At 36.1% G+C, this 72089-nt stretch overlaps 2 long non-coding RNA genes across 8 annotated transcripts; one reads left to right on the top strand and one right to left on the bottom strand.

The window, feature by feature from the left end:
- Positions 1 to 929: 929 nt before the first annotated feature.
- On the top strand, positions 930 to 3458 carry LOC147510755 (uncharacterized). The gene is made up of 3 exons (XR_015217489.1): positions 930 to 964; positions 1957 to 2080; positions 3371 to 3458. It is a non-coding gene; the product is annotated as an uncharacterized LOC147510755 (long non-coding RNA).
- Positions 3459 to 39053: 35595 nt separating this feature from the next.
- On the bottom strand, positions 39054 to 43274 carry LOC147510754 (uncharacterized). 7 transcript variants are annotated; one of them, XR_015216874.1, is made up of 9 exons: positions 43099 to 43274; positions 42856 to 42911; positions 42686 to 42748; positions 40932 to 41099; positions 40688 to 40806; positions 40325 to 40575; positions 39768 to 39878; positions 39639 to 39691; positions 39054 to 39155 (listed from the first exon to the last, which is right to left on the bottom strand). It is a non-coding gene; the product is annotated as an uncharacterized LOC147510754 (long non-coding RNA). The 7 variants fall into 7 exon arrangements; XR_015216873.1 differs by having other exon boundaries at positions 42686 to 42739; XR_015216875.1 differs by lacking the exon at positions 40932 to 41099.
- Positions 43275 to 72089: the final 28815 nt, after the last annotated feature.

Genomic DNA, 72089 nt, shown 5'->3' with positions numbered 1-72089 from the left:
TAATTATTCATGGCAATTGAAACCCATTCTCATGGTGAATTAACTACCTTCTAGAGTGGAATATCTTACTACAACTTATTCTATACTAACACATTAAGTCTTCACCAAAGCTTTAATCAAACTCCTCTAATGGAGATTTAGCTATGATTCATTAGACTATTATGGACATAATAATAGGGAGAAGACATAGTTAAAGAACACTTGTATTGGAAATAGCTTGGATTGAATTAATGGTGGCTAGGCTAATAAAATAATAACTAGGTATATAAACTAATTTATTATTTAATGAGAGACACTACACCAAAAGGGTGATTTTGTAACGCACCCATTTTTCACTTAGTAACAGTTTTTTACCGTAACACAGTTCCTAATAGTTAGAAAGCGTAAGTATGGCTTGCTTTTCGTTACTTTATTTTTAGATAATTAGGAGGATTATTTAGTCACGGTAGACTAACAGATGGATTTCGTTAGAAATAAAATAAAAATAATTTATTAAAAATAAAAAAAAAATAAAAAAAGTCCAAACCACATTAAAGGTTGGAGACCCGCACTCATCTTTCTCACTTTCAGAAGTGGATAGCTAAAACCGGCTATTTCCTCATCTATAATGAAGGTTAGTAGTTCTTCTTCTTCTTCTTCTTCTTCTTCTTCTTCTTCTTCTTCTTCTCATTTCGGGGCTTCCTCTTCAATTCTTTTCTTTACCTTTTGTGTTTATCTACTTAGGGTTTGGTTGGATTTCAGATTTCGGTTTGAGAATGAGTTAGAGTTTCTCAATGGTACGCTCTCAACATTTCGGATTTGGTCAGCTAATTTTGGTAAGGGATTTGTGAACATTGGGTTTCTAATTAGCTCTTAATATTTTAAATTGTTTGATAAAAATTAGAACTCTGCTCAAAAGTTTTAATTTTTTCTATTATTCAACCTACGCAGATCTTGTTTTGGTATCTTGGTTGGACGAAAAAAGGTATGAAACGGTGGAATTTTGTAATTTCGTTATTGGCTTTACTTTTAATTTTCCTTAAGGAGATATTTCTTGTTGAATTGTATATAGGTCTTTGATCTTTTAATTAGTGTAGATGTGATTGGTGATGCCCTCTGAAAATATTTTTGTGTTTGTTGTCACCCCTTGTATCTGGAAGGGTATGGCTTAACCTCAACCTGAATTTTGGTTGCTTAAATTATGTGTCTATTGGGTTTTTTTTTTTCTTAATTCATCGTGTAGGATGGAGAAGATGGTTGAAGGGATCAATGGCAGGTTTGTAGTCTTTGCGTAGATGTTATTTGTGAAGGCCCTTGGTGTTGAATAAGTAGGCTTTCTTCTGTAACCTATGTACGTTACTGGTGCCTCCTTTAAAGGTTACAAGCCATTATCCTTTACCTTTAGTTAGATATTTTGAATCTGTTGCAAAACTTATGCATGAACTATTTTTTTTTTCATTCTTTTGTATGAGATTTTGTTTGCTTAAATATTATGTACTAGCTTTTGTTTGCGAAATTGAAGTCTGCTTGTACTTGGACATTGCAACTGAACTAGACGATACTTTGTTTATAACCGAAAAGGACTTTAGGTTGTATTATGGAACTGTACTTGGACATTGCAACTAAACTAAACGATAGATTGCTAAGGTTGGAACCCAAAAGGACTTTAGGTTGCATTATGGAACTAATCAGTACACCCTTTGGTTGATTTACTAACTCATAATTTTCACTTTCTAAGCTTTACACATGTGTTATCTTTAAACATGCATTAGGTCTCAAGTCAATAATCTTAAATGTTGTTGGTAATCTACTGAAGTTTTTTTAAAAGAAGGCAGCACTTGGTCACTTTTATTCCTAAACTAGCTTCTTCGTCTATGTTGTGCGAGTACATGTTCTTTATTTTATGTTCTTTTGAGGTTGATAGTTGATATTCATCAGTTAGGAATGCGGAAGTTCTTATTGGTTTATCTCTTGCAGGTGATCAAGATAAGGGATCAGCCATGCAGCTTAGACACTCCTATTTTGTTTGAAAATTATGCACCAAATCATTCCCTTGGAGGACAAAGTTCTGGTGTAGGTCTTAAGCTTGTCATTTGTTAAGGTACGAAGTTTTGGTATATTTTTCTCTTTGTTTAGTATTATAACTCTGGTTCACAAAGAAGGGTACGGTTTTTCTTTTTATATTTATGTTTTTTTCTATTAATTCCAATTGATTTCTTCGGTCTTTTTTTTTTGAAAATGGGCAGATTTTCTGCTTCTAGTTATGCTTGTTTTTTATTTTTTAATTATATTTCTATCTTCAGATTATGAAATTCGGTATTGAATTTGTGTGATCCCCATTCCTGAATTGTGTTTGGTCTCTAGTCTTTTAACTCAATATAAATTCCATCAACTGTTTGAGTATATGCCACTTTAAGTTTGCATGTTTGGAATGGCGCTTATATTTCTTTCAATTACTTCATTTGATGTTATGCTTGACTATGGTGAATGATGGATTGTGTTGCTAAGAACTGTGTTTTTCGGAGGGGAGGGATGTCCTGTTTCATTCTTGTTATCTTTTGTTTTTCGACTTGCATTACATTGCTAATAATGTCGTAGTGTTTGGAATCAGTTCACGTTTAATCCTTCCAATACCAAAACAGGTCGAACCTGATCCTATTTCAATCATGTTATTGTAATTTTATGAAGTCAATTTTAAATTTAATACTTGTTTCAACTGCTTACGAGCACTTAGTCTTTGCATTGAAAACATCAGTGACAAAGTTAATCCTCTAACTGCCTATGTTCACTTTAGAATTCTTAGTGTGTTACAATGGCATTGGCTTGGTATAGATACGTTTTCGATATGATATGTACCAAGTTGTTAACCTATTAGAAAGCTTGTTCAAATGTGTTCAAGGCGGGAGGCTCCTTTAGGTACAATTTTGGGTATTGGTCATTATAAATATGCATGCTGATTTTAGGTTTTTAGCCTATTTTTGCTTGGTAGGAAATCGGATTTCTACCTTCAAAAAAGGAAAATTGTGATAAACAGGTGTCATGAAAACGTAAAGCTTATTTGGACTACCTAGAACGAAATGATTAACTGTGAGTTTGTCTAGTTTGACAATGTATCGAGTTGGTGTCTAATTTAGAATCCAATATGTTCTTTATGTACAGTTTTGGGTATTGGTCGGTTTGTGTATATAGAGGCTGATTTTGGGTTTTTAGGCTACTTTCATTCGATAGAAATTTGTAATCCACATTGTAGTTTTGTTGACAATATACTTTCCTATCATTTATACTTTATTTGCTTTTTGAGCCAACTTCCGATTCGTCTGTCAAGTTGAATTGAAAGGTGTTAATTGCGAGTTATTCACTTCACAATCACTCTCAATTCTTGTATTTTCAGATCAGTGGGAACTTCAACAGCTGGCATTGTAGTTGCAGCTTTTGAGGAAAGTACGTAGTCTGGTGTCTAGTATTCGAAGGAGGTATGTGTGATGCTTATAAGCTTTGCTAGATAATGTAGAAATTTTGTATCCCTTTTGACATTGTACATATAGGCTTTAGACATTGTACATACGGATCTTTCTACTGTCACTATTCTCCAATTCGTTGCTCGTTGTAACAAATCTGTGTGGTCGTTGTGCACATAAATATCATTTTGGCTGCATGTCGAAATCTGAAATTTGTCAAAATTCAATTGAATGGGCACCACACGGGACCTATGGTTTCCTTATTCCTGTAAATGGCTGCTATATCATCTAAGATTATTCACTTCATGAACATGCCCTTTCGGAGTCATCCCCACTTTCTAAAAACCATATCATCAAACTCATTCATTTTCTTGAAAACCAAAATTAATGTGGTTATATTTGCATTTAATTGTTTTTTCAAGTTCTTGGTAATTTCATTATTTTCCTCCAATGTGGTCTTTGCAGCCTCAATATATAAAGCAGCTATCCTAGGAATTGCTTTAGGTGCATTGGTCAGCCTTCTCATGATCTTAGTGGCAAAGATCACGCATCCGCACAATCCACCTCCATTTTCTGAAGGAGCTCTGGACAAACCAGGTGCGTCCCCACTCCATATCTACTCGAATAGTTGTTGTGGCCCAAATGGCTTGTTTACTCTCTGTCACCTAAATATGTTGTCCAATGTTTAGTGCGCACCAAGATGATTAAGAGTCTTAATTAGCTAATTGTCCGAAGCTTGTGGTCCCGCTTTTGATGAATAGCGAGTAATGGCGGCTTATTGGGTTGACCACTTGGGTAAACAAAGTGGGAGCATTCAATTCTCTCTAACGATTGGGATCACTTTAAAACGATTTGAAAATTAGAAAATATGAAACCGCTTTAAAAGTGATGTTAAATGTAGAAAAAAAAGCAAGTTACTTGAATAAGTGATGTCCCGTGGTTCCAGTTTTTTATTTTTTTTCACCAAATTAGCTTATTACCTCTTACTTGTGTTCGGTCTTGGATGAAAAACTTGAAAACCCAGTTTATTGGTCAAGATTATCTTCAGGTTCAAAGTAACAATATTGATAGCATAATGGCATTTGGATTTGGAGATCTAACCATGGATACTACTTCCGCAGATCGTTATAATCAAAACCAGTTGTGGAATGAAAACCATTTGGATATGATGGGACTTGATGCACCCGACCTTGCTGGTCTAGAGGAAAATCTACGAGTTTTTTCACACTGTAACTTCAATGAACATAGTTTTTCTGCTCTCACTAACATGGGTATGAACATTTCCCCTTATTATGAGATGGTGGATCACCAATTTGAAGCGGAGTCTGGTCAGGTGACTGATCAGAAAAGTTTGCATGGATTTTTAAACTTTCCCACAGAGTGCGAGTTACACAAAGCACTTGGTCCATCTCTCCAGCAAAGTTGCAATGATTATCTGTGGATCCCAAATGGCTCAGGTGATGATGTGCGTAGCAGCTCAATTTGCAATACAGATTTCACTGGAAGTAGGGAGCCATCAGCTGGGGTATCCAATGGATTTATTTTGAAAAAAGGAGATGCAGATAATCTATTGGATGCAATGGTTTCATATATGTGTGATGCTTCTGGGGATATTGCATCAGTTAGATCCAATAGTATCAGATCACCTACAAGCTCCTCAGGACAGATTGTTTGCTTCTTGCCAAACGCAGCAGAGTCAATCCGGATGCAGTTAGTTGGGAGAAAATGATTCAGGTCCATGGAGCTCAGTAAGAACTGGTTTTGTTTCCAGATAGGGGAAAGATCTTACAAAGTGTCCATCTAAATCTTCACTGAAAAGATCGAGAGCTAATTTGATTGTCGAAGAACAAGAAATGGGTTTTGGGTGTATTCTATCTAGGAAGGATACCAAGCCATGTCACATTGGCCAAAAGAAGGCCAGAAATAGTGATGTTCAAAAGCCAAGACCGAGGGACAGACAGTTGATCCAAGATCGAGTTAAGGAGCTACGAGAGCTTGTCCCAAATGGTGGAAAGGTGTATACTTGTTTTATAGTAGTATATCCTCTGTTCTCTGCGTGGTTTTACCGACTTTTCTGCCTTTTGCTTTCAAGTAATTCACATTTTTTTCTTCTGTGATGAAACAAAGTTAGCATTGATTCTTTGTTGGATCAAACCATAAAGCACATGTTGTTTCTAAGAAGTGTTACTAACCGAAATGAAAGTTAAAGCGGTGTGTATATCTGAGATGTAAGTTGATGTCCGCCTAAAGAAGCATTCTTCTTTTTCCCACCTAGGTGGAATGTAATTTATTAACTACGATCAACTCCAAATCTGAAAACAACAATCTCTGCAGGTCAGTTGACAAAAAAAAACTTGGAGTTATTTGAAGATCGGGGCAAGGAAAATGGTGCAAGCCGGGTCGTTGAAATGGGGAGTCAATTGGAAGTTTGTCCAATTGTCGCCAAGGACCTTGAGCAGCCAGGGCACATGCTTATAGAGGTCTGATTATGTGCTGCCGCTCTTTCAGCCATGATTGCATTTCTGTAAAGAAAATAATGTCACCGCTCGATAATCGAGAAAAGTGACCTTGACGCCGGACGTCATAAGTCATAACCCCTTAAGGTATGTTCGTGATTTCTTTGTAATTTATTGATATTCCAATCCCATCCAGTCAAACTATGTATGAAAGCATAAAAACCGTTTAAACCTAAGTAAGATGGACATTTTATATTCTTGAAACCCCTAAAAAAAAAAATCTTCCCATTCTCATCATGCCCCCACTGCAATGCAGTATACTAGTGTATATAGTGTCCTTTTGATTCGAGGATTAGTTATTTGACTTAACTGGCAATGGTCGAGATGGTTAAATAGCTGGTTCTACGAATCAATATATATTTGAGTAGGTAGGTTTATGACCGAGGTATGAGGTTTTAATATATGTTATGAAAGTATATTATTTGATTTTCAAGTTATGACAGGATTTATGTCTATGAAATGTTGAAAATACAAAGGAGATTTTGCCGAAATTTTTATGTCTTTCGTCAAGGTGTCTGACAAGGTTATAGGGTTTTGGGGCGTTACATAAACTTTCAATACTATGCTTCTATTGCTACTAGTCTATTACCATACTCTCTTTTCTGAATTTTGTAGTTTGAGTATAAGGAGCTACTGCTTAAGAATAAGATATAATGATATAAGTATATATCTATACATATTTGTTTTCTCTCCCCCGACTCCTTTTATTTATTTCTATTGGTGTATATGATGAACAAGACTTTTCTGGATGATACCATTCCAAAGTCATCCCCTGATGCTTGCAACTATTGAAAGTGGGAGTTTTGTACAAATGACGTGAGAGCTTGAGTTTAGGGACAAGTCCCATTGATTTGGAAAACAATGTATATTTCATTCGTAACAAGTCCTATTTATGAAAAGACGTTTTGGTGATGTTATTTTAATAAAAGATTATATGATTAGATGTACTTGTGAGATTTCTTGTTTATGTTATGGACGATTGTAGAATACCCAATAAGTGGGGACATCTTTATGCAGGTTAGTAGTCTCCCAAAAAGAGTGATTTTGGGGGAAATTATTTTTTTTACATATGAAATAGTTTTGTAACGGTGGAAAACCGTAACTAAGCTTTGTAATAAGTAACACTTACGAAGCAACAAAACCGTTACCAAAATGTTACAAATTCTATAAATCAATTACATAAATAAACTTTACTAACTTTCTAAAACCGTTTCTGTTGTTGGAAAAGAGTAACACAAAAAAACGTTACTAATACTATAAAACCGTTACTGTTGTTAAAAAAGAGTAACGGTCAAAAAGCATTACGAACTCTATAAAAGCGTTACTAATGTTAGAAAAGAGTAACACAATTAAACAAATAAAACCATTAGCAAATATTTTTAGTCACGGAAAAAACCGTTACAATAAATATTTATGTAACGGTTTTAAACCGTTACGAATATTAATAACGCATTAGAAACGCCAAAATTGTGACGCAAAAAAATCGTTACAAATATTTTTAGTAACGGTTTCTGATCGTTAGGAATGTCCTATTTTGGTATAGTGAGAGAGAGAGAGAGAGAGAGAGAAAACCCAAATTTACAACTAAACTAAAGAAGGGAGTAACCAAGAGAGAAAACCCTAATTTACAACTAAACTAAAGAGGGGAGTAACCAAGTTTTGTTTAGTTTTAACCCTCTTTATATAGGAGAGAGTTAGGTTTACAATTTCGTATATGGGCATTGGAGCTATGTTTTGGGCCATTAAATCATGCCCAAAACCTAATTACTTAAGTCCAAAAAGGGTTTCTCTGCTAGAAATTACTGCAACAGCTTTTTCGTCCACTTTTACTCCTCTTATTGTCTCACGTGCTAGACCATTAGAAAGCTCTTTCCGAGCCGGTTGTTTTGACATATAGTAGGCCCAATTCCGAGGTCTGAGTCCAAAGGTACGGCCTGCGGAAGTTCTGTTCACTTTTATGCTCTATTTCTGCCTGCGTTGACTTTGACTTTTCAGCTTTGACTGAGCTTTAAAAATGTTTTTTCTCCTTGAAACTTGGGCTTTAATCATAGAACTTCTTAGCAACCAACCTTTGTTCCTTTCTCTTGCAAAAGTGATATATTTCTTCATATATTTGACTCCAATACCTGAAATACACAAAAACACGTAAACAGTACTAACTCTTATTTATTATAAACATAATTGGTCTAAATGTAATATTATTAAGGGGTTAAAACTACATTTTTGGGCTCTTATCAATGTTTTGTTTATTTATTTATTTTTTATTTGTGTGGGGGTTTTTTTGTGGGGATACTACTGCTCTGATACCACTTTGTTATGCCTTTAATGGAAAATGACCTGTAGGAAATAATAAGAGTGAATAAATATAATGAAGGAGATGAAGTTAGAATAAGAGAGAGAGAGAGAGAGAGAGAGAGAAAAAATATTTCCATTCATAACCCAAAATACAATTAGTTCCTTACTTTTATGTTACTTGGATATACTGATTTTAAACAGCTCATTAGCTACTCTGAAACATGAACAACTCACTATAAAACTTCTCACCGCCTTCAAAAAGAACAAAACAATCATTCTTTTTATACTTACCTACTTCCCCTTTCGACCACCCTTCTGCTTTCTCTACTTCGACCGGTAAACCGTTTACGAATGCCATGTTAGGGTTTGGTTACTCTTAGTATAGTATGGGTTCTATCGGATTTGATATAAAACTACTTTCTATTTATACTGCCCCAATTTTTTCGACATTTCATTCAATATTTCATTATAAGGTTTGAGAATTTCGACGCAATTTTTCATTTGTTTTTGTTTGTTTGTTTGTTTGTTTGTTTTTTATTTTTATTTTTATTTTTTTTATTATTAGTCAAATATATATTTATGGAATTATGAATTTATAGATATGAAAAATAAATCAATTCAACAAATAATTTATTGATATTTATTCATTTTTCTTGTGAGCAATTCGTCATGATTTTAATGAAACAATCCAATCCATAATTTCCATTTTTTTTTTCTTTCTTTCATAATTTAAATATATAGGAGCCGTTACTAAATCAAAACCCCATTTCATATACATTCCATATATGTGAGAGGATCCTAATGCCTTATATATATTTCAGATTTGACTAGTCTTAGCGCAACTTGTTACACACCTATCCTAATCATTTGTAAAACTTGTTATCATTATCAATAATATTTCCACTTTAAAAAAAAACACATATGCATTTCAACCAATTTAAAGCCATAAGGGACGTTGGGCAACCAGTCTAGCTAAAATTGTTTATGCTTGTAAAATAGATTATGGAAAAACTCAGTAATTATTAATTTAAACCATTATGCAAGAAAAAATGCTAAACAATAGAAATGTTATTCTCATTATTATTTTTTCAAATCTTTGTACAAAATCCTAAAGAGAATATCCAGATTAAAATTTTGTTTGCTCTTAATTATATTAGACCATGTTGTATTTGTAAAACAACTTAGCTTATTACTATCTACGATTTGATTTGTGCTAGATCAACAAATTGCAAAAACAACAAACTTTAAAGTTATCTCATTTGTAATATTACGCAATATAATGCTTTAAAACAAAGTTTCAAACTTTATCGAATCCTTAATCAAACTATCTGTATACCAAAGATTGATTAGTGTAAGAAGATAGAAATTCCACCAATCTATTTAGTGGTTGTCTAAAATTAACAATTCCCCAACTCTAGAAATATGAAAATTTTAAACTTTAAGCACAAAAACAACAATAACTAAATTAAACACAAAGAATCCTCACACTGACTTCTTTAAAACTCAACCATCAAAAAAAGACTTCTTTAAAACTCAACCATCAAAAAAAGACTTCTTTAAAACTCCCCCTAATTGGAGTTTTAGCCTAGGGACAATAATATAAAAAAACTTGCATAGGATTTTCTCGGTGGCTTTAGCTCATGAGGAAATCAGAGTTAAAAGGAATCAAATAGCTTGTCATAAAATATTATGGAGTAAGCACATACACCCTCTAACCGCAGCGACAACCTGGAAACTCATTCACAATTGTACTGTAACCGAGACCAACTCGTCGTAAATTACCCCCCTAGGAAGTCGTAACAAGGTAGCCGTGGGGGAACCTGTGGCTGGATTGACAAAAAGCTTCACTTCCACAAGCCACTAGATTTTGTGTTTGCAAAGAGAAGTTGAAAACCTAAAACATCTGATTTGGGAGTGTCCATTTGCTACGCATCAATTGAATTGGTTATCACTGAGTTTTAAGGTTCATAATACCGTCAACAACCTTCACCAAACATTAAAACTGGCTAAAGGTAGAAGCTCGATTCTGAACCATATTTGCAAGGCAGCAGTCATTAGTTGCATAGTAGGACTTTGGCTTCATAGAAATAGGATACACTTCGAGGATTTAGAGTGTAATTAGGCTTTTTGCAAACACTACATCTTTCCGCAGATCCATATCATCCATCTATTTGTTTGGGTCAATTGAATTAAGTATGACTTGGTCAAAATAGTTTACTCATATTTTCACATCATTTCATCCAACGCGTTTTGCGTGCTCTTTAATCTTTACAGCAAAATCAGTCCTTGGAATCTTTTTCTAGGTAAAGCTAAGTGGTGTTGTAAGCATGTGTTTGATGTTGAGATGAATGTATCAAAGGGGGCAGGGGGATATTTACGCTCCATAACTTTTCGAAGTAGGCACGGGAGAACCAAGCGAATAGAATGTCGTAATAGTGTAATACACACCTACTAGCAAGCCCAACCGAAAGCCCAACCGAAAGCTCAATAAAAAATAGGGTTATATGGACATACTCCCCATTATAATTAGGATTTCCCTTCCAACTTGACAGTCAGAAGGAGTCAACCAATAGTGGCCATCAGTTGACTAGTCAAGGATTGTGAATTATCCTAAATACTCTTTTTCTGTGGAAATTACGAAATTTGCCATGGACTATGATGTGCAACCCTGTTCAAACCCACAACTCGGAATTAGACATTGTTCAAAGCCCACAACTCAAAATTAGAGACATTGGAGTAAAAACCCTTTTCTCAAATAGCAGACCTAGCCGTCGAGTAACTTCGTCTTCCTCCTCCAATTAAAATTTTCAAAAACGTTTTTTGTCAATGAAAATTTTAAAGATGGGAGGTGGTGATGGCTCAAGTTCCAACGGTTGTGTCTTGTGTGGCTCAAATACTCACAAAACTGTTTAATGCATTTGGATGCATGTAAATTGCAAGAATAACAATATAGAGTGCAACTTACTCCAAAACTCCAATGGTAGAAAGTACATTCAGTGTGAAACATGTGAAAGCATTCATTTTATAGATGAATCTATTGGTCATTCAAGTCGTCGATTTGTAAATGGTGATATTGGCAATTCAAGTGAAAAAACTAAAGAAGGCGAACCTGTTGCAGCCAATATTGGGTGCTTTATATATGGTGAAAAAGATCATTGGTACTATACTTGTCCATGGAAGAGATCCCCTTGCAGTAGGTGTCGTACGCCGAGATTGCTTTTGACTTCTACTAAAACATAGAGCAAAGGCGAGAAATTTTTGAAATGTGAAAATTGTGAGTATTTTCAATGGTTGGAAGCGGCACTTAAAGTTTGTCGAGTTAAGAAGGTTGTTAAAGCAACGAAGTTGCTATATGAAGAATCTCCTTGCAATAGGTGTACGTCGTACGCCAAGATTGATATTGACTTCTACTAAACCTCACAGCAAGGGATTTTTTTTTTAATAAATGCGAAAATTGTTTGTCTTTTGAATGGTTGAAAGAGAAGAAGTTGACAGCAGTTGGGAAAGTAGTTGAAGCAAAGAAGTTGTCATTTGAAGAAGAGGAGAAAGATAGTTCTAACTTTAAATTTAGTTTTGAGTTTACTATAGACGAAATTTTGCAAGCTTTTGATGCTAAGATTGTTCTTAAAGCAAAAGCGTAGAAGAAATGAGTTTGAGAAGAATATCTGGTGATAAAGGAAGATGTTAATTTAAGATTTGGGACCCTTAAGATTTTGATTTGTTCTTTGTCAGAAATAAGTTTTGGTGTTCTTAATGTAATGTTTCCTGCTGTATGTGGTTTATCAGTTTGCTTATTAGAGTTAGAGACACATTGCTAATGTAATGTAATGTTTCCTACTTTGAAGTTGTTAATGTAATGTAATGTTTCACTAGTATGCTAATGTAATGTTTCCTATTGTATGTAATGTCTCCTGAGAATTGTGAGTCTATATAAGAATTGGTATTTCACATTATCCTATTCAATACACACATGAAAGTCAGAGACACATTACAGAATTGTGAGTCTCCTGAGAATGGCAAGAACTCACTACACACACGATGCAAGACCAAGAACTGAACTGAACATACACACACCAAGCAACACACGAAACAAAACAACAGTCTCTGACATAATTCTGAACTAACAATTTTCAAACAGCAGTCTCTGACAGAATCTTAATTGCAACTAGTATGTACATCAACTAAGAATCTAATACTCACAATTTTGATTGGTTCTTCAACTAGTATGTACATTTAGGAATACACAATTTTAACTAGTATGTACAGACAAAACAGAACGGCAGTCTCTGACAAATTCTAAACTCACAATTTTTGTGTGTACATCAACTAAAAATCTATATACAATGAGCAACACAGTCAGTCTTGTACCTTTATGAAAGTGAACTGAAAAGCCAAACATATAAAAGTGCACTGAAAGCACTATATACACTGAAAGCTTGCAGAAAAATATACACTGACGCATATAAAAGTGCAACTTGCATAAATAACATTAAAAAAAACACAACAAAGGTCCTTAACCCAAAATAACACATTTGATAACACAACAAAGGTCCTTAACCCAAAATAGCACAACCAAAATAACTTGCATTAGAAACCCAAAATAACACAACAAAGGTCCCTTAAACCAAAATAACACATCTGATAAACACCATATTATAACTTTCCAAGGTCCTTAACAACTTTGAACTTTTGTCGTGGTACTGCAGTAGCTAGAGGTGGCGATGGTGGCTTGAATGTCTCCATACTTTGTCCAAAGCCTCTAATAGCTTGAATGTTTCTTTTTGGTGGTGGTGGTGGCTTAAATGTTAGGTTAGTTGCTGCTGCGATCAATCTTTCGATGTCTTGTTATTTCACATTTTTTGTTTTTCTAAGAAATCACGAAATGTGTGTCGATGATGGGGGGCCTGTTGTAAACAAGAAATTGATATAAATGCATTATATATGTGTGCGTAACTAGGGTCCATGTAAAATATGTATACAAGAATACCTTGACTGTTTTTTATTTGGGTGCTTGCTTCCCAAAAGTTACAGTTGCTGGCTTTGTAGGTTGTGTAATATATCTCCTGTTCGTTGATATAAAAAGAAGGGTAAAAAGAATTCTAAAATGAATCAAAAAAGAAACTGGCATTGAAAGTAGAACCAACCTTTTCAGGTTACGGGAAGTCTTATTGAGCTCTTTGGCCTCTATAGACTTACCTTGAGTAACCAAAGTTAATGCTTTAGTTGTTGCAGCAATTTGCCTCTAGTCATGGGCTTTTTACCAGTTGATGCTGAAGCCAACAATTTAGTTGCTTGTGAGGGTGTTGCCACCTGTGTTGCTGGTGCTTGTGAGGGTGCTGCTACCTGTGTTGCTAATGCTTGTAAGAGTGCTGCCACCTGAGTTGTTGGTGCTTGTGAGGGTGCTGCCACCTGAGTTGCTGATGCTTGTGAGGATGCTGCCACCTGAGTTGCTGATGCTTGTGAGGGTGCTGCTTGGCGGTCCTTTTTCTTACCTGTAATATATATACAAGTATCAATTTTCAACTAGTTAAACTCTTTTTAGGTCTTAACTAAGCAAAACTATTTGTTTATACCTTTTTCCCTGTCATTTTTCTTTGCAGCTAGACCTTTGCAAGTTTTTGCATTATGTCCCTCAACTTTGCATTTACTACATTTTCTCTTCTTCTTGTTTGGTTTCAAACTCTCGTCTGCATCTCTTTTTCTATTCATTTTAGGTCTGCCAATCCCCCTCACATATAGAGGTGGAAACACATATTTGTTTGGATCCTACAGAACAACAAAACCCAATTAGAAAAATATACATAAGAAATTTACACAAATGCATAGTCAATCGATAACAAATTAAACTTACTGGTTTAGGCCAGTCCTTGTGGTCAGGCATTGGCTTGATGTGACCCATGTATGCTTGTCTGTATGTGGAAACCCAATAATAGGAACTGCAGTACTCTGTCCAATCCAGTCTCATAGGATATATCACTCTTACAGCATGCACACAAACTACTCTAGAGAGTTGCCACCTAACACAACTACATTAATGATCCACCAGGTTCACAGTCCATCTATTTCCATAGAGATCTTTCACACATTGTAAGTCATTGGTAGATTCATCCAAATCATAATGTGGTATGTATTCAATCAATTCTGCAATTCTCTTAACCACCCAAGGTAGTAAGCTATTGTTATCCTATTCCTTGGCTTTATCTTTCCTCTTATATAGAAATGACATTAACAAAATGTGGTAACTATCAACAAAAGACATTACTGGCTTATCCCTCAGTTCTAGTATCCATGAATTAAACGACTCGGAGAAATTGTTCGAGATATGTTCACACTTTGTAACATGACTAAAGTGTGACCTTGCCCAGGTCTCAACATTCTCCTTTAAAAACCAATCTTTAGCTTGACTACATTCAGTTCCCAATGTCTCCATAGCCTTCTCAAATCCAGTCTTCGTGTAACACTTGGCTACACTCCACACAAGCAATTCCAAATGTTGGGCCTTAAATTCCTTTTTGAAATTTTGGACATATGTCGAAAGCAAAATCTATGCTCATTTCCAGGAAAAACAGTTAGCATAGCCTCAACTAGTCCTATTTGTCTATCAGACATGAAAGTTACAGCTTGTGGATGATCATTTATCCCATAGTGTTTCATTTTGTCCAAAAACTTTATCCAACTATCCTTAGTCTCTGATCTAGTAATGAAAATAGCTATTGGAAACAAACCATTATTTCCATCCAAGCCAATCATGCTTAAACACTGTCCTCCATACTTCCCTTTTAAGATACAACCATCTAATCCAATAATTATTCTACAGGCATTCAGAAAACCATATAATGAAGTAGTGAAGCAAATACACAAGTCCTCAAATTCCAAACTATCTTCATTTCTAGTGTAAGTGGCAAGAGAGCCTGGGTTACTTTGCATTACCTGATCATATATCATTAAATCATATGAATTAATATGATCACATAAACTAAGTTGAACATAAACATGAACATAAACTAAGTTGAAGCATATACCTACCTGATCACATAGCACAGAAACTAGGTTGTAACTTTCACCATAATCACCATGAATTTGTGTTAAACATTTGATCCTTGCATGCCAAGCAGTCCAGTAGCTGATGGCAACATGGTATTTCTATCTTACTTCATCTATTATATTATGTGGTGTTGTTGACTTGTAGTGCACCTTCATATGGTCTTCCATTACTCTTGACACCCAGTTGGCATCTGACATACTGTTCTTATGATCTGTATCAGCTGAACATGTGCGCACATTGAATAGTATATTCAACTTCATTGTGAACCCATCATCCTTGTGCCTCCAATAAGCTAACCAGGGACATCCTATGCATTTCCATAAAGCTCTAATCCTGTAAGACTCATCTTTAATTAAAAATGTTTCAAATCTGTTCCGTATGCAAATTGTCCTAATGTCATGTCGTAGAGTAGTAATGGTTGACCACTCCATACCAAGCTTCAACTCAACTACTTCAGTCATTGGCATCTCCATCTCTGGTTCAAAGTACACATTAGAAGTTTTAGCTTCAAAGTGATAATATTCGTCACCTGGTGGTATCTCAAACTCCCTATTTTCTGAAACAACCCTATTTTCTAAAACAATGGGGACCATCCTTGTGGAAAATGGTTGCAACATAACTTAATCTAATTCATGATCCTGTGTTCCATCTTTTTTCCTAGAATAGGAAAACAAACCCTTAGTCAAGTTTTCTTATCCCTTACAGACGCATATTTTTTTCCACTTTAGGTAAAATCCTCCATTGCTCACAGTGAGAGTTCTTAAGTGGAAACAAAACGTTGTATGCAATATGAGTTCTTATGTTCTGAACCTCCAGAATTTCCTACCTCTTCAAACCGCAAACATAATTGCTCAGACACAAAACCTCAACCAGACGGTGGATAGAGAACACACTGTTTCAGGGAGAAAAAGGAACTACTTTAGAAATTGGTCTTAAACAGTTTAGTCTAAATATAGTGGAGGGTATTACACAAGTACCAGAGGAGCTAATTTGTAAAGGTCGGAATATATGGAAAGACTATGTTGTGGGGTTCTTTTTGGAACAAAAACTCCTATATCCGGTGGTCAAAGAATTCCTCGGGAAAAATGGAAAACAAAGGGGGATTATGAGATGGTTGCGGATGCAAATCTTTTCTACTTCAAATTTACCAATGAAGAAGATAAGAGAAAGGTCATGGAAATGGCCCAAATATACATGGCAGGAAAATGTTTTATAGTTACCCAATGGAATCAAGATGTTGAAAAGATAAAAAATACAGTTAAAGCTATTCCAATTTGGGTAAACTTATACAATGTGCCAAAGGATTTATGGACTGGGGAAGGATTGGGGTTTCTAGCAAGCAGATTAGGGGAACCTTAGAGGATGGACGAAGCCACTGCTTCAAGAAAAAGATTGGATTTTGCTAGAGTTAGTGTGTTAGTAGAGATTAATTCAGAGTTACCTGATACCTTTGATATAGATATGGGTGTTGATGATATTAGAACGATATCGGTGGAGTATGGCTGGATACCAAAGATGTGTGACCACTGTAGGAAGTTTGGGTGCAAGACTACAGGGTGTTTGAGGAAAGGCAACACAAGAGAAACTGAAAGACAAAAGGAGGTGATGGAGGATAACTCAGTCTCCTGAGAGTAGCACGTTAAAGAATGAAGTAGGGGAAGAAATTACAAGCATTGTTGAAGCTACAGTAAGGCAGACCCCTGAGGAACTACCACCAGACAGAGAGGAGTTGACAGACAGCATCACCAATGAGGAAATGGTCACAAGGATCCCAGACAGAGTCAGAGATACGGAACATTGTGATGAGACACTGCCAGGAACAGAGGAAGTGGTCAACATAGAGATTAGTACAGAGGTCAGTATAGTGGTGAGTACAGTGGTAGCTGAACATGGCAAAGCTGATAGAGGGACTGATCACAGTGGTGTTATGAATGGTGAACACAGGGATGGGGATTATGAGATGGATCAGGGGTTTCAGACAAGGTCAGAGAGAGAAACTGAACAAGATACTGAGATACAAGAACCTGAAAGTGGTGCATAAATGGAACAGGAGCAGCCTAGGGTGGTAAACAATTAGAACAGGATGAGTAATTCTATGGTGGAAGTGGAAGAGTACGATAATGCTTTAGTGCCTTATGTGGAGATTACACAAGGAGTTGAACAAGCTATAGGATTCAATCCTTTGATGTGCTATGAGGAGGAACACGACGAATACAATAACATCAATGAAAGCACAAGACTTGGGGAGTTGTCTGACGAAGTTATGTCTAATGAAGAAACTGTCTACTTCAAAGACAAAAATCTTATTCCTTTATCTGAAGAGACTCAAACGCCCATTAAAGGTGGAGTTGTGACTCGAAGTAAAGGTAAACAGACCCAAGCAGCCAGTGGAAAAAAACAACAAGGTAGCAAAAACAAGGGGAGACCCAAGGGAGCGAAGAATTAAAAACATCATCACTAATGATAGGCCCTATATGTATTTGGAATGTGAAAGGAGCAAATGACCTTTTGAAAGCAAAGGAAATAAATAAGGTGAGAATTGAGAAGAAATTATGCTTGTATGGGTTACTCAAAACAAAAGTGAAGAAAGATAAGTATGATGGCATACGTAGTGTTTGTTGTCCTACATGGGAGCATGATAATAACTATGAGAAAGTGTTGTCAGGCAGAATTTGGATATGTTGGGATCCTTTTGTTGTGAAGTTATAGAAACTTGATATGACTGAGCAATTCATTCATTGTAGAGTTGAATACCTTCCCAAGGCAGAATAATTTTTTCTTACAGTGGTGTATGCAAGCAATTCTTTTCAAGAAAGGTTTGCATTATGGAAAGATGTGATAAGGCTGCATAGTTCAATTAATAAACTTTGGTGTGTAGCGGGAGATTTTAACAACATCAGGACTGCAAATGAAAGAATAGGTGGTGATCCTATGTATCCCAAAGAAACCCAGGACTTTATTCTCTGTCTCCAGAATGCTGGGCTAACGAATATCAATTCTAGCAGATTCTTTTATACATGGTGGAATAAATCTATTGGTGCTGCAAGCATTATGTCAAGAATAGATAGATGCCTAGTTAACAGTTTGTGGCTGAAAACTTATCCAAACTCAGGGGCTGAATTCTTACCTCAGGGAGTTTCCAACCATTCCCCCATGCTCCTCACATGGAATGATTTTAGTCAGTCCCCAATTCCTTTTAGATTTTGTAACTTTTGGGTTTATCAACCGGAGTTCAAAATCATCCTAGAAGAAGTTTGGAATACAAGGATATATGCAAATCCTATGTATGTTCTTATCCAAAAACTCAAGATGCTTAAGGAGAGGATCAGACCTTGGGCAAGGAAAAACTTTTCAAACTTACATGAGAGAGTTATAGCAGCAAGGCAGCAGCTAAGAGACGCACATATTCACCTCCAAAATAATCCTTCTGATATGGGTTTGGGATTATGTGAAAAGCAGGCTATGAAGAAATATATTGATCTAGCAAAAGCTGAAGCAATAGATTTGACCCAAAAGTCTGAGGCTCAATGGATGATAGAAGGGGATAGATGTTCGAGTTTTTTCTTCAACTCCCTGAAGGAAAAGGCTGCCAGGAGAGGAATATGGGCGATAGCAAATGATAGTGGAGGTACAGCTCATGGACAGGCAGAAGTAACACAGAGTATAGTGAATACTTCACTCAAATGTTGGGTGTTACAACTCCACCAGTGAGTGATAGAGAATTTTTCATGGAGTTGAATGTCAGAAATACTATTGATCCAAAAATAAGTGCGGTATTGGAAGCTGAGGTGACTAACACAGAAATCAAGGAAGCCTTGTTTGAGATGGAAAACAATAAGGTGCCAGTACCTGATGGTTATAACCCTTTCTTTTTCAAATTTTGCTGGGGTACAGTAGGGGTGAATGTTGTGAACGCCATCAAAAATGTGTTTAGTACAAACAAAATGCCTCGTGGTAAAAACACAACATTTCTCTGTCTGATCCCAAAAGTGGTTTCGCCCTCCAAAGTTGAAGATTTCAGACCTATTGCTTTGTGCAACACAATCTACAAATGTGTCTCCAAAGTCATCACCAACAGGTTGAAGATGGTGTTGCCGGAGTTAGTACATGACAATCAGTCAACGTTCATCCCAGAAGATCTATACAGGATAATATCCTTTTGTCCCATGAAGTTTTGAGAGGATATGATAGAAGACACGGCACCCCCAGATGCTCAGTAAAATTGGATATCAGGAAGGCCTATGATATGGTGAGTTGGCAGTCCATCCTTTACATGCTAGATAGATTTCAGCTCCCACTCAAGTTGAAAATGTGGATTCAGTTATGCATTAGCTCAACTTCTTATTCTGTCCTCATAAATGGCTTTCCTGAAGGTTTGTTCCCCGGAGGTAGAGGTTTAAGGCAGGGGGACCCCATGTCTCCATATTTGTTTGTGCTCATAATGGAAGTTCTTGGCTGTCTAATTAGAGAGAGTGTGCAAAATAAGCTTATCCAATTCCATTCTAAATGCAAGAGGAATCAACTCACGCACCTGGCTTTTGCGGACGATGTCTTGATTTTCTGTAAAGGGGAAGTGAATTCTATATACGCTCTCAGAGAATGCTTGGTGGAATTCAGCGAAGCTACTGGGCTACAAATAAATTCGCATAAAACCACTATTATGACTAGTGCCATGGGACAACAAGATGGTTTGGTTTTGGCTCAGATTCTAGGTATTGAACTCGTAACTCCTCTAGTTCGATACCTAGGACTGCCTCTCTTCTTTGCTAGGCTTGGAGTCAGAGAATGTCAACCTCTGATAGATAAGGTTACAAGCAGAATCAAGGATTGGAAAGCTAAACTACTCTCTCATGCAGGTAGACTGCAACTTATCTTATCAGTACTCAGTTCACTACACATTTACTGGGCTAGAACTTTCATCTTACTAAAAACTGTTCTAGAACATGTGGAAAAAATATGTGCGACTTTTTTGTGGAGTGGAACTCATACAAAGAGATGTGTGTATCAAGCGAGTCTAAGAACCATCTGCAAGACAAAGGAAGAAGGTGGATTGGGGATCATGAATATGGATGTATGGAATAAAGGAGCTTATTGTGGATTGGTATTCAAAGTAGCTGCAAAGGAAAGTAGTATTTGGGTTGATTGGGTATGGAAGAATCAACTGGCTTACAAATACCTATGGACTATGACAATCCCCAAGATTGTTCACGGTCATCGAGGAACATTTTATAGAGCAGAAACACGCTTCCAATCAATGCCACAGTGGATGAACTCTTATCAGAAGGTGGTTGGAATGAAGTGGTACAGAACATCCAATGTGATAGGCTACGAAAGGATATCTTAAATACAAGTATCAATAAGCATTTAGATCAGGATCAAATGGTGTGGAAGCCTCACCAGAGTGGGAAGTTCACATCGAGTAGTGCATATGAAGCTTTGAGGACAAAAGGAGAAAAAGTAAGATGGTAGAGACTTGTATGGGGCAGGTTGGTTATACCAAGACATTCTTTTACGACCTGGCAGTTGTTCTCCAACAGTTTATCAACTCAAGATACGTTGGAACACAAAAAGATCCTCTCTTTCTCTTCCTACTGCTTGTGTAATCAAAGTAGAGAATTCTCTAATCATCTTTATTTTGATTGTGCATATTCGCAAGAGGTTTTCAATGGAATAAAAACTGCTCTGGGAATTACGACAGATGGTAGAAGTTCAAATAGGGAATGGTCCTCATTGTTGAGATTATGTAGAGGATCCAGTATAGCGGCAGAAATTTATAAGATCTACATTTGTGTGACAGTAGATGGGATATGGAAAGAAAGAAATGGGTGACGATTCAATAACAATGCTAGACCAGTTGTAGTGGTCTTGAGGAAAATCATCAGAGAAACCAAGACGTATATTCAGACTCAAGCATCTGAAATCGAAGATTCTCTAGAAGCAAGAAAGCTATGTCAGTCACTAGGTATTCAGCTCAAGTTCATAGCAATGAAGATGCGGCAGTGAAATTAGATCCAACCGGAGGAAGGAAAGGTAAAACTAAATGCTGATGGAGCTTTGACGGATGAGGGCTCTGGTCATGGAGGTGTCATCAGAAACTGTCATGGCGAGGTGATAGCAGCTTTTATGGGCAGTGGTGACATTCAAGCTATAATCTATCAAGAGTCGAAAGCAATTCGCGATAGGGCTCGAGCTATGCTATGAGTTAGGATATCATAAGGTGGAAGTTGAATCTGATTCCCTTACAGCAGTGAAAATCATCACTAAGATAGCAAAACCACCATGGACATGTTCGAATTTGGAGTCTCTGATCTCAAGGCAGCTTTTGTACTTTCTCGCATGTTTTTAGGGAAGCTAATAAGCAAGCAGATTTACTTGCAGGACTTAAGCCTTCTATATGTAATGATTTGCTAGTGTTCATACCTCCTCTAGATAGAGAATTGCATAGACTCATAGAGGAGGATGCTCTAGGTACCACCTATGTAAGACTTGGTTAATTAATGTAGGTGAGGGTCAGCTTTAACCCTAGCTTATTTAAAAAAAAAAAAAAAAATATTCATATAAAAAAAAAAGATGTGGTAGCCCTTTTCAGGGTGAAGAACATCAATAGTTGCCTTTTGGTGTTGCCTTTTGCCTTTCCACTTGAACTGTAAGGTTTGTTTGGTACAACCAATGGAACTTCTCTCTCTCTCAAGATCATCATCCGGTTCATCCTCAAAACCCGATTAAGCCTTAAGTCTATCCAATTATGCCCATAAGTTTTCCTCCTCTTCATCAATGATAACACTTTTTCCCTTGTCTTTCAAAGTCAACTTCTTACCTTTCTGATGTTTTCTCTTAACTTGTTTTGGTTTGGACGCCACCTTCGTAGGTTTTTTTTTACCTTTCTTTGCAACCCTTCTTTTTATCTCCAAAAGTGTGATACCATCTCCCTCTTCAGCTTGGGATAGTTGAGAAAGTGCATTTGGTACCGGTGTAGAAATTTTAGGAGTCATAACTAAAAAGTCATCAACACCACCGAGATCTAAGTCAACATATATACGACAAAAGCCATCTTTGCTAATAGCCAACAAACCCCACATCTGTAACAGTTCACCATCAATATTCACATACACAAATTTACCATTTGTAATGTAGGATAATTGCAAGCCAACGGCCACTTCTGCTAATTTAAGTATGTCTTTTGTGAAATCCATCATATTCAACTCATCACCATCAACCTCACGCATCATCAGTGAATCCCACTCAGATTCATAATGAGAATGACACACTTCTTTTGCATCAGGCGGTGGTTTAAAGTTTCCCCTAATATAAATAACCAAATCCTTTTTGTCAAATAACACCATCCTTCACAAACATGGATAAATTACTGGAGAATTAGGAACGAGACAAATATTGTATAAAAGCTTAAATTTTTTTTGTTTTTTAAAGAACGAGACAAATACTATATAAATCCCTCTCATCCTTTTATAACAAAGTAAAAAAGTAATGAGGTTGACAAAGATTGAAGGAGATTACCTTTAAATCGAAGATTAGATATAGTGATGATGTCCACAATATGAAGGATCCACACAACAACTTCCAACACCACTAGATCTACACTTTAGACACTCAAAACCACAGTCAAAAGTGAAGATTACTACCAAAGCTCTCATTTTTATCTCAAAATTTGCATAACAATAGCGGCACAACACCATTCTTCCCACTTAAAACTAACAAATAGAGGAAGCTTTGATTGGACGTAAACTACATGTCTAATTTTGAGTTGTGGGCTTTGAATAGTGTCTAATTTCAAGTTGTGGGATTTGAGTTATGGGCTTTGAACAGTGTCGCACATCATAGTCCATGACAAATTTCATAATTTCCATAGAAAAAGGGTATTTAGGAGAATTCACAATCCTTGACTGGTCAACTGATGGCCACTGTTGGTTGACTCCTTCTGAATGTCAAGTTGGGGGGAAATCCTAATTGCAACTCAGTATGTCAATATAACCCTAAAAAATAAACAAAAGCTGGTTTGAAATTGCCAGGCTCAAATTTAGCCAGTCAAAAGTTGCACACTTGCACTTGCACTTGCACCTTCAAGTATGAACTTTGAAACAGTCATCTGTAAATCTGTAGGAATGAAGAAAAGTCGCTTTAAGTCAAGGGTACCGGCCCCTATCTAAAATGTAGTTGTGTTAGGTGGCAACTCTCTAGAGTAGTTTGTGTGCATGCTGTAAGAGTGATATATCCTATGAGACTGGATTGGACAGAGTACTGCAGTTCCTATTATTGGGTTTCCACATACAGACAAGCATACATGGGTCACATCAAGCCAATGCCTGACCACAAGGACTGGCCTAAACCAGTAAGTTTAATTTGTTATCGATTGACTATGCATTTGTGTAAATTTCTTATGTATATTTTTCTAATTGGGTTTTGTTGTTCTGTAGGATCCAAACAAATATGTGTTTCCACCTCTATATGTGAGGGGGATTGGCAGACCTAAAATGAATAGAAGAGATGCAGACGAGAGTTTGAAACCAAACAAGAAGAAGAGAAAATGTAGTAAATGCAAAGTTGAGGGACATAATGCAAAAACTTGCAAAGGTCTAGCTGCAAAGAAAAATGACAGGGAAAAAGGTATAAACAAATAGTTTTGCTTAGTTAAGACCTAAAAAGAGTTTAACTAGTTGAAAATTGATACTTGTATATATATTACAAAGAAAAAGGACCGCCAAGCAGGCACCCTCACAAGCATCGGCGAACTCGGTGGCAAAGCATCCTCACAAGCATCGGAACTCGGTGGCGGCACCTCACAAGCACCAACAACTCGGTGGCAAAGACTCTTACAAGCATTAGCAACACGGTAGCAAAGCACCCTCACAAGCACCAAAGAACACGGTGGCAACACCCTCACAAGCAACTAAATTGTTTGGCTGGCCGGCATCAAGCGGTAAAAAGCCCATGACTAGAGGCAAATTGTTGCAACAACTAAAGCATTAACTTTGGTTACTCAAGGTAAGTCTATAGAGGCCAAAGAGCTCAATAAGACTTCCCGTAACCTGAAAAGGTTGGTTCTACTTTCAATGCCGGTTTCTTTTTGATTCATTTTAGAATTCTTTTTACCCTTCTTTTTATATCAACGAACAGGAGATATATTACACAACCTACAAAGCCAGCAATCAGAACTTTTTGGGAAGCAAGCACCCAAATAAAAACAGTCAAGGTATTCTTGTATACATATTTTACATGGACCCTAGTTACGCACACATATATAATGCATTTATATCAATTTCTTGTTTACAACAGGCCCCATCATCGACACACATTTATTTCGTGATTTCTTAGAAAAACAAAAATGTGAAATAACAAGACATCGAAAAGATTGATCGCAGCAGCAACTAACCTAAACATTTAAGCCACCACCACCACCAAAAAGAAACATTCAAGCTATTAGAGGCTTTGGACAAAGTATGGAGACATTCAAGCCACCATCGCCACCTCTAGCTACTGCAGTACCACGACAAAAGTTCAAAGTTGTTAAGGACCTTGGAAAGTTATAATATGGTGTTTATCAAATGTGTTATTTTGGTTTAAGGGACCTTTGTTGTGTTATTTTGGGTTTCTAATGCAAGTTATTTTGGTTGTGCTATTTTGGGTTAAGGACCTTTGTTGTGTTATCAAATGTGTTATTTTGGGTTAAGGACCTTTGTTGTGTTTTTTTTAATGTTATTTATGCAAGTTGCACTTTTATATGCGTCAGTGTATATTTTTCTGCAAGCTTTCGGTGTATATAGTGCTTTTCGATTGCACTTTTATATGTTTGGCTTTTCAGTTCACTTTCATAAAGGTACAAGACCCCCGTGTTGCTCATTGTATATAGATTCTTAGTTGATGTACACACAAAAATTGTGAGTTTAGAATTTGTCGAGACTGCCGCTCTGTTTTGTGCAGTACATACTAGTTAAAATTGTGTATTCCTAAATGTACATACTAGTTGAAGAACCAATCAAAATTGTGAGTATTAGATTCTTAGTTGATGTACATACTAGTTGCAATTAAGATTCTGGCATGAGACTCCGCTTGTTTGAAAATTGTTAGTTCAGAATTATGTCGAGACCTTGTTTTGTTTAGTGTGTTGCTTGGTGTGTGTATGTTCATTCAGTTCTTGGTCTTGCATCGTGTGTGTAGTGAGTTCTTGCCATTCTCAGGAGACTCACAATTCTGTAATGTGTCTCTGACTTTCATGTGTGTATTGAATAGGATAATGTGAAATACCAATTCTTATATAGACTCACAATTCTCAGGAGACATTACATACAATAGGAAACATTACATTAGCATACTAGTGAAACATTACATTACATTAACAACTTCAAAGTAGGAAACATTACATTACATTAGCAATGTGTCTCTAACTCTAATAAGCATCTACTACTAATGTAAAAGATTCTCTAGAAGCAAGAAAGCTATGTCAGTCACTAGGTATTCAGCTCAAGTTCATAGCAATGAAGATGCGGCAGTGAAATTAGATCCAACCGGAGGAAGGAAAGGTAAAACTAAATGCTGATGGAGCTTTGACGGATGAGGGCTCTGGTCATGGAGGTGTCATCAGAAACTGTCATGGCGAGGTGATAGCAGCTTTTATGGGCAGTGGTGACATTCAAGCTATAATCTATCAAGAGCTGAAAGCAATTGCGATAGGGCTCGAGCTATGCTATGAGTTAGGATATCATAAGGTGGAAGTTGAATCTGATTCCCTTACAGCAGTGAAAATCATCACTAAGATAGCAAAACCACCATGGACATGTTCGAATTTGGAGTCTCTGATCTCAAGGCAGCTTTTGTACTTTCTCGCATGTTTTTAGGGAAGCTAATAAGCAAGCAGATTTACTTGCAGGACTTAAGCCTTCTATATGTAATGATTTTCTAGTGTTCATACCTCCTCTAGATAGAGAATTGCATAGACTCATAGAGGAGGATTCTCTAGGTACCACCTATGTAAGACTTGGTTAATTAATGTAGGTGAGGGTCAGCTTAACCCTAGCTTATTTAAAAAAAAAAAAAAAAAAAAAAAAAAAAAAAACTCCCTCTCATATTCATATAAGTGTGAGATGTGGTAGCCCTTTTCAGGGTGAAGAACATCAATAGTTGCCTTTTTGGTGTTGCCTTTTGCCTTTCCCACTTGAACTGTAAGGTTTGCTGGTACAACCAATGGAACTCTCTCTCTCTCAAGATCATCATCCAGTTCATCCTCAAAACCAGTCGCCTTAAGTCTATCCAATTATGCCCATAAGTTTTCCTCCTCTTCATCAATGATAACACTTTTTCCCTTGTCTTTCAAAGTCAACTTCTTACCTTTCTGATGTTTTCTCTTAACTTGTTTTGGTTTGGACGCCACCTTCGTAGGTTTTTTTTTACCTTTCTTCGCAACCCTTCTTTTTATCTCCAAAAGTGTGATACCATCTCCCTCTTCAGCTTGGGATAGTTGAGAAAGTGCATTTGGTACCGGTGTAGAAATTTTAGGAGTCATAACTAAAAAGTCATCAACACCACCGAGATCTAAGTCAACATATATACGACAAAAGCCATCTTTGCTAATAGCCAACAAACCCCACATCTGTAACAGTTCACCATCAATATTCACATACACAAATTTACCATTTGTAATGTAGGATAATTGCAAGCCAACGGCCACTTCTGCTAATTTAAGTATGTCTTTTGTGAAATCCATCATATTCAACTCATCACCATCAACCTCACGCATCATCAGTGAATCCCACTCAGATTCATAATGAGAATGACACACTTCTTTTGCATCAGGCGGTGGTTTAAAGTTTCCCCTAATATAAATAACCAAATCCTTTTTGTCAAATAACACCATCCTTCACAAACATGGATAAATGTCTAATTTCAAAAAGTTGTTTTTTAGAACGGGATTTGAAAAAAAGTTATGGGCTTTGAACAAGTTAGATATAGTGATGATGTCCACAATATGAAGGATCCACATCATAGTCCATGACAAATTTCATAATTTCCATAGAAAAATTTGTATTTAGGAGAATTCACAAAACCTTGACTTTGATTGGGCGGTCAACCGATTTGAATAGCCAATTTCAAGTTGTTTTGGTTGACTCCTTCTGAATGTCAAGTTGGGGGGAAATCCTAATTGCAACTGGGGGGGGGGGTATGTCAATATAACCCTAAAAAATAAACAAAAGCTGGTTTGAAATTGCCAGGATCAAATTTAGCCAGTCAAAAGTTGCACACTTGCACTTGCACTTGCACCTTCAAGTATGAACTTTGAAACAGTCATCTGTAAATCTGTAGGAATGAAGAAAAGTCGCTTTAAGTCAAGGGTACCGGCCCCTATCTAAAATGTATTTGATAAACCTTCATAAATTCATGAATTAAAGCAATCTGGAGTCACAATGTCATATGGTGTCATGGCATATATTAGTGACTAGTTCCCACTTCCCACTGGTCGTGTCAAAAGCAAGGCTTTAGCGGTTGGGGTGTGAGACATTAGTATGTCGATACCCAGAAGCATTACCTTCTTGAGGGTGCCCTCTAACATGTGTTAGGCATTATTATCTGTGTTTTGGAGTCCATTAATTAAAGATAGATGCTTTAATTAGTCATGTAAATGGTCTACAGATAACTTCAGTGACCGGCACAACAAAAAATATTTGATCATGCATGTTTTATGCAGTACTTAGTACTTACACAAGGAAATGAAATTTTACTAAAAAAAAACACTAGGAGATGAAACTGACATCATCATTTGATTAACATACTGTCAAAAAATTTTAATACTTAAAACTTTTAATTGCTATATATTATCATAAGCTCTAACAGGTTGACAGCTTAATATGAAGAAAGTTGTACATTAGGAAATTATTTGGATGGTCGTTTACAGCCTAGGAGTTGAGACTTAGAGTGATGATCTTTAGAGCCAAGTGCTGGGGAAAACGATTTCAATCGATCCTCACTAAGATAGCTTGTACTTGGACAATCTACTACTCCAATAAAAAAATATAATATTTCACTACAACCAACAACCACAACCTAAACTATGGATATATCTATCACAAACAGGCAATAGAAATATAGAGAAAGTAAAACATACCACAACACAAAGATGTACTATGGTTCAACAAATGATGCCTACTTCCACAAGAGCTAATCCTTTTATAAGTATGGGAATGAAGATTACAATCACTCCTCTCAAGTCTCTCCAAACTTATTAGATCACTCCTCTCTCTTTACAAGCTTTTTCACTTTGCAAGGGTTTCATCTCAATTTCGATTGCTTTCAAAATTAGGTTTCTATTCAAGACTTGGTTTTCAAAAACCTAACTTTTGTTTTTATAGTAATCTGAAATTTCGGCGCATCTATAAAATTTTGTGCTTACTATAGAAAAATCAGAACTCGGCATGTCTAGGCATGAGCGCGGGCTCGCTCTTGGCAAGGCCAATCTAAGCGCGTGTGCGCCCTCTTATTTTTCCAACATCTAGAATTGTAGTAGACATGTTTTGTAAGAGGCAGAAAAAAAAAACTATCTTCTTTTTCACGGCAAGCTTAAGGGCGCGGGGGCGCCTTAGTCATGACCAATCTAAACGCATGCGCGCTCTGACTTATTCACACGAACAATACCTGTTTCTCCTTCTTTCTCATGTGAGGGATAACTCCAACAATCTCCCCCTCCTAAACAGTGAGGGGAGATACCTCCATGTATTCCCAAAGCAACAGGAGGAGTGTGCTACCATTCCGGCGGTAGCACAACAAATATCAAACTTACCTTTCGATAAGACTTTGGTCATCATATCTAACCTGTTCTTGTCGGTATGGATCTTCTCAATACACAATTGTTTTTCTTCAAAAACTTCTCTAATCCAATGATAATACACATGTATGTGCTTGAATCTAGAATGAAAACTCGGATTCTTGCTCAAATGGATGGCGCTCGGACTGTCACACAGAACTACAAACTGTTTCTGCTTTAGCCCTAGTTCATCGAAGAACCTCTTCATCCATAGCATCTCTTTGCAATACTCAGTGGCTACAATTACTTGACTTTTGTAGTGGAGAGGGTAACATATTTTTACAAATTAGATTGCCAAGAAACTACTCCCCCTGCAAAAGTAAACAGATAACCGGAAGTAGACTTCATAGAGTCAACATAAACTGCAATGTCTGCATCTGTGTAGGATTCAAGCAAGGTCTTACTCCCACCAAAACACAAACATGCCTTGGAAAAGCCCTTGAGATATCTCAATATCCACTTAACACCTTCCTGATAAATGTAAAAAGTATAGTTTTACCTAGACTTAACTAATTAAACTCAAGAATAAGTAAAACTAAATGAATTTTATGCTAATGTATCAAAGTTCTACTCTCGTTATCAATGCAATATTTGGAGTAGAGAATTCATTCCACTCCTAGTTCGTTTAAACGTAATATTTCCTAGTTCATTAATTCTAACAAAACGATGAGAGTAATGGATTTGCAATTTAACTAAGATAGTGAATTAACTAATCAAGATGTTATAAATCAAACTATGGCAATTCAATACTAAGATGACAATATGAGAATGAATTAGGGAAATTTTATTCCACCTTGATTCGACTTAATAAACTAGCATAGAATTCATTGTAATCCTAATCTTTACGTTTTCGCGTAAAGATTGGGTATTTCTAATCCCTAATTATTCATGGCAATCTCTACCAACTAATAATTAGCATGTGAAGCAATTAAACCTATTCTCATGGTGAACTAATTACTTTCTAGAGTGGAATAGATTATTACAACCATTTCTACGCTAACACAATCAAGTTTTCATCAAGGCTTCCTCAAACCCCTCTAATGGAGGTTTAGCCTTGAGTAATCAAACTATCATTTATCATGTAATAAGAACAATAAGAACAAGATATTATTGAAAGAATAATAATTACTTTATTAATCTAATTGAAAGAGTCTATTGATTCAAAAACTGTATTAAAACTAATTCAAAACTAAGTTTATGGATAGCTAACTAATTAATGGAATAAAAACTAAGTTATAAACTAAGTACTGAATTATAAAACTAAGTAACTTAATAGTTAAGCCTTAGTCCTCTTTATATAAAAGAGGCTAGATCCACAATTTTGTCCATGGGCTTGGGAGCCATGTTTTCGGTCGGAAAATAGAGCCCAAAGCCTCATTACTTCAGTCCACAAAGGTTTCAGCTGGAAATGACTCCAATAGATTTTTCGTCCATTTTGATTTTCTGATTGGGTCAAGGCTTCGACCATTAGAAAGCTCGTTCCGAGTTGGTCGTTTTAACATATGGTAGGCCCAATTCCGAGATCTGAGTCCAATGATACGACATGCGAAAGTTCTGTTGACTTTTGTGTGCTATTTCTGCCCACGTTGACTTTGACTTTTTCAGCTTTGACTAAGCTTTGAAAAGGCTTTTTCTCCTTGAATCTTGGCCTTTAATCATAGAACTTCTTAGCAACCAACCTTCGCTCTTTTATCTCGCAAAAGGGACGCATTTCTTCACATATTCGACTCCAATGCCTGAAATACACGAGAGCACGATAACAACACTAACTCTTACTTATTAATCACATAATTGGTCTAAAAGTAATATTGTTAAAGGGTTAAAAATATAGTTTTGGGCTCTTATCAAACCACCCCCAAACAGCATTTTGCTTGTCCTCAAGCAAATATGAGAAATTAGAATAAGTGACAAAAAATGGAGTTCTAACTAATCTCATTTTGCCGAGTGCGATTGCATTGACATATGCAACAAGACATTAAACCACTAAGAATTCCCTAGTAGACGAGTTATAGCCTCGTGAGAGTTTTCCAGTGAAGGTACTCACAAACTTCATCTATACTACAATGACTAAGAAATAAAACTATTATTTCCTTATTTATTCTCAGATATCTATTCATCTCACTAGCAATGAATACAGAATAGTCAAGTCGAAACCTAAGCTAATATATGCATAATAATCAATCATCTACGAATAAACATATATATATAATGAACTATGTTATGAAATGCAATAACATGTCCGTTTCTGAAACTTTGGAATAGCGTCCTTAAGTAGGTCCTCACATAAATGTCAAGACAAAAACACTTTGATTTTTCTGCTCAAGTTTCGCTACTCCAGTGTGTAGTGGGCACACTTTACCCTACAATCTCAATGACACACAAGAAAGCCAAAGTCGATCAAACACATCTGCCACTTACTATCACACTAACCTATTCCTAATTGAGCTAGAGGTCTTTATTAGGTGTTGCAGGGATTATGTGATGGTTTAAGAATGAAGGAAATGGATATTCAAAAAGAACCAGTCTGAGATAATAGAGTCTTCATATGATGTAACTAGAGAAAACCTTGTTCTTAATTTGCTTCTACACTTTGTTTCCATCCTTAGCCATATTTTTTTTTCTTTCTTTTTCTTTTAGCTTTTAGCTTTTGACTCCTTTGATTCTATTTTTGGAGTTCTAACTTTTTATTTTCTTTTATTTTATTTTCTTTTCTTACTTGAAGCAACTAACAAATTCTTGGTTTCAAAGGTCTTTCTCTTTATTCTTCATTTCATCTCTATTCTCAGACTCATTCAAAGATAAGTAGGTTGATTTTTATTTTTATTTTGTTTTGTAAAAGGGTAAAAGATTTGCGGTTTATGAAAGGCTAAAGAAAGGCTCAGAGGGGCGACTAGCGGAAAATAATTTCATATATGTTTGAATTTCTGGCTATATCAATCCAAAGAGGGCCTAAATTTTCACTTAGGATATGGCATAGTGATATGATCAAGCAAGTGGATGTGTGATTTCTCTATTTGGAATTTACTTATCCCTTGTGTCATTTCTCAAATATTTCACTCATATAAGGCTTTAGGCTATATTCTCACAGGATTTGTAGAATAAGTATACTAGCCTAGATTTCAGAAACTTACTGCCAATACAAACATAGCTGCTCATGCAATATATTTATAGAAAGATGCAAAGATTATTACCTACATATTAACCTAAGTTTCTAAAGACTATTCTAATGCAAAAACTAACGTAAAACTTCTAGATTATTAAGAGCATAGAAAAAGAAACAACACCAATATTCCTAAGTGCATAGCATAAACTTTTTATTTATATTTTGAATTTTTTTTTTTGGAATTTTTACTAGGAAATAAGTGCATATTGTACATATCTATATCCTAATAGGTGCCTTAAATTACCCGTGTTTCTATGCCACCCCCAAACAAAAGCATGCTTTGTCCTCAAAGTATAGACATAAGAAGGGTAGGAAAATACCATGGGAACGCATGAAATTTTGGAACATTTGCAAAACAAAGTTAAAACATGCTAATATAGATAAATAAAAAAATAGACGCAACTCTATATGAGTTCCACCCGTTATGGGGTTACAAAAAGTAAATTGTTTGGGACATAAGCAGACACGAACAAAAATAAAACTTACCTCCCATCCAGCATTTAGGCGTCATCATCCTCATCTACATAGAAGCGAGGTTCTTTTGTGTCCTGCCACGCCATGATAACTTGCCAAGCCTCTCTCCATGTATCATCAACCCGTGCTAACCTGTTAAGTGTTACTCGGTCTGATCGGGTCTAAGGCGCAACCCATTGAGGTTGCACCCTCCATCCCGGCCAAGTCATAACATGAAACGAATGAACAACGCAATTGGTGGGTCTCATAATTTCAACCCCAACCCAATCCATGTAGCGGGTATAGAAATCAAGGAAAAAACAGCACATGATACGACAAACCAAAACAGGCATAAGAAGGTACTTATGCCTCATCCTATGGCCTCTAGTACTACTAGCCACTAAAACCTTGGGAATGTCATATAGGAAACGTCCCTCAGCTAAAGAAAGGAAAACGTCACCAGTGGTATTATGCGCAGAAGTAAACTGCCAATCTCCTAAAATATTCATCACAATAAAGAACATGGTAAGGCCTACATTCAGGGACAGGCTACCAAGGGCTATATTATACTGCCCTTGGTCTATTACACGAAAAACCCCTCCCCCATAAGTCTTGTGAAAATACTCATAGTTATAAAGGTATGCATTATTAGTCAGATATCCCCATGAGTTTGTAGGAACAGGCATAGGCATTCCCACAACAAAAGCAACTAAGAACTTGCTAAAATTCATCGTCGTACCATTAACTACGACAGAGAACACTTGTTCTCCATCTGGTTGACAAAAGAACTTTGAATTATTATAGAAATATTCACTAAGTTGAGGTGAATACGAGTCATCAGGACTTACCAGTAGATGCTGCCATCTTGACTGCACGATCCTATCACGGAACCATCCTCCATATGTGTCACTTTGGAACAAATCTTCAAAAGACTGCTCCGGTATGATATGAGGGGATGTCATCACAAGAAATACACTCTAGAAGTCTTGAAATCAAGCTCGGAAGAATCAACCAAACAGAAAAAACCAGAAGTGGTTGTGGAGGTGCAAGGCGCGTGGCGCGCTCAAGGTTGGTTGTGGAAGGGCATGGGGCGCGCTCTTGTCTTACTGAACTTCCAGGCACTTAAGGGCGGGGTGCGCTCGGAATTTGCCTGTGAAGGGTGCGGGTCGCGCTCTTGCCTAACTTGACTTCCAGGCACTTCAAGGCGGGGCGCGCTCAAAAGTAAGCAAACTTGAGGGTGTGGCGCTCTCCATATACTATGAGTACTCTAAAGTGAAAAAACAAAAGAGAAAAAATTGAGAGGTTCAAGGTGAAAGATGCAAAGTGAGAGGTGTGGTTTGTTAGTGTAGAGTGAATTGATAATTTATAGAGGTTTAATTTCTAAAACGAATTCTACAAGTTTCCCAAATTGTTAAGGCAATTGACGGAAACAGAATATTTCTAAAACAAAAACAAAAACAGACCAAGTGCATATTCCAAATATAAACCAATAGCTTTTTGGTTTGAAATTAAAATAGCAGCTTCCTAATTCTATTCATTGAAATTCCATCACTACAACACTATATAATCTTAGCCACACCAAATTTGGCAACATTCCCACACAACTCATATTTTCACAGTTTGCATAATTAACTTCTAAAACGGTGGATAAAATAAAAGTAATGTTAAAAAATAATAATATCACCCCCAAACAATTCAGGAAGGTGAGATTCATGGAAAAATCATCACATGCTTGGACAAAAACTAAATTAAATTAAAAATTCAACTAATCAATCAAATATTCGAACACAATTACATAATCCAAATCTAACTAATAAACTAAACAACTTGAAATAAAATTCTACCGAAAATAGGGAAATTTCCTAAGCACATCACAACTAAACTCCTAACCACAAGACGAGGATGGTTCTGAGTCATCAGTCCTGTGTCGACGATGCTCATGCCTCTCAGACTCGTCAGATGTAGAACTCTGATAGGGTGGCAAGCGTCGTAGAACTTCTACTTGGAACTTCCGCTGACTCTCTAGATATGCGTTCATGGATTCCTTGCACTCCTTATCACGCTGGACTAGGGTCTCCACGTTAGTCCTGAGCTCCTCATAATTCTGATGGATGCTAACTTGCCTAGTCCGAATGTCTTCACAAATGGTGTTAATAGAACGCTGGCCACGATGAATCAATGCCATGCGTTCTATATCAGAGGTAGCCTTTTCCAAGGCACCGACTTCGAAACATGCCGCATCATCATCCTCATCATCATCATCATCCTCCACAACCTTATCTATAGGCAACTTCCATGTCCTTTGAATACAATCTATAGAAATCTTTGCATTTGAATGCGGCCTTAACATAATCTTTTCAGACTTCGATTTCTCTCCAAAATGCATCATGATTCCCGTAATCAAAATAGGGAAGGGTGCATTACTCGCTCCAACTCCTGTAATCATACTTAAAAGGAAATCGAGGATGCAGAAATCATACCTCTTCTGCTGTAATATCTAGAGTATGTGTAGACAGTTCAAATTGATGTCACTGATTTTCGTCGTTCTAGTGACATTCTTACCAATTCATTGGGCTACAGCCAGCTGGTTGGTTCTCAGAGACGACTGTCGGACAAAATGCGACTTCGTATTGTACTGTCTTTCCAACACAGTATCTCTCATCGACGCCTCTATCCCCTCATACTGGGATTCCTGCACTGTGGCTACGGGTCTTGTTTTGCCTCAATTTTCAGAATCCTATACAACACGGCTGTGTCCACTTCTCTCCTCGTACTACCGATTTTCACAAACATCTTCCTACCCTCAACTTCCCTCTTCTTATAAAAATTCAAAACCAAATATGTGTGATAAAAATCCCTCGGTGAATACCATAACTTCGACCACTTCCTACTAATCATCTTATCATTGTAAAAGGGCACAAAATGATCCGTTGTGAAAGCTTGTTCCGGAAGGATTTTGCATTTTTGGGCCATTGATTTTTGAAATCAAAATTGGTGTTAGTTGAAGGTGGGGGAGAGTAAAATTTATCAAGGGACGAAATATGGGTTGAGTGGTGGTTTGATTGGTGCGATTTTTTTTTTTTTTTTTTTTTTTTTTTGTTCGTTCGAACTGATGGAGGTGTGGAGGTGATTTGGGATAAGGGCGAAATTAGAGTGGGGTTTGTTTGATTTGAGTGGAAGAATCGGTGGTAGCTTTTAAATTGGAGTGGGGGTTTTTTTTTTTCCTCCCGTTAATGGAGGCTGATGGAGGCAGAGAAGAAGATGAACAACTCGCGAAGGGTTTGTGGGTTGTTTTGGACCCTCACGTGCAAGGCACGTGACCGCGAGATTTTGGGCCCAAGCCCAAACAATTTTGGAAAATACCCATTCTGTCCCTACGCGCACAAACTTAAAACTGAAATTCTCGACTCGTTAACGGTCCAATTTTTGCGAATGAGCTATGAAAACGATCAGCAGAGAATTTCCAATCCAATGATCTATAAAACACTCTATTCTAACCATGGTTGGCATATAAAAAGATGGAAAATGCCTCAAAGTACGTGAATGACATAAGTTATGCGAACAAATGAAATCTATATTCATAGATAGTGTCAACCCGAATCAAAATACTATTAAACGGCATAAACAACAAGAATAGGAAGTTGAGAGATCAAAAAAGGGAAAGACCAAACACCCCACCCCCAAACAAATTTTAGACAACATAGTTTAAAAAAATTGTTTAAAAACGTGGGTCTTTTAAAGTCAGATTCTCGAGAGTTGCTAGATTACTATTTTTATGGTTTTAAAATTTTTGTACTTTTTATGAATACGGATTAATATAAGGGAAAACAATAAAGCAATAAAGACATAATTCACATCATAAAGAAACATGACTCAAAAACCGAGAAAACATGCAAGAACATGCAAGAGTGGAAAATGTGAATTATGTTAAACGTAGACTTAGGATCCGGTACTTACAGCCACACACTCCAGAGGGAGGGCCTAATTACATGAATAGTGCACTTACCAATATATGGAAATGAAAGGAAGTACACCAAACAACAAAGGTCAGTCCTCATAGACAGGGTCCTGTAAAAGGACATCCTCTACATCAGGGGACATTAACTCGTGAAAATGTTTTAACCGTTGGCCATTGATTTGAAAGGTATTGTTGTCCTTAGGATTTACCAAGGTGATTGCCCCGTAAGGGGTGACTTCAGTAACCGGAAAAGTACCAGACCAATGGGTTTTTAATTTTCTTGGGAAAATATGCAAACGGGAGTTGTAAAGCAAGACCTTTTGACCAACCACAAACTCTTTGCGCAAAATTTGTTTATCATGAACATGTTTCATGTTAGCTTTATAATCCTTTGCGAGATCATAAGAATCGCTACGGATTTCTTCAACCTCATTTAATTGCAATTTGCGCTTGACACCTGCCTCATCAAAATTGAAGTTAAGGCTTTTTATCGCCCACATAGCACGATGCTCCAATTCAACGGGCAAGTGACAAGGTTTTCCAAAAACAAGTCTAAAAGGAGACATACCTATAGGAGTTTTAAAAGCAGTCCTATACGCCCATAAGGCATCAGTTAGACGCTAAGACCAATCTTTCGTATTAGAATTTACAGTTGTTTCTAATATTTTTTTAATTTCTCTATTAGAGACTTCTACTTGGCCACTAGTTTGTGGATGATAAGGACACTACACCATAACTGTTGATTTGTAACGGATATGCATCCGTTACAAAAAATATTAGTAACGGTTATCTTGTGTTGACACAAATGCGTGACAAATATTAGTAACGGAAATCAGTAACGCTTAATATCTGTTACATAATTTAGTCACGATTTTCAAGTGTTACTAAAATTAATATCAGTAACGGATATGTATCCATTACAATATATTAGTAGCTCATGCTAATTTCGTTTGCAACTAATTAATTGTTGGCAATTATCCATTTGTAACGGATATGCATCCGTTACTAAATCCAGAAGCATCTGAAAAAAAAAATATTTAGGTTCCAATTGTTGTTTGGTTACCTCTGCTTCTAGCATACATCCCACATATATTACACAACCTCCTGTCCATCCCATTAAAGGCCTAAGAACACACTTGGGTACACAATAACATAAAATAGCAACAAAGAATAGCAATTAAACCAAACGTATTCCATAAATCATTCATAAAATCATAAGTCACAAGTCTTAACTCTTAATTACATTTTATTCAACAATGAGAAAACAACCAAGAATATAATAACAACTTGTAAAATAAGTTTGTAAACAAAACGTATGGATAGAATAAGTCCTAGTAGCACGCAAACGAAACATTTGACCTCCGATATCATATCAGCGTTTCTCTAGAAATTGTGAAAGTCATTGACACCTACAACCAGTCCAATGACACCAAATAGAAATGATCAATACATAATAATGAGTAGAATTTGTCCACGTTTGATTCATAAAAACAAGAACTGCATGCACCTTGCAAAGAAAAAGTTAAAGAACTAGTTAGAACACCTTATGTTGCCTAATTCGACCAACATAGATACTATTTTCAGCAGAGATGAAGATGGAATTGCAAATGCTACCCCTGTCAAATCAATGACAACAAAAACCCATATTAAAGACCGTTATAAACCTGCCGACATCTAATAAAGTTTATAAAAACAATTAAGTTAATGTATTTATTGCAAAAAAATCATGTATCCAATGGTACTACTAAATTCGGTCTATCAACTATATCTAGTATATAATCAAGTGCATTTGAGTATTTGACAAATAATTTTTGCATGCATTTAGAATTATGTGAGTTTAGAGCACAATAACAAAATATTAAGATATAGAATGCAAAAGACACTGAAGTTAAGAAGGTATAAAGTAAGTTGCATTGCTTGGCACTAGTTGTCAAAATACTTGTGAATAATCTTGAAGCAAACAGAAAAAAAAGACGAGTGAAATAGAAGCTTGTCATTCAAACCATGCCCAACACCTATGACAGAAAACTGAGACAAAGATAATAAGAGACAACTTATAAGGTCACCCCAAATTAAAAATAAAACTAAAAATGTATATGTACTACTAACACAACCTATGAGGTGTATAAGAGCCATTTCTTAAATAAGGGTCAGTCATCACATTAGGCATAATTACTATGGCTTGCTAGTGTAGCCAAAGGTTACATGCATATATGTTGGAGAGAGTGTCATGAATCACTTCATATTGATGATATTTTGACGAAAGAAAAAATATAGTCACTAAGTCTAAAATTGAAACGCACATTAAATCAAGTGTATCGTCACTAACTAAGGCTAAAATTGAAATATAAAACTATACAAATTGATGTCCCAGAAATACCTTTATAAAGGGAAAAATCCTTGGATGAAGTCGATAAACTCAATTCGAATGTCATCTGTTTCTTTGGTGATATATGTCTCTATGTTGGCCAACTCCACAATCTGTTTCGAGAAAAAGCAAGTTAGTATAGTCATTAGTGTAAGAAAAGTAGTTAGGGAACCTAATATATATTTGTGCATAAGGTTACAAAAGAATTAGGTGTTAATTTGTACATTAACTCTACAAGCATTACATAATCTGTAAGCCTTGGTAGCAATCATTGCTTGTACTTAATTTGGATATACTATTTAACATCTGAGTGATAGTGTGTATGTCTGTAACATCTCTAATTGATGCCGATGTTACTCTATTAAGAGGAAACCTCTGTTTATACCTGAATGAAGTAACACTTTATATGAGGGGCTCATAAACCACACTCAAAACGGATGGATGGATGGATGGATAGAATCAAGTTTAACTATAAGCTCTATTAAAGGGACAAACTCCCTCTACTTACAGTTGATGCTATTGTTTGGGTAGGTGCGTGTCTTTTCTCTAAATGTGTGTGTGAGGGGATTTAGAGATGAAAAGAGAAATATTACTACCATGAGGATGTACGAAAGAGTTATGCTTTTTTCTGGATCAAACCTTCATCGTCCTGCAATTCAATGATTCTTTAGTGATGTCTACACTTGACAATGAAGTGGAATCATTACATTACAGCAATGACTGACCTGTAATGCAGGCTTTATTGCATGCAGCTCTGCTTTAACAACTTCTTGAGTCACATTCAGAAGTTTAACCATTGTACACTCAAAATACACTCACCAATTGTATGTTATACCCTGAACAGTTTATCTCAAGCTTACTTTTTAGGTATTAGCTTTTTATGCTCCTATTGTTGATAAGTTAAGAGAAGAACATAAGGAAAACTAGTAATTAACATAGTCTAAATATATAACATAATTCACAAGAAATGAAAGGAAAATGAGCAGAAAAATTCAGTGTAAATAACCCGTCGTCTAGGAATCAGAACTCCTTACACAGATGTTCAAATGCAATGAAACTGGTCTATTTGAAAATAGATTGGAAAAACTAACTTTTTTGTGCAAGCCATCCCGACCGGATTCTGACTCTAACTATGATTAACTTGAGCCCAAATATTATAGATTGACGAATACCGAAGAGACAACTTTTTTTCTAGCCACTTAAACCTATGGTCTCAATAGGCAATGATTATAAGAACCAAGTGAATCATATATGAGCATTAAAACTAAATAGATATCCTTGCCTTCAAACTTTAGAAACCAGCAAAACACAAGCTTTTGAAAACCTTTTACCAACTCCTTTGAGGGTCCTTTCCTTCTCAACCTCAAGGCCACGAGCTGATTTAGTAGTATAGGTCTTACATTTTGTTGAAGAAAAAGATGTAGCAATGCCACCGCCTTCGCGGATGTGAAGAGGCCGGACACTTGTCAGGCAAATCTTGGGAGACTCCATCTTAACCATTTTTCTCATCATATATTGCAGACATTAAAGCTCCTGAAACAAACACATACAAACACCTCTGTCATTTAAAAGAACTTTGTATTCTAAAAGAATAGAAACGAGCCTACCAATTATTGAATCTAAAAAAACTTCAGAAGAAAACTACCTGCAGTAGGGAGGACATTGTCTACAAATATGAAGATTGCCTTTTCAGCACTCAGCTTGATTCTTTTGTGGATGACAAAGACAAATTGACCCACTGTCTAGTCAGCTGGAATTAGATACCTATAAAATTATTGTTCAGCATACAAGACATGATCTCAACTACTTTTCTAGCATGACTGTACTTCCTTGTAGCAGAATGACATACAGAAACCAAAAAAGAAACTAGGATTTACTTTAAAAATTACCTTTAGGAATAAAATACTTAGAATAGCAAAGAACTACCAGGAGACACAACTCGTAATATAGAATCATACTCCCAAGAGATACTGAGGTTGGCAGAATCCAAAATGTCTCATCCCCTCTTTTCCGAGGCTAGGAGAGAATAAGAGTAGTGGGTTCATTGATAATATTCACTGTTATATTCAAGAGCAATGTCATAAGCATAGATCACCAGCAACAATTGGATCCAATTATACATAATGCAGTCCCTAATTTATTCAATTGAACTAAGTGAGTACTACCATTAATCACAATCTTATCAAACCATAAAGGGATGCAACACAAAGCACCAAAACACCTTCAACTTCGCCAACAAATTAAGTAAGCCCAACATCACCCCATCACATCAAGCAACCCACAAACCAAAAACATAAAGAAATACCCAATTTTATCCTAAGGATTAGCAATACAAGAAATTATAGCAATTCCATAGCCATAGATTTCAATTCTTATACGTAAGAGGTGTTTACCACGAACTAGAAATCAATCTCACAAAGAATAAGCAATTAAAGAGCTAGAATCCAATATTCATATGCAAATAAAATTGAAATTCAACTGACCGCAGTAGCAAACAAAACCAATTAAAATTAGAATACGGAGAATTAGAAGTTCCCATTTGGATATGTGGTTCATTCAACTTTCCTCTCCCCTTCTTTCTTGCTGCCTGTCCCCCCCTTTTTTCAAGCCTCCTTCTCCCCCTTCAATAAGAGTGGCAACCCATCATCTGCTTCCACCAGCGTGAGGTTCAATAAAGAGAGATACCCTCTTAGGTAAGTATGTAACCAATGGGTTACTCTTTTAAGTCCAACACCTAATTCCAACTACAAGCATGAGGTGTAAGATATTCCAAACTTATTAATTTTGCCCATGGTCCATGCACATGTTCTCTGGTGGCTACCCATTTCATGTTGCCTATATATATAATGATTCTAGTGAACCATAACTAATCCATATAATAACCCAATTATACTAATGTATATACAACTAGTTGCATACTTATTGTCAATAAAATCGACACTTTTTTAAATCTTCAGTATATATATATATATTTACTCGCATAAAGCTTAACCTTTTTAGCTTTGACATAAATAAATTAACCAAAAACTCTACTCGTGTATGCAACGTGTACAATTGAATAACTGAAACACTACTAAATTAATTTTCCAAAAATACCTTTAAGTGAATTCTAGATTATAACATTTATTGAGGATGATTGTGATATCATTATAGTATGCTACAAATTCCACAATATTGTTCTATCACAAACAGGAAAGAAAAGAAAAAATGAAACAACAATAAGAGATACCTAGTAAGTTTATGAGTGTCAAAATCAGACAACACTCACAAATCTGGATGCAAGTAAGCCGTTAACACTAACTGAAGCTTGAAGTTATGGTTAAGGCACAAGCAATTACTAGTTGCTAACAAGGATTTGATTTTTTAATGTGAATCCAATGCTCTAGTCCAAGACATTGCATTACATTAAACTACAAGAATATTTTTTTCACTTCTATTATCTATTCCAATACTATTTAAAAGAAGTAAAAAGAAAAACCTCATTGACTACAAAACCTAACAAGAAACTGAACTTGAGAACACCATATATGAAGCTATAAACATACAATCTTTTACATAATAATCCAAAGTCTAACCACCATAAGCTAAAACCTTAATGTCACAAACTTGTTACACTAAAAACACTACATTAATTAGTTGTTACCTTGAGCAGATCGAACACTCAGTAAGAAGCGACAACAGCTACGACATCAAGCACCTTCAAAAACTTAAAATATTGAACCCCAAATCATGAATTTGATAGATAATGATTAAAAGTAAGCAATTTGGTTCAAAACCAAAGCATTAGTAACAACCAATAAGAGAAATTGGTACCTTCTGAACAGAGAACTGGAAAATTTATCAAGTTTGTGTGATATCTGAATTGGAACCTTGACAAACAGAGATAAAAAAAAAAATCAATCTTTAACGAAATTTCATAAAAATGTCATTTTTTTCTCATTTTAAAAACAATCTTGTACTGGATTCTATAAAATCAACATAATAAACAACAATCAACAAAACTTAAACATGTTCAGCAGAAAAGGAAAACCCAGACCATGACCGACAATTACTTACCTCTGTTAAAGGGAATCCTCTGTTCAGTAGATCGAACAATTTCGCCTAAAAATGAAATCTCGAAACCCTAACTATACAAAACCAAAATTAGAATCAAAACCCTAAATAATTATTTGTAGAAAGAGGAAGATGAGATGAAGAACAAGAAAGAAGAAATGGAGAGGATGAACTCTACGGCACGGGCGGAAGGCAAAGACTACTCGTCCAAGCTCACAGTTTTCTCGTTTTACCCTTTCAGGCTTTTTCCTTCGTTTTCTCTTTTTTAGATGAGCGGCGAGAAGTGAAAAACTCCCGCTTGAGTTTATCTTTCTTTTTCTCCCATGTGATTTTATTATTTTTATGATTTTTCTTAGTTTCTAACATATTACTAACCGTCACTAAATATCTACATAAATGTTACTGAATAATTCAACTATTTAACCAACGGTTAATAGTATGCCTAACGGATAATAGATGTGATTAAACTTTCTAACGGATGAAGAAGTGTTACTAATGATAACTCCTAATTGTGGCCAATTCACCCAAATGGTATAGTGGGAGTTGCCACCTTATGAGTAACTCCGTACTTTTTAACTAGAGAAACAACAACTTAGTTGTAAAAATGTGTTCCGCCATCACTAATGATGGCTTTAGGAATGCCAAATTGACATAATATGTATTCCTTAACAAAAAAACACAACTGTCTTATGGTCATTGCTACGGCAAGCCATGGCCTCTATCCATTTAGACACGTAGTCCACGGCAACAAGATTATAAATAAAACTGTGGGAAACAGGAAAATGACCCATGAAATCAATGCCCCATACATCAACAATTTCTACTACCATGATGGGATTTAATGGCATCATATTATGTTTAGTGATTCGTCCAAGTTGTTGGCAACAAACACACGTCTTGCAATGGACTTGGGCATTTTTAAAAAGGGTAGGCCAATAAAACCCACATTGAAGAACTTTAGCAGCTGTTTTTATACCACTAAAATGGCCACCACACTCTTTGTCATGGAAGAAAGATAAAACCTCATTATACTCCTACTGGAGAATATAATGACGAATAATCTGATCCGCACAATACTTAAAAAGATAGGGCTCATCCCAGTAGTATAGCTTAACTCTGGCCAAGAACTTCTTACGTTCATTTCTTGACCAAACATCAGGAATAATAGCAGAAGCTAAATAATTCACAATGTCAGCATACCATGGTGCGTAAAAAATAGCATACAGATGCTCATTAGGAAAAGAGTCAGGTATGGACTCAGAATCACTATTATCGTCATTTGTTAGTCTAGATAAGTGGTCGACAACTACATTTTCGACCCCTCTTTTGTCCTTAATTTCTAAGGTGAAATCTTGCAGGAGAAGAATCCATCGGATCAATCTCTGTTTAACATCCTTCTTTGCGAGAAGGTACCTAAAGGATGCATGGTCCGTGTAAACTAAAGTCTTAGTACTAACCAAATAAGGACGAAACTTATCTAAATCATAAACGACAGCTAAAAATTATTTTTCCGTAGTTGTATAATTTCTTTGAGCATCGTTTAAAGTTTTACTAGCATAATAAATAATAGTAGACTTATTATCTAGTTTTTGTCTCAACATATCACCAACAGCATAATCACTAGCATCACACATGAGTTCGAAAGGTTTAGACCAATCAGGAGGTTGTATGATCGGGGCAGATGTTAAAGTGGCTTTTAAAGTTTCAAAAGCCTGTTTGCAGTTATAATTGAAATCAAAGATGGCATCCTTTAAAAGCAGATTAGTTAAAGGCCTAACTATTTTTGAAAAGTCCTTAATAAAACGCCTATAAAAACCTGCATAACCTAGAAAGGCTTTAATGTCACGGATCCGTGGTATAGGTAAAGATGCTATCTTATCTAATTTGGCCTTATCTACTTCGATGCCATCACTAGATACAATATGCCCTAGCACTATTCCTTTTTTAACCATAAAATGACATTTTTCGCAATTTAAAACCAGACTCTTCTCTTCACACTGTGTCAAAACCTTAGACAGGTTAGACAGGCAGTCAGTGAAAGAGTCTCCATAGATAGAAAAATTATCCATGAAAACTTCTATGAAACACTCTACCATGTCACTAAATATATGAAGCATACACCGCTAGAAGGTACTAGGAGCGTTACAAAGGCCAAAAGACATTCGTTTATAGGCATATGTTCCAAAAGGACATATGAAGGTAGTCTTTTCTTGGTCATCAATATCGATAATAATCTGAATATAGCCAGAGTAGCCATCTAAAAAACAATAATAAGCATTACCAGCTAGACGTTCGAGCATCTGGTCGATAAAGGGTAAAGGAAAATGATCCTTTCGTGTCATGGCATTTAAACGTCTGTAGTCAATATAGATCCTCCATTTAATTGGGACTCGTGTGGAAACATATTTACCCTTTAATGATAAGTGCTCAAAAGTAATGATTTAATTATGTGTATGTTAGTCTCCATTTTTTATTTAAAAATTCTAATATGATACAATTTGAGTTTTTGTAGGTCAAAGAATCTAAACATGAAATATGGAGGGAAAAGAAGTCAAACAAGTAAAAAATGAGTCACTGAAAATTACAGCTAAAGGCCTAGGGCAAAAACATCATATTTGTCTCCATAAGTGTCAAGCCTAATGTGACTCTAAAAGAGGATAATAATTGAGTTAGAAGAGTCTTAAATTTGATCTCAAAGCCTTAATTTTGACTTCATAGGAAGAGGAGATCAACATGGAAAAGAAGTCAGAGTTTCACAAGAATTAGGAAACTGAAAGTTGTCAGAAGCTGTAGCATGCAAAATAGCCTGCAGGGAAAAGTGGGCCATGTCTCACTTTTGTGCAAACGAATCTAACTTTTCTAGGATTGCTTCTAGAAAGATTACAGAGAGTTTGACACCAAATAAATATAGGATTCGAATCTCTATCTAGACGAGCATGTAAGCTAATATATAAGACACAAAAACCTCAGTTTACATCATCTAGGAAATTTTGTGTTTGCATCTTAGATCTAGAATTAAGAGAGAAGAAAGTTCAAAACTTTTCACCATTAATATATATAAAGATTATTCATTTTCATATTGTGTTCATAGCATAGTATGAAGAGCTAAACTCCCTTCTCTTGGGAGGGGAGATGAAGCATTTTTCTTATGTTTTAGTTTAGTTATTCTTCTATCATGTTTTAGCTTAAATCCCTCATTGAGTGTCTTCTTATTCATCCATTGATCTAATGCTCCTGTGGAGGTTAGGAGGTCTTAGGGTAATTCATGATTGTGTAGAGCCAAATACCACAAATCCTAGATTCTTTTCTTCTAGTTTTTAGTGTTATAGTGTGATGATTGGATTCTTTATGGCACCTTAATTAGTTGTATGGTTAATGCTATATGTGGATTTTCCATGGCACCTAGAGTTGTATATTGAATGCCACTTAAAGCACAATTTGGTTAGATAAAAGATATCATTAAAGATTGAAAAAGTACTTGGTGGTAAGATAGAAAGCACGTTGAAAGCCACATATTAGCATCATGGTTATGAGCATAAGGTTTGTAGGTATGATGAGTTTTTATTGGTAATTTATATTAAACATGATAGGTAGATTTATTAAACTAATTCTATAATTTTGGTGGATTCATCTCTCCCAAGATATTCTCTCTCTTGATTCATATTCATATATTTAATTTAGTTTAGTTTATGTATAGTTTACATCTTAATCAAATCATCTATATATTCATCATTACTTAGCCACATCTTTTACTTGCATCCATTATAGTAACTTAGATTAGAAATTTCTATTATCATCAACTAGTTATTTAGAGTAGGATTGATATTTTGCTAGCTACTATACTAATCAATATTTAATAGGCTAAGTAAGATTTGTAAAGATACGTAACACAAACAACGACATAAAAATAAATACGTGTTAGATGTTTTTTCAATGGCGCCGCTTCCCGCTCTAAATTGATTAAGTGATAGAATATTTAATTTAGATTACTTTAATTTAGGAATTCATATTGTTTAAATTGCATATTTAGCATAATTAGATTAATTTAGCATAATTCAATTAGATTTGCATAGTAGAAAGTATTTTCATAAAGTTTAGTATTTGTTTAATATAAAAGAACAGTACAGAAAACATATTTATAAATTTTAAAAAATTCTGAAACTTTACAGAGTTGATCTGTACAGTATCGGTAATTTATTGGAATTTTTTCGAATTCTCTTACCTAGGTAACTAACATCGTCTTTGTAGTACCCCATTTTCAATTTTCAGGATGCAAGCATCTGTAAAAACAGTCGAGCAGAGTTATTTGTACATTATGAAAAATTCTAATTTTTTTACGGGAGGAACGTCGATTTGTCAAGAGCTTCCAGTAAAAATTTGGATATTGTTTGACCTGTTTTGACTATTTAAATAGTTGTTTGTTTTCAGTGTGTTGCTGCAGTTTTTTAGGACCAAGGTCTCTGGAAGAACAGTCAAGAAGAAGGATATGTAAAACTCCAAATAATCTAAACTTTTTACATGATCATCCCTGATACGTCAGGAGACTCCAGTAAAAATCTCGTGATTTTTAGTGATCTTTTACTTATTTGTTCAATCAATTGTTTATAGTGTGTGCAAAAAACTTCTTCATTGGACTCTGCAGGATTAAACAGTACAAAAGAGGAACATAGCAAGCTCTTATTGCTCTAAAATTTTGTAGGCTACATCCTGGACGTATTAGATAGCTGATGTAAAACTTTCCAAAGTTTTGGACTTGTTTTGTTTGCTATAACAGTAAGTACTTCTCTTCCACCGTGAATCACCTGTTAGCGGTTTTATAATTAGCATTAATAGTTAGTCTCATATAGTTTAATAATATAATTTAGTTAATTAAGTGCATATTCATTTAGTTTATATAGCTTAATTGTTTAATGTATGAAAACTTGGTTTCGTGATTCACCTCGTAAACATTTAATCAGAAGAGCTAATTCTTGTAACAATCTTCCAATTCTAGTTTTGGAGGAGACCACACCATCCAACTCAGAAGATATACCACTAGTAGACTTAGAAGATATACCAGAGAGAGTACCATTAGCTGCCATGGCTGATCAAAGAACTCTTAGCAACTTGTTTCAACCTATCACAGTTCAACCATCGAACTGCATAGTGATGCCCGACAATAACAATAACTATGAGATTAAGCCCACCATTCTTAATATGTTGCCAAGATATTATGGAAAAACAAATGAAGAACCATATAATCATCTGAGTAAGTTCTTGAGCATATTAAGTACTTTTAAAGCACCTCATCTTTCCCCTAAAGAAACTAGATTAAGGTTGTTCCCCTTGACTTTTGAAGATGCCGCACTACTTTGGTATAGATCCCTACCCTCTAATTCTATAACTACTTGGGAGCAACTATCATAAAAGTTTATAAAACAATATTACCCTTTACGTAAAACTGAAGCCATACAATTGGCTATTTCAACCTTCAAAGGAAAACCTAATGAAGAGTTTCATACAACATGGGGTAGATTTAATGATTTACTTGTCTGTTGTCCACATCATGGTTTTGACATACTTAATATAGTACATTACTTTATACAAGGTCTTTCACCTATGAACCGTCAGTTAATTGAATCAATGAATGGAGGAAGATTTACAAGTCTTACTCCTGATGAAGCCTACACTTTTTTGCAAAACTTTTCTGAGAGTTCTAAGGATTGGGCCAATAGTAGTGACCATGAGGACATGGCACGGGTAGATTGGGGGGATGAGTTTTAATAAACCAGGTATGTATGAGGTTAGAAACGATATTGATCAAGAATTAAAAGCTGCACTAGTTAGTTTAACCATAGGAATCGAAAACTTAAACAAGAAATTTGATTCATTCACTTTAAACCCTCACTTTAAACCCTCCAAGGAATAATCAACCTCAACAAGCAATGAGTGTCAATCAATTTTGTGAAAATTGCCTTACTACAGATCATGACACCTTAGTTTGCTCTATGTTTGTTGCTCAATGTATTGATGATGTTTGTGCTTTTAATACATTCAAAAGACAGGATTATCAAAATAATTTTAGTAACAACAACAACAATAACCCAGATCTTAGAAATAACTCAAACAATTCATGGAGACAAAACATGTCTCCACGGCAGAATCAATATGGTTTTCAAGGTAATCAAGGGAACAATAGGCAACAATACATGAATAATAGAGGCACAGTAGTACCTTCTCCATAGTATTACCCACAACAACAACAACAAGATATGAATAGAGAATTAGCCATCCCATTGCTAATTACCAAACTAATGTCATAGATGAAACCATGAAAGCTTTAGCCACAAAGACCGAGAATGAATTCAAAACGATTGAATAAAAATTTGATGTTATGACTCAACAGATAAGCCAACAATTCAATCAGATACTAGCTAGTCTAGCCGAGAGACCCAAAGGAACCTTACCAAGCTAACCTGAACAAAACCCAAAAGGTAGAAATGTTTATCAAGTTAAAACCACCCCTTCATCCGCATCTACAGAGGGAGTTAACTCGATATCTACCCTTAGGTCAGGAAAGAAAGTAGATAACAAAGTTGACATACCTGATTCTGATGAAGTTGTTATAACAAAAGATAAGGAAAAGCCACTTAAAACTGAGAAAACCAAAGAGCAGGTAACCGAAAAAATTCCACCCGCACCATCCCCCTCTAGGTTAAAAGATAATAAAAAAAGAAGCACAATATAATGAGATCATGAATATTTTTAAAAATCTACATATCAATATTCCTTTTCTAAGTGCAATTAAATAGATGCCTTACTATGCCAAATTCATAAAAGTCCTAGTAAAAAAGAAAACAAATATCCCCAAAGAAGTTTTCCTTGCATAAAGTTGTTCATCCTTTCTATAGAACAAAGCCGTAGTAAAACATAAGGACCCCGGTAGTCCTACAGTTATGTGTAGAATAGGAGAAGACTACACTGATAAAGCATTATTGGATTTAGGTGCTAGTGTGAATTTGTTACCTTACTCAGTTTATACACAGCTAGGGTTAAAAGACTTAAAACCAACAAATGTTAGACTACAGTTAGCAGATAGATCTATTAAGATTCCACAAGGCGTAATAGAGGATGTGATTATCAAGGTCTTTGATTTTTATTACCCGGCCCGTTGATTTTATAGTTCTTGACACTTTACCTACAAATGGAAACCAAATTCCTATCATCTTGGGTAGACCATTCTTAGCTACAGCAGAAGCTTTAATTAATTGTAGGAATGGGAACTTGTCTATCACTTTCGGGAATATGAGAGTAGATGTAAACATATTTACACTATTTAGAAAGCCTGACGATGATACGGAAAAGATGGATGATCTATGTGTAATACACACAATAGCTAATAAAAGTTTTAGAAACACTCACCACAAAGATATATTTTTATCATGTGTATCACAATTAGGCAAAAATTATAACAAGGATAGTGTTATACACCAGACTAATGCATTGCTAGATGCAACCCATCTACTAGACACTGGTCAACCTCATGAAAAAATAGAAGACATTCGAGCATCTTTATGTCAAGCTACTTTTAATCGTAGATTTATCAAAGATTTAATTAAGATGGCTCGCCTTCTACTAAAATGTATAGGTCACGCATGGAAAAGAAGGAAGATAAAAAGAGCAAAAATTGGATTACAAACAAGTTTTAAGTCTAGGGAATCTGACTATAAAAGACCCACAAATTTAGAAAATTAATTACCTAAGCTAGTTAGGGGGGTAACCATAAGTCCCCCCTCTGTGTCGGCTGGCGACATTAAACTTAGCACTTATGGGAGGCAACCCAAGTAGTTTAAATAAATAGTAGCTCATGACAAGAAAATCGAACTAAAAAAAAAATAGATGTGTACCTGAACCTGTGCTGAAAATATAAAGCTAAAGAATTCGGTGAGTTGATGATTCTTTAGCTTTTTATATCTCTAACTGTGAGTAGTTTTCTCCAAATCCAATTCAAACAATGATAGAGGATTAGGAAAGTCCCAACATAACCAGGATAATTAACCCAGTTCGTGCAAGGAAAAAGAGGTCGAGCGCGATAGATTTTGGAATTCGAGTTCAAATAAGAGTTAGAATTTGCCCAGCGTCAGGAAGCTATAGCTTTACGATTAGGACTAGTAGAGACATGGACCACTTCTAAAACTTCTCCTATAAAGCTATTTTTTGTAGTGTCTCCTGAGTTCACTACTTCAACACTTTCTACATCTCTGTATTCTCTATCCCATCACCACAAAAGGTTCGGGAAGGAGCTTGAAGTATTAAGAGTATGGAGAATTAATCTATTTTTAGTCGTTATGGTATAATATAGTATTAGGAAGAAAGTGTATAACAACATCCCTTCCTGCGAGGTATAGCAGTAAAAAATCTCCCTTCCCTCAACTACTCATTCCCTTCTCTCCCCTACAACTAAATACATTACTTTTTTCTCTAGATCTAGACCAAAGTCTCTCCTTTTCTTTCCAGATCTACTCTCTCTCTTTAGATTTTTGGTGTGAAGATGAAGAAGAGATGGAAAAAATGGTGTTTTTCTTCTTCGGTTCGTTGAAGTGTGTGTCGATCGGCAAGGGTCCTTTTGCAACAACTCAAGGCTATGTGAAAGGGGTTCTTTTCGAATTCTTTCTTCATCACTTTGGGGATTGCTAAGATCAACACTATGCCAAATCCGTTTGTTGTTTTGTTTGTAGTTTTTAATGTTTTGTTTGCTATTTTTTATTGTAGAGTTTGGTTGTTGGTTGTGGTATCAAGATGTAGCTATGTAGATTTGTCTAAAGATCTTGTTAGCTTGTATCTTCAATATAGTTGATGGTTCCACAATCGAAAATGGTGGAATGGGTCCTCTACTCCTACATTTCTTATCTCTTGGTGTATTGATGCCTTGAGTGTTCTTGTTGGGCCACTGCCGCACTTTTGTTGTGCATCTGGTGGGGCACTCTCCTATGGAGGTGCTAATCCGACACATGTTCCAGGAATGAGTCTTCTTCTTGGTGCTGGGTTGATCTTCGGATCTCTTTTGTTGGAGTTGGAGGATTGTGTTTCACACATGGAAAGGTTTGTTGCTGCAGCTAAAGGGAAGAAATGGGCTTGCTAGTTGATGGTGGATCTTAGTGGTTATGCAATTCAAGATTACATGGTTGTTGTCTTGGGGGTATTTTTATTTGCTTTAAGATTCCATGTGTATCTTGGTCTTGATATTTGTTTGTACAACCATAATATTCTCTATCAATGAAAAACATATGTTTATCGAAAAAAAAAAAAAAAAAAAAAAAAATTATTTCCTGCTGTCATGGGCTTAGTTGTTTTTTTCCTATATTATCAATAGTTTATGAATGTGATTATTATTATTTATTTTATGAATAAGAATTCAATTTATATGAGCCTATAAGTGTTATGTGATGCATCTGTATCACTGCGTGAACTAGTGAGGTGAAATTCCTCTCTGTTTCGGTCAAGTAAGGTAGAATACTTTTGTGTTTCGGAACCAAATCCTACTCTAAGTATCAATCCAGTAAAATGGGCCTGAATACTATAAACAAAAAGCCCAATCAACTAGGGTCCTAGAAACAAAAACAAAAGAGACCGATCTTCTTCTTCTAGCTGCACCATCACAACCCCCAACTTCACCCCACCTATTAATAGGCGATGCAACCTCCAGTTATACCTACACGAGATGGGGAGCACTTGCTAATTGGCAAGACCTACTGCCGGTTAGTTCACAATCAGTTTTCAATTTTGAATTGTGTAACTCTACTTTCCCAAACAGTAGTGATTCCGATTTCATGGTGAATCCGATTTCGCTTTTCATAAGGAAAAGAAACTAGAAATTAGAAAAGAGAGTTGAATTGTCAAAGTTTTCAAATTGAATTCAATAGAGATTAGGTTTCTGTCCTTTTTGTTTCCTGTAGTCAGAGGAGAAAAGGAGACCGTGAAGGTTGTCAGGCGGTATTGGTTATGAGGAAGGAAGGGTGCCTTATTAATATTTGTTACGCTTGAAAGATTTAGGAGAAAGAAGGTTCTGTACTGGACGATTTTCTATAGAGCAAGTATTTAAATTTTCAGTCTCGTCCCTGTGGTTTTGTTGTGTCCTCTTACCCTTTGTTTGGCCATACACATTACGCCAGCTCAAGGACAAGTTTGCAAACAGTTGGACATGACGACCGAACGAAAGATTCATGCAGAACTCTATTATGGAGAGTTGTTTGATAACAATGCCATGAATGGATTTTTTAAACAAGAATGTGAAAATCGGGGTTGGGACTGTCTCTTTTATTCTAAGGGGACAAATGTCATGAAGATATTGTTTGATATTTTTATGATTATCGAATCGATTACGAGTAGGCGAATGGGAAAATGGAATTGTATTGGGGAAAATGGAATTGTATTGGGATAATGAATATGAGCCTATTATCATAACTGATTTTCTAGTAGAGAAATTTAGACTCGCGCAGTTCCGCATTTTCTTAATAAATAATATGATCACTCATGTACTTGATTGTCTATTATGGTTTTATCACTTTTATTTGTAGGCAAAGACAAATCTTGTATTCCGTGCAACAATGAAACTATTGATTTAAGTTATTATTATTATTATTATTATTATTTTTATTGTTTAATTTTTAATTTTTTTTTTTCATGTCATTTGTACATGTGACTTTTACATTCCACTCTAGTACCTTTTCTCCACCTTTTTGGAGACGTGTAACTCTATGGAATGAGCACATGACAAATATTTAGTCGTTGTAGTAATTTTAATCCTCATGAATCATTACTTTTATTTGTTTTGTTAAGGATATAAATTCTGCAGATTTTAGCTGATGTAATTTTGCACGCATTTAAGGTAACATCCCTCATTCTCTAATTATTTCAATTATGGTAAGTTTTCAGTTATTTTATTTAGCCATTGAGGACAATGCCTAATTTAGTTAGGGGGGTGAGAATCAAAATTTTGCAATATTTTAATTACAATATTTGAAAATTTTATATGTGAATTATGGTGATTCTAGGTGAAAAGTATATTTTTATCGTTTAAACTGGCTAATGAAAATTGGAAATTATAAGTCATAGTCAAGATTAGTAAGACTTTTAGACTAAGTTTCTATTTCTAGAAATAGATCTCACTGATAAAAGTCTTAGTCTAGAGTAAGTTCATATAATACACCACTAGAGGAATTTAAAATGAAAGAGCAACTTAAACTTCTACCAAACTAGATGATTAATACAGAGACTTGACCTGTGAGACTTGAGCCTTTTTCTTGGAGAGTCTTTACGTAAATCTGAGTCCAAGTTGACTCAACCATTTTTATGTGCTTAAATTCGTTGTGTAGTCTCATTTATTCTTGATTTGGTTAATCACGAGGTGGCATCAACTGGGGAGATAGCCATTAGGCTTTGTAGTCTATTCAAAGCAGAATATCATACTGATAAGTCAAGTAGTGAACCAATCAACCTTTATCCCACCTAGTAATATTATCATGATAACTACTTTTGAGCCTTATATATTAAACCTTTTATTCTTAAACCAATCATCTTAAACCCAACTCCAGATAAGGAGTATATCCCATATTATTAGCCTTACCCATATTTCTGAGGATTTCTAAAGAACTAAAGAGAAAGCTAGAACGAAGAAAATTTTGAAGGAAATTTTACCAAAGTTAAATGAAGAAAGATTATTCCTTTTCAAATATATATATATATATATATATATATATATATATATATATATATATATATATATATATAATTGAGCAGAAGTAGTGATAGAATTCAAGTGTTGCAATCTACAAGTGAAGAAAATTTCCAAGAAGGTCAAAAGCACAAGGTTTTTAGTATATTCTCTGAAATATTTGAATCCCTTTTACCCTTTTCTTGTTAACCTGTCCTAAGCCCCGTCTTAATACCCAGACTTATCACTAAAGTATGATATAAAGTATAGAATAGGTGAGAGGATGCTAAAGTGAAGGACCCGACACTTCAAATGTGATTGACATTATTTCCATGAGACTTTATTTATATATTTGAAAATTCCCGTCTTTCTGACTAAATATGTGGGATGTTCTATTTTTTACTCATTTCCCTGCATATGGAGGTAAAATAGAAAACTTATCTGAGAGAGATTTTCTTGTGAGTGTATGAAATGGTGAGATTTGAAGTCAAAATACTAATCCAAAGATGAGGTAGAAATTACATTGCTTGGAAAAGAGAAAGGAATCAAAATGGTTAAAAATGAATAAGCTCTAGTTATGTTGATTAGTCAGTCTTTTCTATCTTTATGAATAGAACCTTAGCCTAATGTTTTATGATCATGGGTGTGATAAGTAATAACCTTTTGATTTAGACATTTTAACTGAAAAAGTTGCTTTATCTAGATTTCACCATAGTTTATATGTAAAATTGATTTTGTGGGTATATTAACTGAAAACCCTCATGAGGCTATAACTCGTCCTTTAAGGGTAACTTAAAGGTTTAAGGCCTTGTTTCATATGGTAAATGCAACTGCGATGCTTGCGAAAGTGAGTTAGTTTATTATTTAATTAGTATTGTTAGCTTTGAACACTTCTCTAGTATAACACATATTTGCTAAGAGACTAGCAAAATGCTAGTTGGGGGTTGTGATAAGTGCTTAAAAGTAATGATTTATAACCCCAATTATGTGTATGTTAGTCTCCATTTTATATTTAAAAATTCTAATATGATGCAATTTGAGTTTTTGCAGGTCAAAGAACCTAAATGTGAAATATGGAGGGAAAAGAAGTCAAACAAGTCAGAAAGGGGTCACTGGGAATTACAGCTAAAGGCCTAGGCTAAAAACGTCATATTTTTCTCCATAAGTGTCAAGCCTAATGGGACTCTAAAAGAGGATAATAATTGAGTTAGAAGAGTCTTAAATCTGATCTCAAAGCCTTAATTTTGACTTCATAGGAAGAGGAGATCAACATGGAAAAGAAGTCAGAGTTTCACAAAAATTAGGAAATTGAAAGCTGTCAGAAGCTGCAGCTTGCAAAATAGCCTACAGGGCAAAGTGTGCCACGTCTCTCTTTTGTGCAAACGAATCTAACTTTTTTAAGATTTCTTCTAGAAAGATTATAAAGAGTTTGACACCAAATAAACATAGGATTCGGATCTCTATCCAGACGAGCATGTAAGCCAATATATAAAGGCACAAAAACCTCAGTTTACATAATCTGGGAAATTTAGTGTTTGCATCTTAGATCTAGAATTAAGAGAGAAGAAAGTTCAGACCTTTCACCATTAATATCTATAAATATTATTCCTTTTCATATTGTGTTCATAGCATAGTATGAGGAGCTAATCTCTCTTCTCTTGGAAGAGGAGATGAAGCCTTTTTCTTATGTTTTAGTTTAGTTCTTCCTCTATTATGTTTTAATTTAAATCCCTCATTAAGTTTCTTCTTATTCATCCATTGATCTAATGCTCCTGTGGAGGTTAGGAGGTCTTAGGGTAATTCATGATTGTGTAGAGCCAAACACCACAAATCCTAGATTCTTTTCTTCTAGTTTTTAGTGTTATAGTGTGATGATTGGATTCTTTATGGCACCTCAATTAGTTGTATGGTTAATGCCACATGTGGATTTTCCATGGCACCTAGAGTTGTATATTGAATGTCACTTAAAGCACAATTTGGTTAGATAGAAGATATCATTGGAGATTGAAGAAGTACTTGGTGGTAAGATAGAAAACATGTTGAAAGCCACATATTAGCATAATGGTTATGAGCATAAGGTTTGTAGGTATGGTGAGTTTCTATTGGTGATTTATATTAAGCATGATAGGTAGATCTATTAGACTAATTCTATTATTTTGGTTGATTCATCTCATAAGATATTCTCTCTCTTGATTCATATTCATATATTTAATTTAGTTTAGTTTATGCATAGTTTACATCTCAAATCAAATCAACTATCACTATGTCATAACAGTTGATTTAAGACGGCTCATATCTTTCTAGATTCCACTATTTCGACAGTTACTGACTGTCTCATAGGCTGTCGTAAAAATTGTCGTCGATTTTGTTCTAGACGGTTAGTAGCAGTCAAAGATTTAAAATAAAAGGACAGCTAACAGCCGTCGAGTACTGAAATTTGTGGACGGTTAAGGGCTGTCCTTTAGGGGTCAAAACAACTGCTTCAAACTGTCTACAGTAGAGTATTGGAAAAGAAAATCCACGTGCAGCTTTAATAATATGATTTGATTTGCTAACCAAATAGTTTAAATTTAAACTGCACTGTAATTAAGAAACCATAAGAAACTGAAATAGCAAAACTTCTTTATATTATTCCAAAATGTATACAGTAACACTGAAGTATAATATACCATAAGTAGTTAAGCACTTTAAGTCTGACAAGATACCAAAATATTTGAACTCTTGAATTGTTACAAGACAAGCACTCAGCGGCTAGGTAGTAAACACTACCTAAACATCAAAATATACAACCTGTACTTGGATTTACAAGTTAAGGCATGCCAAGAGAAGATATATTTTTGTCGATTCACAACATATCTATAAGCTTCATTAGTGAAAAATCACGTAATTTTTTGGCCAAATGATTATGTCACCAAGCACAATATCTCCAAGTTTTCCATCTCCTTCGTATAACGGTGCAAAATCATCAAGTATCTCATCGATTCGGACATTATACGAACTTGGAGGTGTCATTAAATAGGTGCAGACTTCTCCAAGTACAACCACAGTCTTTGTTATGAAACTCTTCAAATGACAAGTTGTAGATTGAGGTCGGATATCGCGTGAATCAGCACAAACTGGGGATTGTTGTATTTCCTAAATAAATAAGAAAAAACAACAAAATTAATATAGAGTGAAGAGACTTTAAAATAGCTTATTGAGCACAAAAACCAAAAGCACCCAAGTTTGTTGTTCCTAAAATCAGATCCCTTCAACAAATAAAATCAAACATGTAGCAATACCTAAACAAAAGAAAATCAACATAGCCATAGGATGTGGACATAAAACCTAAAATAAAGCTAGTACAGAACAACTTTTCATACTATAGATCTTATAACAATCAATATAAGTCTACTTAAAAAAAACTTAGCTAGTACTTATTACGAAAGCTATGACGGAGAACCTAGCTAATACTTAGCTTACAAAGCAATACCATATATATTCTACCAATAAGTTTCCAGTGACCAACCACTGACATGGTTCACTATATGTGAAGGCCTCTATTATTGGACCAAGGTCTTCTGTGGCCTTTAGCACACTCACAATTATTCTACATTAAACATGCAATAACAATATATGAAAAACTTAGATTGACAAAATAGATAGTCTAAGTTGCGCCTAATGCCCTAATTACAGGTGTAAAAACACACATACTGTGTGTATTATTATATAGTATCAAGCCATGCTTACTGTAGAAACCATCACTTGTAATAGGCAATAATATATAACCACTGCACAGATCAGTCAAGATTTAGATTTTGCAAACCACTATGAACAACAAGAAAAAACCTCAATGAACAAATTAATAAATCAAAGAGGACATAAATGGGAAAAAAATGTCTTGTGAGAGCACACGGGATTTTACACAACAACAAGGTAATAGTTATAATAAAATAGAAAAACAACAAGGAAAAACATTCATAGAGGTCAAGAATTAAGTGCAATGAAAATTCAGCCCCTAAATAATAAATAACAAGGCACCAAAACGCACCGAAAAACATTAAAACTAAAGTTTCCTTTCCTTTTCATTTGAATTGATAAAAGATGTATGAAAAGACTCTCTTGAGTAAAACATGAGTACCTAAACTATAGCTACTCACAACAAACAGAGAGCATGCAACAAATAGACCTAAGTACATAATATGTTACCATCCTTGCATCATCAGACCGAAAGAAGAACACATCCGATCTGCACCTAGCACAGGTCCCTAGTGGCTTACCAAAAGCACTTCTCATCCCAGTCTGGAGTCTATCAGCTCCAACACATGAAAGCATCTTGTGAATCCTCAAAACATGGAAAGGGTGCACTCTGACTCTCAAATGAAAAGCATCTTCCCCAACAAACATAGTCATATACTAGTTACAAGCAATACGAGCAGCCTCAAGAGCCTTAACATAGTTACACACACACACACAACATATATATATATATATATATATATATATATATATATATATATATATATATTGAGCAATACGAGCAGCGTCAAAAGCCTCAAGCAATACTAACTACACATGTACTCTGTTCATAGTCTTAGTCTAGACTTATATTAACAAATTATTACCTTAGATGCATTTCCAAGCCTTGAAGATTGTCTCTTAAGGTCTGTGACTTCATCCTCAAGTATTTTGCGAGCCTTGTCTGCTTCATCAAGTCTCGCCATGATCACCTCATAACTTGACTTATTGCTTTCACGTGCTCTCTTCTCTTGTTGAGCAATCTCCTTATAAGGAGCTGAAGCACGATAAAGTCTTTGTGACACCACTACCTAGACAGTAAACACACCCCCTTCCATCATGACCAATAACCTATTAAGCAAACAAAATTTTAGCTAGAACTTTAAACAAAACCCAGTAGCAAAGCAAAAAACAAGCATAGTATGTGAGTGATGATGGAAACAGGAAAACCGTAGACTAAGACTCTAAGAGCTTGGCTTTGAGGCATAAAATTATTTTAATTATATTTGACTATGAAACCATGCCCATACCCATTCTTAATAACCCTCCCAACACCCAACCATACCCTCCTAAAATTCGATTGTAGAACAACAAAGCAATCAATATTACTTACTAGTTGAGTCCTGCAAAAACCGGTTCTTAGACAGAATTCTTGTTATTATTTTGAGCAAGGGACAAAGAAGTTGAAATGCACATGGCTAGTCACAAGGCCCAACATTAATGTCATTACACTGCATATAAAGCTTATGGTGTCAAAACACTAATTTTCCAAGTTCCAACTATGTGTGAGTTTTATTATAGTAATAAGACAGTCCCAATGCAACCACTAATGCATGACATAAAGAGTCTTATCGAAAAAAATATAAAAAATCATGATATAAAGAGGGTATCATAAAACTCTTATATAACATAAAAACTCATGAAGGGAGAAACCATCACCATACCACGCAGTCAGAAACAATAAGGAGCAAGTAATAAACACAAGAATCATTGTTAGACATGATGAAATATCAAAATCCAGCTTGATAATGAACCATTAATTACCACCCCCTAAAACTAGTTCATCTCAATGGAGACAATATAAACAAATGAATACAGCAACAACCTAAACCAAATAATATATTCCAAGTTACATCTACTTTTATCATCACTTAATAACATTTTGTTCAAGTACCACACAAAAAAGTAGCAACCTTTACCAAATTATCATCATCTATTATAAATAAAGTTAAACATTTTATACCTTGCCTTGGAGAAGCAGTGAGAAAGATTCACCCTTTCCTTGAAGAAAAATTCCAACGGGAGAAGAAAAACATCTCACAAACTTGTTAAACTGAAAAAAGAAAGAAAAAGTTTGAAGTTTTGTAAATTCAAAAAGTGAAGAACAAACTAGTAAACCCCATAAAAAAATCACCTCGATTTAACTGAGAGTGTATTAAATTTCGTATACCCTTTCAACCCTGAACCTTAACTTCCAGGATTAAGCGAACCCCATCTACAAAACAAATTTTCAGTATCAATTTCAGTTAACAAAAATAAATAAAAACCTGAGAGAGAAAGTAGTGACGTACCTTTGCAGAAACAAAGAAGGGAGAAAAAAATAGCATGATGAGATAATAGTATTTGGGTAAGTTGTGAAATTTGAGGGGGAAACACAAAATTGGTTAATATTTTGGTGGCAAACGGTTTCTAGGCACTCAAAGTAGAAGGTGGTGGTCTCGACAATGTGTTGAAGGAGGAAGTAGATAGATGAAGACTAACGAATATGAAGCGACTTGTAATAGTTGTCTAATACAAGATTTTAGCCGTGGTTTATATTTAGACAGTTAGAAGCCATCCTATTCTGGGGCATCACGCCTGTCATAAATCCTTTCTTTTGACAAAGTGTAAGGGTACAACTACACTCACATACTATACCCTTGTAGTACATGCAGACGTATATGCAAGTTACAAGTCCACTTTGCAAGATTTCATATAGACAAGCCTGAAAATATGTAAGAACCAACATAACCTGAAAGGGAACAATAAAATTAACTATGAATCAGCTTAGCACAATTGATAAGAAATCCGCCCAATGACACATGAATTCCAATGTTTTAAAAGATAAATACGCAATGGTACCCTTATTTGCTAATCAAATTTTCATTCATTATGTTCTTTATTTTCCAAACACTATATATATACCAACTGACTTGGCACAAACAAATAAACAAAGCCATGAGTATCTATAACACTGAAGGTTGTACCTTGAACCATTGTAAACATAAAGGTCATAGAGTATAAACAATTCACAACACCTTTGCGACTACCCTTGTACGTCAGTACTAATCCTTTACTTGAAATATTCAATTGTAAAACAATGTTATACCTGTACAGATTTGGAATTTCTACACATATGGCTCAAGATTCCACGATCTGTAAACACACAAGCACACATGCCCAATATTGTTTGTTCAATTTCAAAATTGCACCAAACGCAATAAAATACAGAGCCTCGACAGACGAACTACACTGAATCCAAACTTTGAGATTGATAAGAATGAGGAATGAAATCAGAAAACCAATCAACAATATAAGCAGTGTATCATTTGAGATCTCAAGAAGAAACCAATGCAAAAGGGGCAAAAAAAACAAATACGGGAAATGGAAACGGGAAAAAATGGTAAACATATGAAACGCAGGTTTGGAAGATAATAAAGCATAAGGAAATATTTGCAACCATGACCTATCTGAGAATGACAACTCTACCACACAACTATATGCATTTGAACATTTTCATCTAACCAATAATAAGTTCCACAAAAAAAATCAATTTTTGAAGGAAATAACAAGACATGCAAGAAGCAGACTTCAAATACCCACTACTTTAACTATTAGAATTCATCACAGATTTCAAAATGTAGACAAACACATTCAAACATAATTATATTAGAGTTCATCACAAATTTGGCGGCAAGTCCCATGATAAGAGCCCAAAACTGTAGTTTTAACCCCTGAACCATCATACTTTTAGACCAATTATGTGAGTAATAATTAAGAGTTAATACTGATTACGTGTTTTTATGTATTTCAGGCTTCAAAGTCCATGATGTGCAGAAATGTGCCACTTTAGCGAGATAAAGGAGCAAAGGTCGGTTGCTAAGGAGTTCCGTGATTAAAGGCCAAGATTCAAGAGAACAAAGCCTTTGTAAAGCCCGGTCAAAAGCTGAAAAGTTGACGAGGGCAGAAACAGCACACAAAGTCAGCAGAACTTCCGAAGGCCGTATCTTTGGACTCAAACCTCGGAATTGGGCCTACCTTATGTCAAAACGACCGGCTCGGAAAGAGCTCTCCAATGGTCTAAGCCTTGACCCAATCAGAGGAGTAGAAGTGGATGAAAAGTTTGTCAAAGCCAACTGCAGCTGAAGAGGCCTTTTTGAACTGAAAGAATTGGGTTTTGGGCCTGATTCTCTGGCCCAAAATATGGCTCCAAGCCCATGCACGATTTTTGGATCTGAAACATATAAAAACAAAAGCTTAGCTCTTTGTTAATGGTAGATAGTTAGACCTAGATTAAGAATTGGATTAGTTAGCCTCCATTAATTAGTTTTAGAACTTAGTTTTAGAATTTCAATTAGTTAATTAATTAGTTTTTCATATCTTGTTTTAGATCTAGTTTCATGTTTAATTAATTACTTTAGAACAAAGTAGATTATTAATTTAGTATGTGAATCATTGTTTTATTATTCATTAGATTAATAAAATAGTGTTCTTGGTAATCTAGTTTCATTTTCCATTTACTTATTTAGTTTAATTCTTAGATTTACTTATTTGTCATTATTAGTTTAATTCAATTATTGCATGAGTAGTTTTGAATTGAGTTTAAACAAGCAAAGTTCAAATCTTTATATCATGTCTTGTTCGAATTTGATTGGGAATGATAACGTGATGATTCTCGGCTAAACCTCCATTAGAGGGGGTTGAGAAGCCTTGATGAAAGCTTGATTCCGATTATCGTAGAGTCGTCGTAATTTCCTATCCACTCTAGAAATGATTAGTTCACCATGAGAATGGGTGTAATCGTTCACATGTTAGTTATGAATTGGTAGAAATGCCATGTGTAATTAGGGATTAGGAATAACTAGATTGTTCTGCGAAGCAGTTCAATTCGGATTACGACGATTTGTCGTTAGTGGATTAAGTTGAGCTAAGGTGGAATCAATCCCCCTCTAACTCCTTATCATAGAATCGACGTAGTATTCCCATAGTTGTTTAAATAGTCGACTAGTTGCATCTTGTGAGTAGTTGCATTATAGTCTAGTTATCATTTCGTAAATCTCTCATTAGACTTTAGTTAAGATTATTTATACGTAGAGAACATTACTTTGTGAAAGAACTAGGAGTGGAACGAATTTGTTACTCCACTCTATTTCGATAGAATTGAGAGTAGAAATCTTTGATAAATTAGGCACGTAATAAGTTTTAGTTTACTTACATTTTGAGTTTTATCGTTCATTTCGTAGGTAAACTTTATTCTTTTTTACGTTTATCAAATGGCGCCGCTGCCGTCTTAGTTACCTTTAGCATTGTTTTCTTACTATAATTAGTCATTTTTAAGTCCCATTAAACCCACCCACCCTTGTTTGATTCTAACTGTGGTTGTCTTTTTCAGCATTAAACTTCCTCGGAAAAAAATTGCCCGGAGCGCACTTGCGCCCCAAAGGAGCGCACCTGCTAAAGTTCTTGGAAGGCGAAGCGACGCGTGCCGAGACCGAAAGCGACCCAGCCACACTCATCTGTAACTTTCGAAGTTTACACTGAAGCGCTGCCAGCTTCAAACCGGCGTGACCTGCGCTCAAAACACTAGAACTTCGAAGTTTAGTTTACACCGAGAGCACTTCGCCCAAAGTGAGCGCACCAGCCTAAAATTTGAATTTTGCCGAATTTCCACAGGTTTGTTTCGAACTTTGATATTTTAAGTTTTTCAGTGTTCTAACTTGTTATATACACTGAACACGCGTAAACAATACGCTATTCATAAGCGAAGCAAGGGCCTTGTCGAGATATTCCTTTCTTCCATACCTCGCATCTCGAGTTAGAGGTTTATACTAATATATCAAGATTGTTTGGAGTGTTGTCGTGTTTAGACTTAGACTTGCATGAGATTAAGGTCTGGTCGGAGAAAAACACCGAACGTAATTAACCGTCAACGTCAACAAACAAGTCTATCGAGTATACCAATCACTACACCTCTAGCTACTATCCCACCCACCACACCTGACATAATGGTGAAGAAAAGAAAGAGACTCCTCTCTCCGACTTTTACAAAGCCTTGAAGGCGATAGCCCTAAATCTTGCATCATTCTAGCGGACCGGTGGGGATTTTGAATCCCCAAACATATTTAATTTGTTACCCGTTTTTCATGGTTTAGACCATGAAAAACCTTATCGGCTACATCGCGTAGGATTGAACAAGTCCTTACAACATTCCATCATCCCTACGGTTGGTGCGGAACAAATTAAACCGAGGGTATTTCTCTTCACCTTAGCCGATAAAGGCGCGTCTTGGTTAACTTCCCAAGCCTAACTCACGGGACTCGTGGGCTAAACTTGTTCAAATTTTGTTTATGGAACATTTTTACCCACCCATAAAGACGGATGAGATGCTTTCCAAGATTCATTTTTTCGGCGAATCCTCATGAATCATTTTCTCGAGGCTTGGAATCGTTTCACCGATCGCTTATAGAGTGTCCACACCATAACCTAGCAAAAGACACGTTAGTTCGTTGCCTTTTCAAAGGACTTCTACATCACCATAAAGAAGTCCTTGACATAATGAATGGGGGTAGTTTCCTAAGTAAAGGAGCCTCGGAGGCTTACAAATTTTTAGAAGATCAAACTAAACGCTAATAATAATTGGGGGGTAGTGATGATATCCCCGCTCGCTAGTTCTTCTTCAACAGTTAAGGTCGCCGGTATGTTTGAGATGAAACCCGATCCCGAACTTAAAAATTTAATCGAATCTCTAACTAAAAAGGTTGAGGCTATTTCTGTTCAACAAATGCCTATCCCCGTCATGGATGTAAATTCAAATCCATGTAGTTTCTGTTGGAGTCCTGAGCATCCCGACTCCCACTGTCCTATAGCCTATGAACAGGCTTGTTCCATTAATAGTAAACCTAACGCCCCTTGGAGACAAAATCCCAACTTCGGTTGGAGAAATAACTAACACGTCATACCTCCAGGGTACAATAATCAATATGTTAGGCCAACGCACAGTTATAACCAAGCTCCACCACGACAAGGACAGGGTCAGGGTAATTATAATAATTATAACAGCCAAGTGCAACCTCGACAAGGTCAAGCACAAGGTCAAGGTAGTTATAATAATTATAATGCTAATAGAGGTATCGTTCCGATAAATAATAACTATCAAAATCCGCCCATAAATAATTCACACGAGATAATTCCAGTCACACCACCCGTGACTACTACACCCACACAACCGGATCGTCTTGACACCTTCATACAAGTGAGCCAAAAACTTTTCCAAACCATGGCTCAATCTAACCAACAGCTTCTACAATCCGTTAATAATTTAAGCCAACAGTTGGCCCAAGATAAAGCCCAACCCAAAGGTGTGTTTCCAGGTCACGCAATACCTAATCCTAAAACAACAAACACAGCCTTTGAGGTAACCGATAATACTAGTAATGAATATGAAAATGTAGGTGAGCTAAATGCCATCACCACTCTCCGTTCTGGCAGAGTGGTTGATAACAAAGTAACTATGCCTATAGTTACCCCACCAAGAGTCCCTACACCGCTATTTTACTAGATACCGAAATAGAAATTGAAGAGCCTACCACTATAGAGGTACCAGTTACAACACAACCTAAGAAACAGAAAGCCAAGGTTAAACATCCAGGTGATACATATGCTAAATATAGAGAGAAACCACCATTTCCACAAAAATTAGCCATGTTAACTAGGAATACAAATTATGAGGAGATTAGGGACATTTTCAAGAATCTAACTATAAACATTCCCTTCCTCGAAGCTATTAAAAAGCTACCACACCATGCTAAGTTTCTTAAGGAGTTATGTACTACTAGGTGTAAGACCAATATACCAAAAGACGCCTTTTTAACAGAACAATTCCCAACTCTATCTGAACATAATGGAATTGTTAAGTACAAGGACCACGGTCGATCCTCTTGTCAATGCACTTTAGGAGATTCCTATACGACGACCGCGTTATTAGACCTGGGGGCTAGTGTTAACTTACTCCCGTTTTATTTGTATAGACAAATAGGTCTAGACGAGATGCAACCCACTAAAATGACGTTGCAATTAGCTTATCGTTCTATTAAGTATCCTAAGGGTGTGGTCAAAAATGTGCTGGTAAAAGTTCAGGATTTCTACTATCCGGCTGATTTTGTCATCCTCGATACAGAAGTCGCTAACAACTCTGTCCCAATCATCTTAGGGCGTCCTTTCCTGGCAACTGCCAATGCGCTCATTAATTGCCGCAATAGTTCAATGTCCATGTCTTTTGGCCATCTTGCTGTTGAAGTAAATGTTTTTAAAACAAAGACACATTTACCCGATTCTTCTATGGATGGAGAGGTTAGCATGATCGAGAGATTTGCTCGAGATTATTTCAACAACACGTTCCCTGATAATCATATGCCCAAATTTATTTCCTTTGGAAGTTCAGACTCCAACATTTTCATCCCTACACTAGTCAATACACATATTATGGATGAGGACGAGATAGATGACTTTCTAAAAGATATAGAGGACTACCATAGTAATGTAGATATGACCAATCTAGATGAGTAATTCGATGAGTTTTTTAGAGCAGGTGATGATTCACCCTATCAAGAACTACTTTGCACAACATCCACCTCGACTCCCCTCCTTCCACCCTTCTAAAGGAATCTCAAGTTTGCACTCGATCCTTTTGTTTCTCCTGTGCTTCATAATTTTTTAAATCCACCTAGTAAACAAATACTTCAGAAGGACAAACAATTTGACACCTTCATTTTCAGACTTGAGACAGTCCCTACCTACACTATGAATGAGTTTTGTGATAAACCCACATCCTCATTTTTTCCATGCTTTCCTTCTACAACTTATCCATATCCACCATATTCTCCACAACCATTCACTTTTCCACACTTATTCACTAGGACACCCTCTCGTTCAAAAATGAAAAAGAAGGTGCATGCTAGGTTACGTTATAGGGTTATCCGACTTCGCTTTCAGTTCACTAGGTTGCATCATAGGAAATCTTGGTGCTTGATTGTATTTGGATATATTTTCTATGATATTTATTTATGGAATGATCCACAACTATTTTGGTTGTTGATATATGATAAACTGCATGTTCATACATATGTTTAGATAAAGTCTCGAGTATCTGACTATAAACGACTCAGTTTTTATGTTTGGTGCATTTCCTTTCACTTTTAGATATTGGTGAGTGCACCATTAAACTAACCGGGCCCTCCCTAGGGAGTGAGTGGCTGTAAGTACCGGATCCTAAGTCCACGTTTAGCATAATTCATGTTTTCCACTCTTACATGTTTTCTCGGATTTTTTAGTCATGTTTCTCTATGGGGTGAATTATGTCCTTATTCCTTATTGTTTTTCCTTATAAAAATAAAAAAATATTAAATAATAAACATAGTAATCTAGGAAGTCTTGGAAATCTGACTTTACAAGACCCACTTTTAAAAAACAAATTTTCTAAACTCTGTTGTAAAAAATTTGTTTGGGGGTGGGGTGTTCGTGTTTCCGTCTTAGAATGTTTTATGTTCCATTAGAGTTTCTTAGGCCATTTAATTGTATTCTGATTCCGGTTGACATAATCTATGAATTTAGAGTTCATTCGTTCGCATAACATACGTCATGCACGCACTTCGAGGCATTTTCCACTATCTTATATGTCATCCACGGTTGGAATAGAGTATTTTTATGGATCATTGGATTGGAAATTCTCTCCTGATCATTTCCATATCTCATTCGCAAAAATCGGACCAGTAACGAAGCGGCAATATTAGTTTGAAGTCGCGCTAAAAATCGACAAAATTCGAATTGGGCTTGGGCCCAACTCGCGCGCACTTGCAACGCACCTGCGCCCCTTACCTTCACACCAACAGTCGCGATCTTCATCCCCCAAACCGCCATTAACAAAAAAAACAAAGCTTTAAACCCTAACATAAAAAAAAATAAAAAAAAAAAAAAAAAAACCAATACACCCACGCCAAACATCCAAACCCACTCCAAATCTTCTCAAAACCGTACCACCACCACCTCCACCAATTTAAATCACCAAAAACCACCGAAAAATAAAGAAATTCACGCTGCCGCGCCACCACACCACCACCACCATCATTTTTTTGTGAGGTTGTCCCTCATTGCTTCCCCACTACATTCCAAACACTCCAATGGCTCAACAATGCCGGATTTTGCCAGAGCAAGCATTTACTAGCAACCACTTCGCGCCGTTTTACAGTGACGAAATGATTAGTAGAGATTGGAATAGCTTATGGTACTCGACCGACGCCTTTTACCACGAAGAGTTAGTCCAACGATTTTACAACACGAGGGAGTTGGATGGGAGTAGAATTTTTGTTACGGTGGCAAAGAGGAGGAAGGAAGTAACTGCTGGGTTGTTGGCTGAGATTCTAGGCATTCCGCCTAGAATCCATCTTGATGCCACGTTACAGGAGTCCCAATATACTGGGGTCGAGTCGTTGATGAACGCAACTGTTACCGAAGGGAACTACAATGCGAGCTCGCATTGTGTTTGCCAGGCATCCCTCAGAACCAACCAGCTGGCTGTAGCTCAGTGGATTGGTCGAAACGTCCTAGGGAAGGAGAAGGTCAGCGACATCGGTCTGAACTGCCTCCACATTCTATGGATACTCCAGAAGCAGAAGTACGAGTTCTGCATTTTGGAGTTTTTGCTTTGCATGATTAGGGGAGTGGGAAAGTCTATTGCACCTCTCCCTATTTTGATAACCATGATCATGCTGAAGTTGAGAGCGACTCCGACGTTTGATAGGATTTACCTCACCCTACACCGAAATCCTCGTATTTATAAGGATTGTGTACAACGAGTTTGGAGGTTGCCTGAGGATAGGGTAGAGGACGAGGAGGACGTCGGAAATGAGAATGACTCGGAGGACGAGGAGGACTTGACATGTTTTGATGTTGATGCCTTGGAGAGGTGTTGGTCAGATGCAGAACGCATGGCTGTGATTCATCGTGGCATGCGTTCACTCAATACTATCTGCGAAGACCTCCGGACTCGACAGGCTACTATCCACCATAACTTTGAGATTCGTACCCAGCGAGAGGATGAGCGGTGGGAACAGATGAGGGCTGAGCTAGAAGCTCAGCGCCAGTTCCGAGCCGATATGCTTGCACGCTTTCCACCTCACGGGGATTCTCCTTCTGAGGATACATCATCGAGGCACGAGCATCGTCGCCGAAAGACGAATGGTGCTGGCCCATTGGGAGCTGAGGAGCCATCTCCTAAGCGTGTGCCCTCCGCTACCAGTACCGACGTGTTTAGGGATAGTATAGCTTGATGATTTTTATTTGTAGTTTTATTATTCTTAGTTATTTTAATGTAAGTTTTAATTCCATAATTTGAATTTTGTAGTGAAATGTACTTTGAATGAAAAATTTAATATAATGCGGTTATTTTCATTGTGCGTGGTTGTTTAATATTGATCCCACCTTCCCAAATTGTTTGGGGGTGGTGTTATCTATTCCAGCATGATTTTTATATGACCCTCGTTTTTAGAAGTTATTTCGGAGTCAGGGTGAGAATATGGCCGATTAGGCATATCTATGAATAAATATCATGGTAGGATGAAATCTCGATAAAATAGGTAGGTTTTATCCTAAATTCAACCTAAAAGATATTAGGGTTGTTTAAGAATCAAGAATATGAGTTGTTTCCGTTTTCGGGTTTGGAAATTTTAGTATTTCTAGAAACTGTCGTAAAAACTTGTTGGCAACTTCCCGATCCGTTTTAGCAACTTAAAACCTATATAAACTTCATTCATTCTACACTCACAATCCACACTACACCTAACTTCCATCACTCACCTTTCACTCCCACGTTTCCCATGTTTCGTCTCATTTTTCAACCATCGGACTCGAGCGCTCGGGGCTTCGCAGGAGCGACTCGCTCTACTCATTTTTCTGAAATTTTGCACAGAGCGCACCTGCACCCAAAGTGAGCGCAACTTGCGCTCAAACACTGGAACTCGAAAATCATCGAGGCGCACTGCAAGCCCAAGTGGAGCGCACCTGCGCCCTAACCTCCGTAAACGCAAAAATTTCCAGTTTTCTGCGGGTTGTTCTCGGATCATTTGCAGCTGTTCCAGAGCATCGTTTTGAGATGACATCTCCTACAATAATACCGGAACAGTCTTTTGAAGATTTGTTCCAAAGCACTACTTATGGTGCTTGGTTTCGCGAGGCGATCACATACGTAGGCTGGGAACCGCTTATGGTAAGACCTGCTGAACTTTATTCTCCAACACTAGCATCTTATTTTTATGATAACTGCATTTTCTTTGAGAGACCAGATGGAGAACAAGTGTTCTCCATCAACATTGATGATGAACCAATGGAAATTACCAGGTTCTTGCTAGCATTTGTTCTTGGACTTGCTATGCCCGCTGAAATACAACACCCATGGTGTTATTGGGTAGATAATATGTATGTCTACACTTATGAGTTTTTGCATGAGTCGTATGGGGCAGGCATTTTCCGTATCGAGGACCAAGGGGACTATAACGTCACTTTTAGTAGCCTGTCCATGAACATAGGAACTGTTATGTTTTGGATTATGCTAAACATTTTAGGGGAATGGCGTTTTTCTTCTGTGAATGATGCCACTTGCAGTGTCTTTCTTGCTTTAGCCACGGGACGTATGTGCCATGACCTTCCCAAAACCTTGATGTTTAGTTTAGCTCGAGCCCATAGCATGAGACATAAATACCTTCTTATGCCTGTTCTAATTTCCCGTATTATGCTATGTTTCTTTCCTGTTTTTTGTACACGTTTCACAAATTGGATTACGGTCGACACTGTACGACCCACCAATAGTATTATTCGCTCTTTCCGTGCAATGACTTGGCAAGGGTGGAGGATACAACCTCATCAGGTTGCACCCTACACCCCGTCAGACCAAGTGGCGTTTAATGGGTTAGCAATAATAGATGATAAATGGTGGGAAGCCTGGCAAATTATCATGGCATGGCAGGACGCGAAGGAACTCACTTCTTTATAGAAGAAGAGGATGATGAGGATAATGAATAAAGCGGGAGATAAGGTAAATTTTCATTCTAGTTAGTGTCTGCTTATGTCCCAAGCAATTTGATTCTTGTTAACCCCATAATGGGAGGAACTCTTATAGAGTTGCGTCAATTTTTATATTAGTATGTTTTAACCTTGTTTTGCAGATGTTCCAGAATTTCACGCGTTTCCATGGTATTTTTCTACCCTCTTTATTTAAATGCTTTGAGGACAAAGCATGCTTCTTGTTTGGGGGGGGGCATAGAAACACGTGTAATTAAGGCATTTGTTAGGATACAAATATGTATAATATGCATTTGTTTTCTAGTTAATATTTCAAAAATTCAAAAATATAAATAAATAAGTTCATGTTATACACTTAGGAATATTGGTATTGTTTTCCTTCTTTATGCTCTTAATAATCTAGAAGTCTCACGTAGCTTTTGCATTAGAATAATTTTTAGAAACTTAGGTTAATATGTAGGTAATAATATTTGCA

This window comes from Coptis chinensis, chromosome 3, assembly GCF_015680905.1.
Source record: "Coptis chinensis isolate HL-2020 chromosome 3, ASM1568090v1, whole genome shotgun sequence".
Taxonomy (NCBI): Eukaryota; Viridiplantae; Streptophyta; class Magnoliopsida; order Ranunculales; family Ranunculaceae; genus Coptis; species Coptis chinensis.
Note: the sequence above shows the minus strand (reverse complement) of the source record. Positions and strands in the feature narration are given on the sequence as shown.